General features: G+C 32.2%; 1 protein-coding gene across 1 annotated transcript; it reads right to left on the bottom strand.

The window, feature by feature from the left end:
- Positions 1–1,835: 1,835 nt before the first annotated feature.
- RAB10_2 (Ras- protein Rab-10) lies at positions 1,836–49,659 on the bottom strand. Its single transcript, XM_012937582.3, has 9 exons — positions 49,622–49,659; positions 29,666–30,190; positions 24,054–24,114; positions 22,948–23,008; positions 14,840–14,920; positions 9,311–9,400; positions 6,245–6,364; positions 3,804–3,860; positions 1,836–2,815 (listed from the first exon to the last, which is right to left on the bottom strand). The coding sequence occupies exons 2-9, from the start codon at positions 29,988–29,990 to the stop codon at positions 2,735–2,737; spliced, it is 876 nt and encodes a 291-aa protein (XP_012793036.1). The 5' UTR covers positions 29,991–30,190; positions 49,622–49,659; the 3' UTR covers positions 1,836–2,734.
- Between the last annotated feature and the right edge of the window lie 7,524 nt (positions 49,660–57,183).

The following is a 57,183-nucleotide window of genomic DNA, read 5'->3' as shown; positions in this document are numbered from 1 at the left end:
TAGCAGTACGATCTTATATATTGAATAGTAATTTCACTTGTGACTACAGTAAAAGTGTTTGAAACTATGTTCAACTGTTTTCTGTGAGTATATTAGTCTAGCACAGCCCAATATTTTGATTCTATAGTTGTAGCATGTAAAGTCTAAGCTTCGATTTATTGTATATTATTATTAATAGATTTGACATAACTACTGACTGTTACTTATTGGGTAATTGGAAGTTAACCAGAAATTATCTGCAGATAGCATGAATGGGAAGTTGGAACAAGTCCTTCAATTCTTATTGAGGTTGAAAAGATTATCGTTAATCTAAGATAAGAAGTAGTACCAGATCCTGAGATCTGTAGTGTTAGTGTTTCATTTTCAACAGTTAGTTTGACTGAGAAATTAACTAGAATATGAGGACTGAACGTGATATTAACTAATTGATTTTTATCGCTGATCGTCCCAGTTTACAGAAAGGAACATAAATTCTCTTATGACAGACGAATCGAGTTGAATCATAGTGTCGAAAATATTAGCTTTAATAATCATCCGACTGTTAAATAGAATCGGTAGATAGCGAACAGAGAATGCATAGACCAAATATTCACTTTTCATCAATCCCTAAAAGATGGATATGCTCTCTGACCTCCAGCTTTAGTTGTTTCTTGACTTTAAGGCAGCACTTGACTCTGTAGCAGTTTCTACCATTGAAAGACGTAAAAGAGAAATATATCAACCTTAAAAAGACGGTACTCGGACACTGCTGGTCATTATAGTGCTCATAGCAAACTGTCTTCAGAAATATCAACCTAAATTGGTGTTCGTCCGAATTGTTCACTTTCTCGCCTATTATTTGACTTCATAGACACCCTTTCAGAGATGAACCTACCACCATCCGAAGTTCTAGATATTGATCTGCTACTAGAAGACTAACGTCTCAACTTCAAATACTCAGATGACATAGTTCTGTTTGGTGAAAACGCTGACAAAATGAAGTCTTCTAATCGTCTTATGATGTAGACGAGATATCCTTCTACCAACAAAAAAAAGTTTTTTTAACAGCAGTTCACTCTGTTGCACTTTATGGATGTTAAGGACTACTATTAAGAATTGATAATATTTGCAGGTTACTAGTAGTCAGTTAAAGGTTGTCTCCGAAACAGTAACCTTTTATTTCGGGATCACTGAGTGAGCAATGTTGACGTTAGACTTAGGGCACTAGTTAAAAACTGTGAATCGGTTGATGAGGTGGTCAGTTTTTATCAACTGGGACGACTTGGATGGGTAAAACATCTAAAAATTTATTTAGTGTAGTGTTTTCAAATAAATCACTTTTTTAGAACAATTATGTAACTAGACAATTTGGGTTAAAATTTTGAAAAGGATTCAGTAACCAAATTTTATTCTTCCATGAAATGTCTGTACATTCGCTTTTTTCTTCCTAGTTGTCGATGATTGTAAGATGGCAGCGCACTGTCGTGGATTGATTGAAGTTGGACGCTAACACAGTTACGTGCCGTCTAGCAATTAAGCTTTCTTACGCAAGATCGAGAGTCTTGATTTCGACACCAATGTGCATGGTTATGAAGGCGCGCTAGTGTTAAGTCCCATGCTAGGATGAAACGGCCTCCTAGTGCCTAAAAGTTTCTAATGATGGCCTAAGATTGATCGGTCCATCATTTCAATGAAACTTCACAACCTATACAACCCCAAACTGATGATTGAAAGTACTCTGTAAAGACACTGGAATAGTGCACAGCTGCGTTATTCATCTTTAACAATAAAGTCACTGACAAATGCTTATTTTCAACTACCGCTTCATATAGATTAAATCGTCGCGACAAGTGTACTATAGAAACAATTTATGAAAATCATAACTTTCAACTAATGTACCTCCATATTTTTTCGCTTAAAATTATTACATTTTCATTCGGACCAACCTAATCATGCCCGTATACACTTTTATGAATTCTGTAAGTACTTTCAAAAGATTTATCTATTTATCTATATATAATAATATTAGGATTAGGGGAAAAAGATATGTTACCGAATAAAGAAACAAACAAACAAACCAACATGCAAATCAATAAAATAAAGAAATAACTTTAACCAGTAAATGATAACGTTCTTAAGTAGGTTGGTTAAACAAAAGAAAAGAAGTAATAATAACGAATGAAGGCATGAAAGTGAGTTCTATAATGATTAATTAATTATCTTGATATTTATTTTATTGCAGCCACGTTTTCTATAACGTGTCATCACATACATATTTCCATACGTATATGCATATTAGAGTGAATGAAACAACTGTACAATAAAAAGAGATTTGATTGTAATGTTTGTTTACTTAAATTGAGAAGAAACATCTCTACTTGGCTTCATTTTAGGGTAGTTCAAATTTTATTATGAAGAGATTGCTGTGTATTGTGAGTGGTTAGTGAAAAACCATGGGTGCTTGTGTTGATAATGTGCATATGTTTGTGTTAATGTTTTAACGAATGGTAAGTTTAAATGAATGTAAATAAGCATAATAAACTATCTGTAATATAGAAAATGTTTTATTTACACATTTTTACTTGAAGGATGTATAAATAATTTATTTTGAGTATTCTTGGGGAGTAGGTTTAATATCAAACGATGCTGAAGAATAAATGTAATACAAATTTAACTACTTAATATATATTATAGTAGTATAACTTGAAAAGAGTTAATAATAAGGCCACATTACTATCCGAAAGATACGTATTCGTCAATGTGTCAAACAACATTGTACTTTATTAGGAGCTCTTTTCTGATCCAGTTGAACTGTATCCTTGTGACGATGATTATACTACAAGGTTTTCAAAGAAAATTTAGAAAACTATTTGTTAGAACATAAAAAGCGGGAAAAAATTATTGTATTTATTTATCATGGTAATCCATAACCTAAATGGACATTAATTCGTGATGAAAATTGAAAAAGTCTCTCAGAAAAATTACGAAACCAATAGGCTGTTAACAGAGATAACTTGGTGAAAAACGGCTTTTTTTAAGTAAATGAATGGTTTCAGTGAGGGTTAGGAAGACTTCAGGGGTGACGCAAGGTTCACGAAGATCACCGATCAATTATACTGATTAAAAATTCTAATATACGCTGTATTTTGTGGTTTCTAGTCGTTTATTCACCATTCAGATCACTGATAGTGAAGTTACTTTGGCGAAGATGCCTGTGGATATGAAATCATTAAAAGTGACATGACAAGATAACTGAAGAGTATGATAACTTTCCTGAATCTTTTGAATAATAGAAACTTAGATGGTAAAGTATATTACCACAAATTGAGGTAATTTCGAAGTGAAGCAAGTTGAAGTACTTGAATTGTTACAAAACTGAACCATCATAACATCAGTTTTGTGTCACTTTGTCAAACTGTTCAATGGGATTTTTCCGAGAATATATATCAACCTTATGTTCATTATTTATCTGAAAACTTTCAATCACATATAGAATGATTAGTCAATCAGACTGAAAGAAAGTCTCTCGTGACTCGAATAGTTGAACAATAGCATCCTAAAACGTAAAACGTTTTAACCCAAGTTCGAATATCATAAGAACCAACAGTCCTCTAGATTTAAGGTACACTTTGTTAGCGAGTGTCGATTTACACTAAATCTAGATCCAGGGGTTCCTTCTAGACTTCGCCAACCACCTTCTATTGGAAATTCAATATTCTGTGATAATAACAATAGTGGTGATAATAATAATAATGATTATTATTATTATTATTATTATTATTTTAATAATACTACGAGTTGAAATAAGCGAAAACAAAACTCACTGAATTTGACCATGGATCTAAATTATTATTACCCTCAGTATTTATTTCATACCAACGCTAAAATTTTAAAAAACATAGTGAAAACAATATATAAACTATGCAACTACACTAAATAAATTCGGAATTCAACAAAACCTTTCTATAATAATAAATATCAACATGTACTTACTAATAACTAATTTCCAAAAGTAGTTTTCTGTGGTCTAGTGAGAATCCATGACTAATGGAGTTCAACTATATCGATTTTGAGCCAGTTAATTATCCACCAAGAATATTAAAGAATATTTGTATAATATCAAAATTCAATTGAAGTTTCAATCATATAAACCTACAGATACTGATTCAATGATTTATGTGTTAGACCTTCGCTATGATACATGACAATTTTGGTTTTATGACTGAAAAAATTGACTCTGTCGTCACTGTTGTAACTGGGTAGTCAGTTGTTTTATATCCGAAGAGTAGTATCTGTTATGTAAGTATCGACTCTATTGAGTCCGCATTCTTACTGCCTTGACTTTACAATCGGGAATCACTACAACTAACCGGTGTGACTGCTTATACTAAGAAACGAGAATCACTACAATCCCAACGATGCAATACGATAACACGAAAGATTAGTGCAATGAAGATTTATTAACTCCCCAAAAACACATTTCCGAATAAGTCCCAAAATGATATACAAAATCACGTCAACCTTAAATCACAATAATATTACTTATGTACTGAATTTTACACAAATGTGGGTGGAATGTATACGGTCATAGTAAAAACAGATCATAAATATAGTTTACCTGACTTATTACAGAGTTGATGTTCACTTAGGTACTTGAACCCAATACTGTTCGCTCCAAACGTCATCGCGTTATCCACTTAGCTACTGAGCCTTTGAAGTGAATGGGAATGGGTTTGAGACCCAGAGCGAATATCATTTTGGATGGAGATACATCCAGCTGACGAGTCCCAAATTGAATGAGACGCATGTCCTGAATTCCACTGATAGCCACGATCCATCTCTTCTTATTTTACTACAATGTTTTCACCTCTTCATCATCATCAACATCATGTTTCTTATACCCTCTTCTAAACTTTAATAGTCTAAATATTATTACTTTCAATCATACAGATTCGTGTTCATTATGTAATTCACATTATATCTAAGTAAATTTGTCAAAGTTTACATTTACCAATATAATCTAAATAGGAAGATGTGAAAGTATTGTTTTTCTGATGTGATATAACATTAAAATTAAACTAAAAATGTCTAGTTCCAACACAGTCGTTCGGAGTGAAGTTATCAACAACGTTTTCGATGTGCAACAAATTTGTCATATTAAACTTTTTCAGCTTTTTTTCCGTAATGAGTTACGCACTTGGAATGAAACAACAGTCAAAACATGGGATGTAGATAACAGTAGAATCCAGAAAATGTAATCTCAGTGATAGTACTAATACTCACTTACTGCAAACAGTCACAAAAATTCCTTGGTATTCGAAGAACCGTGTCGATGAATGATCCAAATATGACACTCAACAATGTGAATAATAAGCATCAATGATTAATGAACCTTCAACACGATAACACTCAAACTCAATCTAATAGTAATTGTCAATGAAATCCACAAGAAACCGAACCATTCATTATCTCTGGAACCTGACCTTATCAATAATTGGTGCACTACACCTTAAGTCGTGACCACTTTTTTGACTTACCCTCTTACGGTTTTATGAACGAGTTTATGATTGTTAAAATAAAAGATAATAATGCTGACCGATCGATAATATTCGATTATATGATATGACTGAATGATGGCTGCTCTCGTGACCGAATTATTGACCTTAACCTCTGATTTTACAAAACCACTAATCAGAGGAATAGATTTTTGTTGTTTAATAAGATGGTAAAATTATTTACAAAATATTCACAAAAAAATGAGCACATTAACATTTTGTAGGCGATTAGATGAAACCGGTTTGTAGGTCACCATCTCTCTAATCAATTAAGATCTGAGTGTTAGGACTAATTTCCATGTATCGTATCAATCTTAAACAACTATAAGGTCAATTATCGGGTTATAGTGAAAGACAATCAAAATAAATATGCGGACAACGACAGGACAAGTATCGACAATAATAACCACTCTCATTCAGGCTCGACAGAATGAACCGGTAGTCATATGTGGTGAAGTTTAAGTAGGTCACTTCTATCAGAACTTTGTATCGATGATATTGTTCAAAAGACAATGAAGCGGCACAACTTAATCACCGAATACAGTGAATGCGACTTTACTGAAATCATCTCCACTGGGCTAAAAGTATCCTCTACCATTTCAAAATTCGTATTTAATGAGATAGGTAGACAAAAAGGATAAAAACCTGACAAAACACGAATCAAATTATTTTTGGTTCTTATTTCAAGAAAAACGGAAAATCAGACTAACTTTAGGAGCACCCCATGTAGACACCATGCACTCAGCAACTGCTTGAAATAAATTTTGTATATTTTTACCGGTTTTTGCACTTGTCTCAAAGAAACCATGAGCTGCTTGTTGAGATGTCAACTGATGTTGGGGAGAGAAGAGAAGTGGGGTCGAATGAGTAGTAAATTAAACTGAATATTTTTTATAAAAATTACCATCAGTAAAGCCACATTTAAACATGCAATCATCTTCAAAGTAAGTCATTTACAAATATCTTAGACCATGAAGTTGAGTGACGCCTTCTCACTCTCAGCCTTTTCATTCAAGTACCCCGTTGGATTTGCGTATAGGAAGCTTGAGTATCAGTATCGAAAATGAACACCTCATAACGCAACAAATTCTTTAACATTTCCTAACTTTAAACGATTTCTCTGATTATATAAGATTTATAGTCAGATTCGTTTAAGGGGACTTCTCCTAAAGTGCACAGTAATGATAATAATAAAAAATTATGATTTTATGATCTAACTTCATTACTGAAACCATAAACCTATGAAATACAGTCAAAATTATTGGTCACTAATGGATTATTACCACTAAATAAATGTTCCAAGAACTCAACGTTTATATTAGTCACTAGTTTTACAGGATAGGTTGTTAACGACTTCTGGCAATGGATAACAACATGTATTTCCGAGTTATAAGTTGATTTCCAAACACCGTTGTCAAAAAAGGTAAATAGTAGGTCAGCAGGATTGAAAACGTCTGGCTAAAAGCTTCAAATACTTAGGTTTAGTCAGTCAGCGATATAGTGAATGTGTAACGATTAATATGTTTCGGCAATGTATTATAAATATTGATCGGTATTAGTGAACAAATCAATACATAATGTTAATTGTTGCCCTCTAAACACTAAATCCACCTATCATAAAAGTTGTTCTTGCTTCCTATTCCCCTTCTAAAACTGATGATCATTTGAGCATAAATTACTTTCTTCCCCTGTGTCAAATGAATATGTCTCTAAGTATATACGATATTCCCTCATCTACTGGACCTTTCTATCCTAATAATATACAACATACTCATTAATTTGATTTATACTGTTTTTACCCTCACCTTGTTCAATTCCTTTAGTGTATATAATTTATGCTACATACTAACATTTAGTAGTTAGTTTCCATTCTGACAATTTTCTGAGTTTATGGCCATCAGTCATTACATAATATTGCCTAGCACTTAAAGGCAAGACTCTAATTTATGAACAAGCCAATGAAAGACGAGTGAGCGCTCTATAGGTCATGGAGCCTATTTTATTACCCAACACTCACGTACGATCAGTTTACGGCGGATTTTGACGAGGACATTATGGTTGAGTGGATACAACTGATGGGATTATTGAGTTCCTGTATTCGTGGTGCTCAAATCAATACTGGACATTGTGCAGACTATCGTGACGATTTTGAACTTCGATGTAATATATATCGGAGAAAGGTCTTCCAGAAAGGGGACTTACAGTGACTCACGCGCAATTGAGTTTATCCTCATTTAACTCAGTTAAGCCTTTTTGCTAACTCATTTAGCGGACAAAGTCATCCGCACTATAACAACTTATTGTACCCTTATTATTATTGTGCTTGTATGGAATACATATGCTTGAATATTGCTTACGGCCTACGCATTTATTCACTCTGCTAGTCTTACTACTAACCGCTTATTTGACTCGATTACTCATTCATTTCACTATATATATATATATATATATATATATATATATATATATATATATATATATATATATATATATATATATATATATATATATATATATATATCCATGTTATTCATATTCAATACACACACTCTCGTCTCGCTCTTGCTCTGGCTCTCGCTCGCTTGCTTGCCTTTCGGCACAACTCTTCTATGCTTGTTTAGCGCATCTGTACATTTGGATACGTGTGTGGTCTCGTAATAAACGTAATCAACGCTTCGTATTCGCCTTCTGATTAATATACGGTTGGGGCGTTATATAGAACGGTTATCAAGACGAACTGTATACGAAGTTTAAGGATTATATCGAATACCGACCACCACAGACTTTCTCGCTCAATCCCGATTGACACTCATACAGATTATGATAATTGTTGCGAAATAGATCATAGATGTATCAACAACACTGGCTGCAAACTTTGTAGATGTTACTGAAGCTTCGGTAGTTCAGCGGTATGAGTGTTATCGAGACACATGTGTAATGAAGATGGCAGGCTTGGATCAGTCGTTTGGAGGAATCGAGAGAACCGTAGAACTTTACGAAACCGTCGTTAGAAAACTTGAACTCAACCGAGGAAGAAGTGTTAAAGAAGACTGTGTAAGTATCACTTCCTAAAATATACTTCTCAGGTCCTTGGTATATATGATAAATCATCTCAAAAAGAACAGTGACAAGTTACAACTGTAATACCAATTCTACGAGATTATATGAAGCCGGGTGCCATAATACACACGGATGTTTGGAGAGCAATATCGATGCCTATCTAGACTTGGTTACATGCATCGTATCGCCGTTCACAAGCGACACATTTTAGACCCCATCGTGGTAGCACACACCAATAATATAGAAGTAATGTGATCGAAGATAAAATAATTTAGCTCCATAGGTCGACTATTACGGAGTCACATGGATGAGTTCCTGTATTCTATGCAGTAAGACTTCAGAACAGCCGAGTCTCTTTCTAACCATGAAAAGTCTTTAAACCATGTTAAAGAAGTGTATCCACTTTAACTTTTTGGTTTTGTACTATATATTCTTATTCTATACCGATTGTTTTCTGATCGGCTGGAATTTATCAAGGTCATCCAAGATTCGTTCAAAGGTCGTCCATAAATTATAGTCTCATCATTTGGGTTTTCGACATAATTCATATATTTTCATAATAAAAGTATCGTTTTTGTGCATAATATTGCATTCTTTTCTTCGATGGATTTACATTTCACTCGATCGTATAGTTGAAGCTTTGATATGAAATTAACACTCATTAATAATAAGAATATTGATAACTTGAAGTTTAGCACAATTTCTAATACACTTACTTGTTGACCTTGTTCTGTTGACACTCTTTTGTCTTTCATCATATCAATTTTATTAGCCACGAAAATCACCGGCACTGCATCATCCATATGCTGAATGAATATTATTAAAAATTATAAATAGATAGTGAGAAAAGAATAGAAGTGAATGTAAAAATTGATGAACAACTTACATTTCAATAACAACGACAAATGAAAAAAGTGATCAAGCTATGCAAATGCTTAATTTTCAAACTTAGTATTCATCATAGACTCAGCTAGTTAATCATCATCAATGCAGAGCTTTATAAAAATGTTCGTTGGTCAAAGTTACCAGATTGCATTAACACAACGAGGTGAAGTTAACATGATTACTAGAAAAAAAGTTTGTGAGCTAATATCGTTTAGAGAATTCTTGGGATTAGATAAGTGTTTTTACTAGTTTATTCCAGTAAGTGGTACCCTCCAATAAGGGCATGACAGAAAGGGTAAGTGTAAACGGACACAATTCATTAGAACGTACATCAACAAAGGCAAGCATCAAATGAGTAATATAATGACGTAGTGATGAATAATAATAACTCAACAGGGAACATCAGGAAAGTAATTTGATTGTGCAATTTATATGTAAATGTTAACTGCATTTTTAAATTTTTACAACAAACTTTGATGTGTTCAAATGTGAAGATCCAAATTCTGTACTATAACGCATAAATAGTCTAGTATCTGTGTATTTCTATGATCGTCTACAACAAGTTTAATACGTTATGCTACCTTCTTTTACTTTTATTTCCTAAGCTATTGCTAGATCCATGAAATGATCTGTTCATTTTTCAATCCATTAAGACGTTAATAATTCACCTATGATTGGATGAGCAGCGCCAATATGTTAGCTAAGATCTTTATACCACCGCTCCACCACACTAACCGTTTTAAAAAATCTTCCATAAACAAATTGTAGAAGTCCCATAGCAACGTGGACTTCACAAGGCGTTGAAAGCAGAGCCATTATGTTTCACGGTAAGTGCAACTTTCAAACCAATTTTTATCGTTAATAGAAACAAGTCACTAAAACGTTTAATCAGTTAATCCGTTGTTCAATATTTATGCAACAATAAACAAATCGATTCGATTTCTTAAAATCTGTCAGCCAATAATCTAATGGTGCACTTTAAAAATTGATTATAATTAGACTTGTATACCGCTGGACCTTGACTCAGTTTTCTAGAGGTTTAGCGTTTACGTGTGATCCCCTGGGGTGCGGTCGTGAATGAGTACTTCTGAGGGGTCCTAGACCAAAACAAAAACATACTGTTTAGGTGGAGTTTTGTTCTCTGATTGCAAATTCCAGGTTTGTGCTGATGATGTTGTTTAAAAGAACAATAAAAACTCCACAGACAAATAGTGCATCTCAGAGAACAAAACTCCGCTTAAATCATTTATCTGAGCTACAAATCTTTCCCACTATCTCATAAAGGCTGTCCACTGCTTCAAAATTTCCTGCCCGAAATTTAATCGAGGGGCTTCAAGCTTAGTGATCAGCACTTAACCTTCAGACCACTAAGTTGATTGGTTTAATTACCCAAAAAGGGAATCGAGTAGTTTTTTGTTAGCAATGGTTCTCACAGTTACTATCAAATTGAAATGAAAAGACTGCTTTGGGAGTAATGAAATCTTTCAAAAACGCAGATATTACGAAATATGATAAATACCTTAGCTGAAAGTATACACGAAATCTGTTTTCATGTGTTTAATTTTAAACTCTATAGATTACTTGATCTATATTTAAGAAAATATAATTCAGTAATAAACTGTTTGTTATGAATGGGGTTGTTTATTATCATACCAGATCGATATGGGTCAGAATCAGCCGGGACAGTATAGATAATTCCACCCATCATCTCATAAATCCCGAGTTTAAAAATTCTTTTGTACTTTTTATACTGTTGATTCATTACTTCTTCCCTAATCATTTTGTTTGTGACTAATGTTTTCAATCTCCACTAATACTGTTAATAATTCTAATTCTCTATAATTACATCTCACTGTACTGTTATGATGCAGCAACTCGAATCAATGGATATATTCATCAAGTTCTGTGTTGCTTACAATTAACCAATCGATTAATTAGCTGATACTAAATTGCCCGATCAAATCATTACATGTATGTACACTAACATTTGAAATCCGATTTTATCTTAATACACTGAACCGGTAGTAATACATTAGTTTATTTCCCAAAACAGAATGATTGTTTTGAATATAGTAAATTAACCATGAATAACAAAATTTAAAAAATGGGATAACAACAAAAATAACAACAATAATAATAAAAGAAAGGAATTCAGACGGTGCTTTTATTCCATCAATCTCTTTATGCTGATTGTTTTTTTATTCTGAATTCTTTTTTCATGATTCAATATTCAAGATGATGATAATTCTTGTCCATATAAATAATGTGTACATAATTTAACATAAATTTGATTATTATGCAAATTACACAAATTATTCATGACTACCAACTGAGTTGTTCATCCATATGTTGCTATCTATCTATCTATCTATCTATCTATCTATCTATCTATCTATCTATCTATCTATCTATCTATCTATCTATCTATCTATCTATCTATCTATCTATCTATCTATCTATCTATCTATCTATCTATCTATCTATCTATCTATCTATCTATCTATCTATCTATCTATCTATCTATCTATCTATCTATCTATCTATCTATCTATCTATCTATCTATCTATCTATCTATCTATCTATCTATCTATCTATCTATCTATCTATCTATCTATCTATCTATCTATCTATCTATCTATCTATCTATCTATCTATCTATCTATCTATCTATCTATCTATCTATCTATCTATCTATCTATCTATCTATCTATCTATCTATCTATCTATCTATCTATCTATCTATCTATCTATCTATCTATCTATCTATCTATCTATCTATCTATCTATCTATCTATCTATCTATCTATCTATCTATCTATCTATCTATCTATCTATCTATCTATCTATCTATCTATCTATCTATCTATCTATCTATCTATCTATCTATCTATCTATCTATCTATCTATCTATCTATCTATCTATCTATCTATCTATCTATCTATCTATCTATCTATCTATCTATCTATCTATCTATCTATCTATCTATCTATCTATCTATCTATCTATCTATCTATCTATCTATCTATCTATCTATCTATCTATCTATCTATCTATCTATCTATCTATCTATCTATCTATCTATCTATCTATCTATCTATCTATCTATCTATCTATCTATCTATCTATCTATCTATCTATCTATCTATCTATCTATCTATCTATCTATCTATCTATCTATCTATCTATCTATCTATCTATCTATCTATCTATCTATCTATCTATCTATCTATCTATCTATCTATCTATCTATCTATCTATCTATCTATCTATCTATCTATCTATCTATCTATCTATCTATCTATCTATCTATCTATCTATCTATCTATCTATCTATCTATCTATCTATCTATCTATCTATCTATCTATCTATCTATCTATCTATCTATCTATCTATCTATCTATCTATCTATCTATCTATCTATCTATCTATCTATCTATCTATCTATCTATCTATCTATCTATCTATCTATCTATCTATCTATCTATCTATCTATCTATCTATCTATCTATCTATCTATCTATCTATCTATCTATCTATCTATCTATCTATCTATCTATCTATCTATCTATCTATCTATCTATCTATCTATCTGTGTATCATGATAAACGGGGAAAATATTTGACTGTTTAGAGAGAGAAAAAGGCAAATGAGTCTGAAAGTGTCTGAATGGTATTCACTGTGAAAAAAACAATTAGCAGAGATGATATATAAATGAGTGTTTATAAATACATGGAAGAATAATTAGGTAACATTGAATTTATACACAAACATACATACATACGTACGTTCATAAGCACGTATTCACACAAGTAGTTTTACATACTTTTTGTTCGGACTTAAATTTAATTACATCAAAATATTAAGAACAATAACATGATGTCTATAAAGAATATTAAAAAAACTTTAAAAAATAGAGAAAAACATTTCCATCCAGGTAAAGGTGAAACACGATTTATAAAATGAAGGAAAGTTAGGGATGGAAACAAATCAACTCCGGCTTAATAGTTTACAAACTAAACACTCGCTATGAAACCTGAAGATCCTGTGTTTTTATCCCCTTTGAGGGGATTTATGGATAGATATAGAGAAGGAGTCCAAATATAAAGAAAAAAAGTAGGTGTACAGTGGTTCTATATTTGGAATGGTTAATATTTAATTAGGATACGCTCGTGGTAAAAACTATAACATTCAACAGTCTTTACAATGTTATGATAAAAAATATTCGAAGTATTATTAGAATGATGTGAAACCATTGACTGAACAATACTAATGTAATACACAACGATTTTTCTGGTTAGTGTTTTTTTAGCGAGTTAGTTTCCTACGAGATGGGGTCGCTAACCCCATGCCCAACCCTCCTCCTTTATCCGGGCTTGCGAACGGCATTAGCCCCCGGAGGGACTGTCAACCAACACCAAGGTCAGGATTTTTAATACAAATGTCAAGACAGTTCTACTGTATGGGGCGGAAACCTGGAGAAATACGAAAGCCATCATCCAGAAAATACAGGTGTTTATTAACAGTTGTCTATGAAAAATACTTCAGATCCATTGGCCGGACATTATTAGCAACAACGTACTGTGGGAGAGAACAAACCAGATCACAGCAGGGGAAGAAATCAGGAAGAAGCGCTGGAAGTGGGTAGGACACACATTGAGGAAAGCACCTAACTGCGTCACGAGACAAGCCCTCACATGGAATCCTCAAGGCCAAAGGAGGAGAGGAAGACCAAAACACACATTACGCCGAGAAATGGAGATAGACATGAGAAAAATGAACAAGAATTGGATGAAATTAGAAAGGAAGGCCCAGGACAAAGTTGGTTGGAGAATGCTGGTCGGCGGCCTATGTTCCATTAGGAGTAACAGGCGTAAGTAAGTAAGTAATATACAACGATAGTACATTTTTTAACAATTTAACGACTTTGTGATCGTCTTCGGTTCAGTCAACCAAACTTGTCAACAGATTTATTCTTTATCATTGTAAATTAATAATATTCACTGTACTATAAATTTTTTTTGAGCCATTCTCAGAACATTTAAACATGATCTGTTAGTGAAATGATAAAAAAGATTTACAACTCAGGTGGATGATTTAAATGTTGATTGTATCCTTTATAATAGATGATCTAACTGTGATCATTGTCAACATCACAATATGTAACTTAACACATTTAAATCGTAGAACACCATTAACAATAAAAATTAGTAAAATACATTAGAATAAATGTTTCGAGTGTTTAATAATATGGTATCTTTAATGATCTTAAATTTGGCTACAAAAAATGAACCTTCATCAATTGAATCATTTTCAAATATAAACATTATACATATGTAAATTACATTTTAAATAGTTACCTCATCTACGGATCTAAGCCAATATTTACGTATTTGTTCAAATGATTCTATATCTGTTACATCATAAACGATGATAAAACACTATTAACAGAAAGTAAAGAAAAGGGAGAAATTACAGTAATTCCAATAACAAAATATGAACTATTATTATTATTATGTTTTCAAAACATTTTTAGGCATAAATAAGTTTAAATAACAAAGAGAGTTTTAATTCAACTCTAAGTAGTTTAGAATATTTAATTGTTATTTTTGACCGAAATTTTATTTAAACAGATAAATATTGGTACAAATGGGCACGGAATACATGTGTCACACAACTCAATTTGTATGTAGGCTGTGATACTGCCCGGGTTCCCGGACTAAAGCAGATGGTTTTCTCAGGGGGTTACAACCGGAGCCTTCAACCTAACGGTCTGATCCACAAAGCAGTGGAGTAACGTCAAGAGATGCAGTACTATGTTAGCCGGTGAACAACAATTGGTTCATACGCCATTTGTTCCCTCAGGATACTGGAGCCCATGCGAACTATTGATTTAGAATCAGGGTTTTCCAACTCTCCTAGGTGGACCCTCCGTGACCGAAATTTGATCAGTATAAATTGGCATATGTGCATCCAGTATGGATTGTCTCGATGTAGTCATTATGATACAAGTTAAGTGGATAACATAATGATGTGTTGAAGCGAACAATGCTTGATTCGAGTTTAGGAGTGGAGACTAATTATGAGAAATATGTACCTCCAGCTGACAAGTCCCGAAGAGGAAAAAGTGCACATTCCATATTCCATAACTAGCTTTGTTCCATTTATTCTATGTCAAAGAAACCTAGTTGTTGAATATTCAAAAAAACGTTGAACATACGTTTCATGGTTTCATAGTTTACATGATGGACAGTTATATGAAATAGCTATTTAGTCTTAGTACGGAATTCATTAATGCTCATTCACCTTCGAGGCTACTGGAGAGGGCTTAATCTTAAGGCTACTAAACCTCTATCCATTAATTTGTCTCTATGGCTTTTAAAAATAGTTGAAGCTTTACAGACAAACTACCTAGCTGAAAAGGAACACACTGATTCCAGAAGCATATACTTGAACCGATAATTTTCTTCAATAGGGAGAAAATTAAGCAAAGAAATAAAAAACTTTCTTACTAAAACTATTTTACAATTGTTGTGATATTATTGTGTCATAGATTTTCACAGTTTGCACTTCACTTAGTCAAACACTAAGAATCGGGAAGCAGTCTACATCTATTTCGTCCTAATATGGATGGAACTTATTGGTGATGCTCCTCTACAATGGCACTGGCGATCGAACCAACGGCTTTTAGACATCTGAGCAAGCTCCTAATCTTTACACAATTGGGCTAATATCCAATGGTTTACATGTAAAATTTCAATCAATTTACGATTTTGCTTGACCATTATCCATTGTTTTTCGTTACAGTTATTTCGCGAGTGACATCGTTGATCTTCACTGGTAATGACTTCTCAATAAAGCTGCATAAACTACCATTCATAGTTAAGTGATTATTTTCACCAGAATGGGTTTTGTGGAGAGTTTTTTAGAAATTTTCACAGATTGAAATCATGAGTCAGTTGAAGCTAGACCACCATGGAAAACCTGGAAGCACTGGACGGCCGTTTCGTCCTGGTATGGGGCTCCTCAGCAGTGCGCATCCACGATCCCGCACCACGCGGGGCTCGAACCCAGGACCTACTGGTTTCGCGCGCGAGCACTTAACCACTAGACCACTGAGCCGGCATCCAACGGTGTTAACGTCTAACTTCAACCAATCCACGAAGTTGCGCCACCGTACACCATTGTCTTCAGTGAGTTGTTATCTCACAACAGACCGGTTGAACTCCACTGGTAACGGCTTCTCACTAGAACTCCAGGAGTTTTTCTTGAAGTCAGTCACTAATGAGCAGTTGATTATTATCAGAATGGGTTTTGTGGAGAGCTTTTAGAAATTTTCACAGATTGAAATCATGAGTCAGTTGAAGCCAGACCACCATGGAAAACCTGGAAGCACTGGACGGCCGTTTCGTCCTGGTATGGGACTCCTCAGCAGTGCGCATCCATGATTTCAATCTGTGAAAATTTCTAAAAACTCTCCACAAAACCCATTCTGATAATAATCAACTGCTCATTAGTGACTGACTTCAAGAAAAACTCCTGGAGTTCTAGTGAGAAGCCGTTACCAGTGGAGTTCAACCGGTCTGTTGTGAGATAACAACTCACTGAAGACAATGGTGTACGGTGATTATTTTCACCTTTATTTTTTTGTACACTATACTTAATCTTCATCACTCAGTCGAAAAGAGTTAACCACACGGAAAATGTTAACGGTTCTATTCTTCTTCATTTATCTGAAAAACGGCTTTTTTATAACGTGATGAGTAGCTGATATTGATTTTAAAAATGTAACGTATACGCATTATACATTCCGATTAGTTTGATCACACATATCATTTTTATTTACAAAAAACTAGTCAAGGTCACCGATTTAATTAAAGGTCAAATAAACATAAAGTGATAATTAAAAATAAACAAAAGAAGCAATTAATATGATTTCGAATGAATAAGAACCCTATCGCAGACCATCTTAGGCCTTTAAATCAAATAGATTCAAAGTTGGAATCAATTGATTGTCAAAAACACAAAAAGGATTTGAGTCTATTTATGCCCAAGGCCTACATTAACTTAAGAATATAACTTTGACCAGATTATTCAAAGTGTACTGTGTCAGAACATCATATTTACAGATTAACTCCATCTTCACATTATAAGATTATCGAAATGTGCAAAACGAACTGGTAGCTTTATCGACATTCACACTTGGAAGAAGTACGCGGCAAAACGTCCCTAATACTATTCCCAATATCTTGTAATATTTACACACTATCCGTAATCAGTAATAAAAGCACTTTAATTGGTTGATTTTCAACTGATCATCATCTCACTCGGTGAATGAATTGGTAAAGATGAACCATATAAGTGAGCTGTAGTCATCCCAAATGACCTTGACAAATTCTCGACCCTATTTCGTCAGTCAGAAAACATTAAATATGAACGATTTATAATGTTAATACTAAGATTTAAGCTTTAGAATTAAAAGTTATGGTTATTATTTTAATGATAAGGATATAGGGCTAGAATGCAGAGTTTAGAATTTAAGGATAGGTTTGGGATAAAGAGCATAGGATTGTTAGTAATAGCCGTAACTAATCATCTACATCCAATAGATAACATTCTGTTTTGATGTACACACCTTGATTTTGAAACCATTTCCACGTATATCATAGGCTTACCTTCATATTTTTGTTTTACAGATAAATTCTTAAAGAAATATTACATCACTGTTATTCATATCAACTAGCGAACTACTGATAGAGAAAAATGAGTAATAGACACCTGCTGCGTTTTAGGTTTGAGACTTTTCTGCACTATACATTAATTATGTTCTATTCGTGATAAATTGTTAAACAGAAATCCACTGTCTAAAATTCACTTCAAAGTATTCTATACCTGATTGTTCTAACATCTGAAAAGGCATAAGATATGAGAAAAGACATCTTAGTATCACCTGATTGTAGCAAAACAACTGAGTAGAAACCATTGGAAAATAAAACACTGAAATAACAATGTTGACATAGAAATTTATGTCAAGATATTGGGCATATATAGTCGTTCAATAAAGAGTGATATTCAGAAGTAGGTTAAAGAAATATTCCTAACCAGTATCAAGAATAATTCACTAGTAACCATCATTAGTCATGGTTTTTTTCGAACTAAATGAATAAACAATTTGTAAGAGAAGTCAGTGATCGTTGGTCAAAGCTAATATGAGAATTAGAGACTGTTTAAGGTTTAGTTAATAGACGAAATCAATACTTGAAGACTTTTTCTGACCTCAAAATTACACAGACTAAAATTCACGTCTAATTTTTTTTTATCGGAGCAAATTTTTGAGGGAAATGGAATTTTTAGAACTGTTAGGTAGTTGGAGATAACTGACAGGCAACCATGGGCCTAGGCTTCGTGATATTTTGATACTAGTCAGCAAAGTTTTGCCCGTAGTCTTGGGGGATGGGTGCTCTTGTGCCGCATAGGTTTACTTCTTAAAACATCGCTGGGCCGCCAGTTCCCTCAATACTACAGGCACATCATGCTGACGAAACCTAAGTTCCGATTTGGATTACCTCTAAGTATCTAACATCTTAACATATTTCACAATAGCCTAATTCCCTCAGAGTATTGAGCACTTTGGAACTTGATCGGTAGAATTCGATCACCACTTAAAAGGACCAGGCAAACGTGACATTAGTCACCACTCAGTGATCAATCGATTGTAACCTATAGAAGTATTCTACGATTAATCATTATATGCATTTTAATTTCTCAGCTTTTAAATACTTGGCGTATGGCAAATTCATATGACTTACTGCAAAATTTATTTCATTCACTAACTACTGTTATTTGTTTTTCATTCTCTAATTGCGGTTAATAAATTACTCCCCTACTGTTCAGTTATCTAGCATGATCAGTCATACTCACTGGGGCAGTTTAATTTCTAACTAGTAATATTCATATGACGAGGAATGACAAATGCAAATGACATATTAAACTGATCCACTGAGTGTAGGTACTAATGAGAGTCAATAGTAGACAGTCTTAAAGTCAGTTTCAATCCGGATTTAGATACGATGCCTCATTCAAAAGTCTCAGAACGTCCTTCGAATTCAAATTCATTACTTTCAATTTTAGCTCCATAATATTCAACGTCGTCTACAGTAAATGGATACTCATGATATTACGATTCAGTTCATAAAAAAAATTTTTTAATTGAAGATAAGAGATAAAGTGAAATTAAAAATGTCTGCCGAATTATCAATTAGATGACGATAGAGAATTATCTTAAATACAAGGTCAATAAAAGAGATATAGTCTGTAGACTAAACGGACAAAACGATTTTTATGAGAACAGGAGTATATACTAAACAAAATCCAATGTTATCATTGTTTTGCCAATGGTATCCAAAATGAATCCCATATCATTTGATGGTGATATCATAGGGGCGGATACTATGCCAAGCCCACAAGGTCATTCTAGCCTCTGAATAGATCAATCTATTCATTCTACTCAAGCCACATTTTTACCGTCACTTATTCGCTTATGATTCCAAACTGTTTTGTTTTATGATCACATGTGTGTTAATTACTTACCCTACTTATTATGAGTCTATAACTTTTTTTCGACTATCAATATCGATTCAAGCTTGGTTAAATCGAGTTGGCTAACATGACTTCCCCAGCCCTTGTCGCTTCCTTCTCTCCATCTCTCTGATTTTATGTTTTGATCAATGATTGTACGAAATATAGGTATTCGGAAATCCATTCTCGTATATGACTTATTTGATTTCGTTTTTTACTAACGTGGTTTAAGTCGATGATTATATACGAGGGTAGCCATGATGTATATTTCGACAGTAATCACCCGATAACGATCATTTGTCCGATCTAACTGTAGTCAGATATAGGGCCACTAAAATATGACGAACAATGACTTAGTCAATTCCAATGATAATGACAAAGGGAATGAATCTTTATCTAATCAGTTGTGACATGCAACCACATCATGAGAAAGAGTAGTTATTTAACTCAGTCAATTAGTTATATTCGTTAGTTATAGATGCCGAATTCTATGATATTGTAAATATGTTCGTATTGTATGTCACTGACTATTTGGTAATCAATACTACACAATTCATTTTATACATATCTAACTGTGAGTAAATCATACAATACAAAACAAATTATGTATTCAAATATCAGATTGATTTATTTTAGAGGTCAATTACATTCATATGAATTATTTTTGTGTTCTTAATATATATCGTCCGATCCAGGATTTCAATATCAAGCATAACTCAGTTAAGCATTCCACCTAACTACTGATTATCACTATCAGACTTTTTTTCTTAATCACTTAGACAGGAATTGGTTTTCTCACAACACTAGCATAAGATTAGTGAAGTTTGTATCTAATTGAGACTTGAATTCAATCATTTATTAACAAGTCATATGATATAAATAACATTTCTTTTTCAAAAGTTATCACTTTTCTACATTGGAAAATAAACACATTAAAAACTAAGTCAGTGGAAGCATTTTTTATGTATCGTCAGATCCTAATTCATATCTTGATAAATTATAAACTTCATCTAAGATGTCAAGAATCATGAAAAATTGAGTTGAACAAAAAACAGGACGAAACGGCCGTCCAGTGCTTCCAGGTTTTCCATAGTGGTCTTGCTTCAATTGACTCATGATTTCAATCTGTGAAATAGTAGATTTGTTAAGATTTATTGATTTTCGTGAAGTCTGCTGTTATTATATGAAGCATTCAAAACGGAGATCGATAAATAAACTTTCTATAAGTATGCTCCTAATCGGTTACTTAGTGAGAAGACTAAGAGTGAGAAGGAAGTTTTGTTGGTTCAGTTAAATGGAGAGATATGTGTACACTTATATATATATATACCCCTTGAAAAATGAGACAATTTCTTGGCCAATAACATGGACTTATCATTAGGAGACTTGATTAGCAATAAAGTGACCCCCACTGTATATTATGTTCAATTTTCATCAAATTAATTTTTAGTGGTTTGAAGTTATAATTTGTGACTTAATCGTTAAAAGTTCAGTAACTTAACCGCTAAAAAGTTGATAGTCATTAATCTTGTGTACATTTACACTGGTTTCATTTGAGAACTTTTGTTAAACAGTTACTGTACTGTAAAATACATAAGGGAAACAACATCAAATCATCCATATATTCTAGATTATATATTTCACAGCTATTCTGTACACTAAACCGCTAAGACGATGTCAACCCTATTATACGTTTAGATATTAAAAATGTTTTTATTTCGTGTGTTTACGTCATATTGATAGGAAAGAACTTGAAATACAATTGAAATTATATAAATAGTTGGTTTAGTCCTTATTTTAATTAAATACAGAATTAAATCATTGTCTGTTTTACACTATATTCAAATGTAAGTTTATAACATAATTTCAGTGTTTCAAATTAAAATACTCTCTAGCTATAAAGCGTTCAAATAACTGCGTTACTGTGTTTAGTCAATAAAATAAGGTTTCGTACTCAAATGCGATGGTAACTTTTATCCTCGACTACAACTATAAGTGATATGAATTCAGGAATCATACAGAAACAATTAGTTCTTACAAGATTGCAAATATACTGTACTGACAAATATAAACTTGGACGGAACCCGATGTCCAAGGCTGAGTACTTCTTGTTTTGTAATCAGTTAACATCAAAATAGTGTATGTAATATTTAGTAACCCAAAGGCTACACTGCTAATTGATTGATAGGATGCGGTCAAACATAAGGTATGCTAAAACGTGATACTAGTTATTATCCAATAAGTAATCAGTTTATTTTGCATCAATGTCAAATCATTCAGTCAAAGACGCCACACTTATCTAATTCATGACGTATATATGCGGTCACTCATAATGTTATTAAGCTGAAAGAAACCAGTTGGAACCGATATATATAGGTTTAATCTTTATTAGAAATAGTCTGAAATGTTGAAACCACTATTTCTCATCACGGGATTCAAGTTTGTATTGGCCAGTATTAAAACCACAGAAATAATTAATTAGTACAACTACAAAAAAGTATGTTGGTTACGAGAATGTTATCCACTGAAGGCAACGGAAGATAGTTGAACAGTATCATAAATTGTGACTGAAGTTAGACATCTACGCTGTTGGATGTTGGCTCATTATTCTGAGGTTAAATGTTCACGCTCAAAGTCAAATGTCCCGGGTTCGATTCTCCCCGATGGGGTCGTGGAAGCACACTTCTGAGGACCACCATAGTAGGCCGAAATAACCGTCCATTCCTTCCAGGTTGTCAATAATGGTCTAGCCAAGATCGATCCGTGATTTAAATTACGAAACTATAATTCTACTTTCCTTTTATAAATAAACCTTATGATATATAATGGTTGCATTTTCAAAACCATAAAAGACTTTTATTCTCGAAAAAAAGTTTTTATTTTCACTTACTTTAGCCTCTCGAAAATGTAACGATACAATAGAATGATATTGTTCTTGACCTGCTGTATCCCTGTAAAAGATTAAAAAGTAACAATTTTCTATACGTAGTAGAAATGTTAAGCAGTGTAGCTTCAGCTTTAAAATTATTAAAGTTGAGTTCACCTAAGTAACAATGAAGTAAACAGTGGTTATTTGAAGTATTTCAATCTACAATTTCTGTTCAAGTTATGAAGTCAGTTGTTACTTCCAAGTTGAACACATCATGGAAGGATATTTGAGGGATCTGAAAAGTCATGTATATTATAGCTAGTCTTGAAGACTCTGTAAGTTGATAGAAATACCCAAAAACAAATTTTTGAAAGTTATTCACATATATCATTTCTTCAAAGGAGTTTCTGAAGTGTTAGCTTTGTACTTTTATCAGTGATTCATTGGATAATTTAGTGAGTTAGGGAATTAGGAATTCAAAAATAGATAAAGATTTGTAGACATGAATTCTTTATGTCGATACGGCGTCAACAGTGATCTCCCTACAACTAAATCTTTATCTTTTCAGAGAATTACAGAATAATTATTCTGTGGGCAATTATAAATTTACTATAAGGTTATTTACAACTATGAGGAAGATTTGGAAAGAAACCATTCGTGTGAATAAATCCACATTCAGATTCTTAAGGTTCTGTAACCATATTTCTACAATATTAAAATTAGAAAACTGATAATAAACATTGCAAAACCAATTAACTTCTTAAAACTACCATACTCTCACAAATGTCATCACCTTATTAGTTAAATAATTTTGATTTATATAAACTTTACTGATTGACTTAAAAAATATCTTGAAAATTACGCGGTCATTTTGAGGGTTACTCGAGCTCATCCCTACACTATATTTATATCATGATCTCCACATATCTTCTATTTTAAGATATCTATGATTAAAATAGAAAATGGAGTGTTATCGTGAAAACAATTCACATTTGGGGAAAACAAAAGTTCTATCTAGGCATAACTGTCAAACTAATCTTATCTAAGCATTTGCTTTCGCTTTATAAACATTACAACTTATTATATATAGTTTGTATAACATAAAAAATACGTAATATTGAACTTACCATACTTCTAATTGTACACGATGATTTCCGACTGTGAATATTCGTTTAATCAAGTCAATACCTTAAATAAACAAGCAAAAGTAAAAATGATTATCAAATTTAATTATTGAAAAGTTTAAAGATAGATTTATTCTTCTATGTGAACAAACTTCTTTAACTGCTTCGAATTCACGTTGAATATTCATAGTGATTTGAATAAATGATCATCATCATCAAATACAGTGTATAGAACAAACTGACTTCATTTATTAAAAAAATAAGAGTTAGGTGTTTCAATCGAGCTTGTCAGTATTTTCTTCTCCTGAACTTCTCAGAGATCGGATCCAAAATACTCAGTTCTTGTGCAAATGTGTTACTTTTATACTATTTGGTTAAAACCCAATGATCCACAGTTCTCACTTCAGTCAATTCACGATATTGAATAGAATGAGTTCATGATACAAACTAACAACTTCATAAATATCGTATAACAGTGAATCTATAAATAAGAATTGAGTTTGTACATTCGTAGTTATCATCTGTTATAAATAGTCTCATTATCACATTGTTGAGTATGAGTAAAGGAAGCAGTTTTACCGATTTATACATTGATATCATTCCCTTTACCATTTGGATTAATGAAGATGTAATTAACAGTAGCATTATTTCAGTTTTTAATCAGTATATCATGAATTTAAGTGTACCTATCTTACCAAAATAAACAATGCATAGAAATGTTTTTAATGTGTGGCGGTGAAAGTAAGATGTAATTGGTTATTGGATATGAACTGGTAGACATCAACTATTTAATAGCTGCTTTCCTGTCCTATCACTGATCTCTATTTTAAGCTCAATGAGTGTGAACTGATCGTAATTGTGTAAACTAAGGTATCGACCAGCCTATCATTTGGTCATGAATCAGGTATCTAGTAAAACATGATCCAGTCTGTGTACGGTTCATCAATAGAGTATTCAACCTAGTGGTAAAATAATTATCGTCACCGGTATTAAAGTTATATAACCATGGAAAACAGGAAATATTTTTACTCTCACAGTAAATCATTTTGATTGATAAATCTTCAATCTTGATTTGTCCCTATTCATTCACGAACTTAAGTCAACTGTATCTCACACGGGCATAGACAGTTCTTTTGACAAATTTTAAACTGTAGTGATCAGGTTCAACGTAAATTTTGTTTTTCTTATTCCGAATAATTACATATATTTGAAACTTTAGCAAATCTTCAAGATTCAATGAAGTTTACTTTTTCTGACATTTAACAATTGTTAAAATATTGTTATCTAACAAACAACCGTTATTTATAAACGTTTGTCCTAGGGTTTCATGGTAAGTCTTAAGGATTTGATCTGACAACAAGAGCTGCCGTTTTATATTACTTCACAGAGCTTTACTATGCAAAATGCTTCTATCAATTTGGATAACTCAGTTTAAAACCAAGAGTTAACTATGGAAGTTTATATATTCCAGGGAATAAATGGAACTAGGGAGAGAGAATAGCCAGACAAACATGTATACAGACGATTTAAAAAGGACAGAAAGTGAATACATAATCAGTCAATAGGACAAACAAACATACTGTACATTGTTTAAGTGTTCAATTAAACTGTCAAGTATATACAATATGAGACTAATTATGATACAGACAGATAAAAAATATTCTACATTACTTAATAACGGTCATGGGTTCAAAAAAATATTCAAGGGTATGCAAAATAAGTCTACTATAAAGGTTCTACACGATCAAGTTTGTTAATAGATTCATGTTTAAAATAACCGAACTAAAAGTTGATTAAAAAAACAATCTTCATTTTTAAATATGGTCTTTTGTGGCGTTAAAGACTTATTGATAAAGTTTTGGTAGATAATACTCAACCGATATGGTGAATATCTCGTTGCTTCCTATATAAGTTTCCAAGATAAAAAGTGTATATTACTGAAATTTTAACTAGTGAATCCTGACTTAGGTTTTAAGCTAATCAGTAGTTCATCGACAAAATGTTTTTACAACCTTCCGACAACAAGTGCTTTCTGTGTCATTAAAATTCAATCGGCATTAAGAACTAGATAAATACGATATTCGGGGTTCACACTTAGTGATCATTCCATTCGCATAACTTGGTGTTATAATGGAATGAATATTGCAATGGTTGGGACTAATTCTTCGAAATATTACTAATAATAATATTTTTGTATGATTACCGAGTAACTAGATTACTGTGAACAGATATTCTATTTATCATAAGTTTCAGTTAACACATTAACTACGGTTATAAAACTGACTATTCCGAATTTGTTGCCAGTCAATTACTTTCAGTGTCCCTTACTCGCAGATAACTTTTGACTTGATCACGTATAAGTATTACTTTCCATTTTATGGTATGATGCATTCTGGTCTGCCTGTTTATAAACCACGTCTGTTTGAACTATAAATATCGTAGAGAGTGATCGCTACTTCTGAACCCGAGTCTGGACATAGAGAAGAGCTTGTGGCTAACAGACTAATAAGAACTCAGCTTCTGTCTTGAGGTCAGCAGTGATAATCGTTCATGTAACCGGTCAATTTTGAGACATTGGGCTGTTTAAGAAATAGTAGACGCGAAACAGGTCAAACTAGAATTAGGATTCTGATTGGTGACTTGGCATTTGATATTGATCAGTGGTCTCAAGACATAACACTTAGTCTTGCTGTAAGTTCCAGTTAGGAAAGCAAAGTTTTGCCACCTCTGAATGAACATTATAGAATACTATTTACTGGTTCTAACTGGCATGAAACGAAGGTCCGCGGCTTTTGATTGATCACTTTCAGCCACATAACATCCAAATACATCATTTTTTTATTCCTATTATTGAAAACTTTAAAAGTAGACTGAAGACACATACATATTTCCCTTTCTTCTCTACCAATAAACTGAAAATATAATCAAGAATTTTAGATTGTGTTATATACTTTTGATCCCTAAATACGACTGATATTGCAAGCCCATTTTATTCAAACTACCATTGAAAAATTTCGATAATGTAATAGGAAGACGAAGATTGTCAGAACTATGTGATATATTAGCGCAATACTTAATATATCACATAGTTCTGATAATCTTCGTCTTATTACATTATCGAAATTTATCAAAGGGACTAATTGCTTTAAATCATTGAAAACCTGGGAGCAGTGGACGGCCATTTCATACTAGTACGAGACTTTGCAGAAATGTGCATTCCGGATGCGAGGTTGTTGATGAGCAAACTACCGACGAGTATCATCGAAGAATATAATATACGTCCACTGCTTTCAAACTCCGCCTGCAGCTCTTCTAGAGTCACTGCCGGTCCCAAGCCCGGGTAAAGGAGGACTGTTGAGCATGGGGTTAGCGACCCCATTCCGTAGAAAACTAACTCGCTAAAAAACGATAACGCTAACCCACTGCTTTCAGGTCTAATTAAGATCAGTTCGTGATTTAAAATCCATGAGCATTCAGTCAACACCACAAAAAGCCTTATATTCATAGTATATCAATTTTTTTAACATTTCATATTAACTAATTATACAAATTACTTACTATGACTAAATAATAAATAATTCTTATGTAATCAATCAAGAAAAAGATGTTGATTATCATATGTTCATTATGAAAAGAAAAAGTCAACAACAAAGCTTATTTTCAACAGTTGATACCATGAGTCAATTAAAGCTGGACCACCATGGAAGACATGGGAGCACTGGACGGCTGTTTCGCCCTATCGTGGGACTCCTCAGCAGTGTGCATCCACGACCCCACCCCGCGAGGTTCGAACCCAGGACCTACCAGTCTCGCGCCAGGCGCTTAACCAACTAGACTACTAAGCCGGCATCCAACGGTATTAATGTCTAACTTCAACTAATCCACGAAATTGAGCGACACATCCACCATTGTCATCAGTGAGTTACTACCTCACAAATGACCCGGGTGACGTCCACTGGTCACTGCTTCTCACTAGAACTCCAGGATATATCTCTTGAAGCCATTCACTAGTGATCTCAACTGTTGAAATTACTACAATCTCCAAAAAACCCCTTCTAATAATAAAATTTATATTTTGTACTTTACACTAAGAAAAACGAAAAAAAACGAAATGAAATCAGCTGATTTAGTACTTCATTATATGCACAAACTAAACTGAATGATTAATTAGTTGTAAAAAATTGTTTTCTTAAATGTTTAAATTTGGTTTGTTCAATTACACCATATTGGACAGTATGTTTACTGTTTGATGTTTTGATTTTTATCAATACTTTTGTTATAAAAAGATTGTATTATTACACTTGGTCTATAATAGCTCATTGAAAATGTCAATTTTTTGATACTAATTGAAGTTAAAGGATAATAATGTTAATAGAATTGTTCTTGTATGTTTTATTGCCTGTAAGAAGTTTAAATTTCTAGATGAATTATAAGATTATTGCTACAGAGTTTTGTGGAGGTTGTAGAAATTTTATAGTTTAAGTCATGAAATGATCTTAAATAGAGAACTACTGCGAGCAAAGATTCATTGGATAACTTTTTTTATCTTAATATGGTTTTACTCGGAAGTTCTCATCCACGACCTCACGTCAAAGGATTGAGTCCAGGACCTATATTTTTGCCCACTAATATTTAACCCCTAGACTAGTGAGCCTATATTCAAAGGTGTATGTGTTTAAGTTCAATCAGTTCATGATCCTGACCTGTCATCTTCTATTGTGGATATCTGTCTCACACTTGAAATGGTTGAACTGCACTAGCTACAGTTCATTACTTGGACTCCATGAACTTCATTTTGAAACTAGTCGCTACTGAACACATGATTAATTATCAGTACACGTTTTGTGTATATTGTAGGATTTCCATAGTTTAAAGCATATCCAAAGCTTCCTGATTTACAATGGTTGTCTAGCTAAGATCAGTTTGTGATTATAACTACGAAAACTGTAGAACTAATAATAAAACGTAGGTATCATTACCAAGGTTTGACTTGATAATACAAATACTATATTTTTAAAAGACTAGTATTTTTATTTATAATAATAAAAAGGTTTGGTAAACGTTAAATGATGACAACGTAAGGCAGAGCTAAGGAAAACAAGTTATGCAATAAAATGCCGTTAAAAAAGGTTGTTGTTATTTAGCCATTGGCACAAATCAAATTCTGTTTATTACGATGTAATGTTATAACTGGTCTCGTTAGCCCAACATCACGATACACATTTGATTTGATTTTAAGTGATTAGAAGTAATTGGAAGAAAGTCAAGGGTTTGCATCTCATACTAGTTGGTATTCGTTGACAAGGCAATGTTTGAGATCTACATGATGCTGGTGCTCCTCGTATGATTCGAACTAGTGTCATCCAGCATGAGTCAGATGCACTTCTACTGAGTTGTTTGGACAGTAATTGATCTTCAAAAAGAGTCAAACGTTTTCACTCAAATTAATCAACTTGTAGTAACTACTAATACGCTTTCAAGACCCTAGTGTTTATTACTTTCTCCCCACCGATATCTACAGTTTTACTTCAATCATCTATGACCTATCAGTACATTCATATTTCATTCACAATTTCTAAATTAATGAATGATAAAAAATGATTGACATAACTTACCGATTGTTGAAATAGTAGTCTGATAAAATGTTTCACCAACAAGAGCTCTAAGTATTGATGTTTTCCCTACACCGGAATTACCAAGTAGCAATACTTTAAAATGTGCATCAAATCGTTGTTCACCTGTTCCCCCTCCAGTACCATTTACTGAAATTAATGGACTACTTTTTTTCGTTTTCCTCATACCATTTTGTTGTAGAAATTGTTTGACATAACCATTTTGTTTAAGTTGTGTTGTTGTTCGGTTCGATGGGATTTTACAATTGGTTGTATTATAAGGCTCAGAACCGTAAATACTTTCGTGTAAATCAAATGTGTATGACATTGATAATAAATATATATAAAGTTTTTCTATATCATTTAAACGTTTATAATCCGATAATTATATGACTTCCAGAATGATTGAATATAAATGTTTATATTATCGTAACAATAGAATCATACTCATTTGATTATTAACTAACTATTGAAACTATAAAATTTTCAAATTAACGCTGAAATCCATTCAGGTAACGTGGTTTATGCCTACAAAGCAAATAGATCAACATTTTGACCTGATCAGTTAAACAGTTCAGTCATTTTATTGAATAATATTTAAATAATAAGACTAGTTATAGTCATAACTATAAATTAGAAATGATAATCTTAACTAAAATAAATAGTCATCGCATGATTATGAACAAAAATCGAATAAACAAAAACAACAGTTTTCAAAAATATCGTTCTAAGATGAGAGAAGAAAAGTGGAAGAGAAGAACATCAGGAATTTAGTAATCATGTATATCCCAGGTGAATGACAAGATATTTTATATTATCAACTGAAGTTGAAATGTTAAGTGGAATCTGCTTCTACGAAACGTAGAAGTTGGAAGACAATATCAGAGTTTACTGAATGACCAATGTCTAATATATGTCTTCCTATGGCATTATCAGGTAGTTTGAAGTTACTCATGTTCAAGTTCTTTAACCTTTGTCCCGAATTTTTTTAAAATAATACCATCTCCGTTCTTCTAACTTACATGTTATTCCAAGGAGACGAGAATATGTACATACAGCTTAAGGCAAATTAGGTAGATACATCATCTAAGTTAAATTCTATGAATAACCCTTTTAAACCATATTTAATTGTTATAATAGTAACTGAAAAAGTCGATGCAATGTTGACCCCTTGGAATAACTTTCTGTAGCACACCATTTGTTGGTTTAAAACTATTATTTATGAGCTTTACTAAATAATCTGATTATCTTCAAGATGAATTTTTTTAACAAAACTTCAATCATTTACAAGTTTATTTGTGTAAGAATATAGTTCAGTTCATGAAGTTAAATCTTGTTTTACCAATGAAAATTTATCATAAAGCCGTGACCAGTGGAGCTAATCCGTGTCGGGTAGAAACAGGTGTCTATCTCAGTACAATGGAAGATGGTCGTGCAATTTCGTGGATTGGTTGAGGTTAGACATTAACACCACTGGGTGCCGGCTCAGTGGTCCAGTAGGTTAAGCGTTTGCGCGCGAGACTGAAGGCCCTGGGTTAGAATCCCGCTAGCGGGATCGTGGATGCGCACTGCTGAGGAGTCTCACAATAGAATGAAACGGCCGTCCAGTGCTCCCAGGTTTTCAATGGTAGTCTAACATCAATCGGTTCATGATCTCAATCAAAAACTTAACAATCTCCACAACCCCTAAACTGATATCATAAATATGTCGACATTATTTATGATCAATTATTTATACATAAATTCTACCCGATTAAATTCTCATTGATTAGACAAAAATCTTATTATCTGAACTAATCTATTTGAAATGTACAAATTTAATCTTACTGATATATACTCTCCTTTGATTGGTTGATTGCAATAAATTCATATTTCTGCAATTAGCTGATTGGTTTGATTTTTTTCCCCTAAATATTGCTTACTTTTAATTGGTTTGAAAATAATGATTTAATTAATTCCAGTGTATCATCAGTAAAGGAGTGTAAGATCGGTAGATTTTGAAGTAGTACATTTAAATATTATAACCATAAAAGTATGTCAACTACTAAACGAATAAGAAATTAAGAGATATAGTAAAGCTTTTGAGTTACAATAAAATAAATGATATTTTGCAAGATGTTGGAAGTCGAAATCCTCCTTGCATCAGAAATTTAACTATTACTCTCCAATCTGTAAGAATTCATGTATTTTTTTAGAAATAAACTTTATATTATGAAAAACACTATATATAGTACAAAATATCATAATTGAGATGGTGATTTTTTTATACAGCTCAGATGAATGATTTTAGTGGAGTTTCGTACTCTGAACTGGATGGTTTGGATGATCAAACCAACTTACGAAAGTCGATCAACACCATTATTGAATATTACTGAAAACAAACAAAATATTACATTCCTAATGATTATATGTTCTACTTAAGCATGAATAAATATTTTGCCTGTTTTTTTTGGAAAAACTACTTTTCGTAATGAGAATTTGAGTTAAAAGCTTGCATTATACCACTAATTAACTATGAATGTAAGCTGAGTTAATGAACCTTAAGAAGAAAATAAGACACGATATTATAACGAACATTTCTGTGATAACAAATATTTGACCGCCTTTTAACTGTTGATCTGCCCATTTTAATGATAGATCGAACTTAAATCTATGCACTTTGTAATGTGTATTTATTTGATTTTCCACGTTCTCAATACTCATTAGTCCTCATCAGTAAACATATATTTTGAGAGGATTGCTTCGTTATTGTTTATAGTTATAGTTAACTGTGAAATCCAAAGCACACTCTTCGTCCTATTAAATACACTTGTCAGGTTGTCTGTTTCGACGTTTTTGCTGGTATCCAAACTCAATATCTTTCTCTCTAAAAGTCAGTGTGTTATTTATAGAGTTATTGAATCCATAAAGCCATCAACTCGTTCAGGGTGTATTTGTAATTGGGTTGTACATACATAAAACTGAAGAGTTTTAAATAAAATGAAACGAGCATCCTAGATTCCCTTGTTAGCCAAAGTACAAATGTAGTGAACGAAGAAGTTAAGCTGAGAAGACCAATTTATAAGTTAATACAAAATTACAGAATGTCTTCGTAAAATACGAAAACATCTTTCATCGATTGTCTCCTACAAAATTTATCGTTCCTCCATTCCTGTTGTTATTACAAGTACTCTCAGTTTACAGTTCTGTTCTCTTCAATTCGACCTTCCCAACGTTTTGAGGCCAGGCATTTCACTTCTGATTGGTGTAGCATACTATTTATGTCTGTCGACGTAAGTAGCATACACCACACAAATACATAGTACATTCTTATTTTACGTTAAAATTTATAGACGTTATATATATATGTATATAGTCAATCAGCGTTAAAATTATTTCTCTAAAAACGCATTCATCCATTAAATGTGAGTCATTAAAATGAACTAAACATTTGAAGACTGGATTACTTTTCACCTAACATTTCTTATTTTCGTTTACTTATACCATACTGTATTCCCATTCTTTTTTCAACGTCTTTTCACCGTATTGACTATCAATAAAGATTATACAGGTAGAACCAAATAATATTGATTGATACGAATTATAGACAAGGCTTTTGAAAAGTTCGAAATCAGTGAATATAAGATAAGAATAATGTTTACCGACAAGTTATATCAGAATAAAATAACCAGTAATCTCGATCAGTGACAGAAATTTAGTGGTGATGGAGAACTCCAACAACTTAATAACAATAATTTAGTGATGACGGGATTGATTGTGACACTGAATGAAAGTGGATAGGAATAGCAAACATAATAATAATATCTTGTTGACACTAATACACTGCTTAATCAAAACTATATGAATAGGAAATACAGTAAATCCAAGCGCTTTTTTTTACTTAAAACTTTTATTATAGATAATTAGAGTTATATCTACTTGTTCATACAATGACACAGATGTAGTCACTCTTTGTCTTCCATCAGATTATTAATTTTACATTAATCTTATGTTTCTTATCCTACAAATTTATTCATTCTTCTTGAATCATAAGATTTATTACTACATGGTTTTGTGGAGGTGTCCGAATTTTACAATGTACATTACGGAATAATCTTAATTAAGGAAACCATTGAAAATTGTAAAACAGTGATCTAAATGTTAGGTGTTCACTGAAGATCTTGGATTCATTACTTGGCAGGGTCATAGATGGATACTTGGACGAAATGATTGTCCAGAGCTTCCTGGTTTTCAGTGGTTGTCTGGTGAAAAGTATTCCTTGATATATTGTTTAGTGTCTAATGTTTTTTTCACTACAACTGATGATGTTACTAATCTGACTATTTTCATATTTGTCGTAATAACTTTATCTTTTTGTGTTAATATGGTATAGCAACTTGAACCTATAATATATATGTATGTTCTACGTTGCTAATGCTTGTTTGATTGATTGACTGATTTACTGGAACATATTTGAAATAAATGAACAAACGTTCATTCAAGCATCTTATTAAAATTATATATATATATATACAATCAGTTTTCATTCACTGATTATAGATTTGAAAGAGAAATTAGTTGGTATTCAAAAATACTGAACAAATATTTTACAATACAGCTGTTAACAAGATAATTGTAATGCGTTTTTTCTTCTTAAAATGGTAAAACTTCAGAATTATAATATATAACTTAATTAGTATCTAAGTTACCATCCACTAACTTAGATATTATGAAAATAACTAAAGTGTGATTCAGTAATTTAAAAGAAAGCTTCCAATGAAAATGCAATGTGCAAAATCGATCGGATGGATTTATAAGTTTCTTTGTACTAATAGTTTTGCGTTGATGCCTGTATATTGTTAAAACATCGTACAGTAGAATAAAGTATTTGTCCTAGTACTTCCTAGCTTATGTGAATGTTTAACTAAGGTCATTTTTCTATGACGTTAACTATAAAATCTTGAATAGTTAATTAGAATTAATATTAAAATTCGATTCTATGGGCTACATTCACTATTGAACAAGAATATATGTTTATGTAAAACATATTTATAACACTTTATTGTAACCAATGTTTGGCGACCGTAGGTGACATGACCCAGAATCGATCACAATAGCGTAGGTGTACACACTCTTTGTCTTTCCTTAAACCGTGAGATTAAAATTACTTCATACCTTCCTTTCTGCGAACTAATTCTTCCTCCCTCTATTATATCCTGATATGAAAAGTCTTTTTTACTACCATTGACGTAACTGCTTTCAAGAATTCGGTGTTCATCTTGTTATGCTAATGAGGTGTGGCAACTTGGACCAATGCAAATATATGCCTGGTCCTACGTTGGGACTAACTAAATGATTCTATTTTAAATCAAAATAATAATAATAATATATACTTAAAAGGATATTTATTTAAAACAATGACTTGCTTATAAATGAGTAGTTTAATGGTTTTCAAGCATCACATGAAGTTTTGTAAAAAGTTTATTTCACCGACAAATGAACTTTTGTTTATAAAGCTAAATTTGGTTGAATAATATGGATTATAGTTTTTATTGTCACAAATTGATCTCAGCTGAGCAATTTTTCAAAACCAGGGAACCCAGAATGGGCGTTTCAGTCTACACTTAGATTTCTCAATCCAGGTTATCAGATTCATTAAAGTTGGGAGTGATACAATTGAACTGCTAGATCATTACTCAAGGAATTAAGGACACCGTTCAACAGTAAAGACCAGATGATCATAAATTCACTAGTATGCACTATATACATACTTTTCAGTGGTTGGGTGAAATACCGAAAACCAGGAAGCACTGGACATTTGTTTCCCAAAACTCCATACGAGGCTAAACCCGTGATTTACGGCGAATTAGATCATTATGAGCAATTCAGTTTGAATTTATTGATCGCCAGTGGTCACATAGTTTTTATTTGAGCCAGTGATTCGCAACGCTTATCCCAGTTTGTTATTACTTTCTCCGTCATGATTTGACATAAACTGATAAGTAGTTCTAAACTTTGTAGTGAAACAGATAATCAATACAATCTAATTCAGTAACAAGTACAGTAGAATTCAGTACACAATTTAGTTTGTCTAACTCGCCACAACATACTAACACACTGAGATGAAATTATTATGAAAACTTCGATAACAGTAATAGAAGTAATGATTGTCAGTGGTAGTGAAAAACAATGAGCATAGACAATGTGGTTCAAGAAGGGAGAATAAATTAACATTATGAAAAGTACCGGATAACTTTAAAACCCAAGATCAAAGGGAAGAAAGAGAGTGAATGCACCTGTCATTTTGAACGATTTTGTCTTATGTCACTAAACCTAGTATTTCTAAATATTTCTCAAGTTAATGATAATAGGTGATAAATTATCTTTAAATAGGACTAATTTTCACAAACCATTTGACTAAAATATATTTTAGTGATTATTTTTTTCATTGTATTTGAAAAAGTGACCGGTTAACATCGCTAATAATATTGTCAAACAAATCATCATATAAGTCGAAAGTGTAAATGATGATCGAAATGCTATTTTACAGTTCTACTGAAGTTATAATTGTACCGTTGGTTACTGACCCAGTGGTTCAAATAGTTAGTTAATTACCGCGTGATCTGAAACCCCTGGATTCGATCACTAGTAAAGTCATAAGTGAGCACTTCTGAGAAGTATCACTGCTCGGAAGATGCATCTGTTCATTGCTCCTTAGTTTCGATAATAGCCTAAGGTCAACCTGTGACGAATATAACCTAAAAATTAAATCCTCATACACAGAACCCTATCAAAATAATCGAAAAGCTGGGCCGATCAGACATATCAGTTCAAGGCCAAATGATAAGTTGAAGATGTTGATAGATGTACGTACTGATCAAGATTCGGCGTCATTTTCTGTGTCAACTTAAGTATTTATAGATCAATTTGAACATGTATTTCGATTAGGGTTAGCCAATAAAAGCTCCCTACTTATTCTTGGTTTTCTGACTCAAGTAGTTGGTTGCTTTCGTGTCCAGGAAGCACATATATCAGTGTCAAACTAGAATGATCTCAAAACATGATAAAAAAATACTTGTTTTCATTTTCTCTTAATAAATATTTCTTTAGATACGGTTGTCTACTCCGCATTCTGTTTTTTTTATTTTTTTAGAAATAAATAATATACCCAAGATTAAATCGATACTACGAGAAATAATTCTAATTAATTACTTTATGTCAAAGTCAATTACGCACATACATATGATGAGTAGGTGTTTTGGTGCAAAATCTTAGCTTTTTAATCATTATGATAAATTCACTGAATTCTATATGATTCACATAATATGTTTTTGTTTACAAGTCAACAAAACACAACAACAACAGCAACACCAACAGTTTCTACTCTACAATGCATAAATTATAAACATGAAACAGTTTGTTCAGATCATAGTGTTACACTCATCGAAAATACTTGCTTATATGCATATGTATATTCATTATGTGTGTTTATGCACGGAAGAATCATGTTCTTGTAATTTGCTCTGGTTAATTTCCAGTGATCAAGTTGCATGACAATAATATTAATAATAACAATAATGGTAATTCTTATTCCACCCACGGAATTGTGAGCCGTAATTTTTCTCTGTATTATTTCTAATATTCATTGGTGTTTGTTTAAAATTGTTTTGTGTTTTCACTTCGTACACAGATTTAAATGATTTGAGTGAAATTGTAGTTTTCATAACCTCCTACGTGATATAGTCAATGGTTAAAGAGAATATAATGCGTTCGTTGAGTTACTTACAAGTAAATAATGATTGAATATGTATGTAAGACATTGTTCAGTCTTCACATGCTTATTGATCAATTAACACTTTTTTATATACTGGGAATTCTGTTTTCTAAATCTCGACACTATTTACTTCATGGTTTCATAGTACTTAATTGCTAAGATGTTTTTAAATCAAATTGTTCCTTTAAACCAATCGTAGATCTGACGAGCCAGACCTTGGTAGCTTCTCCAAAATTCATACGACCTAACTGACCTTCGCTATTATCAGACTGATTTATTTTGGGTTCAAGCAAAAAGAGTTTGTTCCACAACTTTGTGTCATGCTGGTTACCAATTCATCATTTATTTATTTATTTATTTATTTAAACACATAAATATTGGCACAAGAGGGCACCAAATATATATGTGCCACACCATATTTGTGTGTGCGGGCTGTGATACTGCCCAGGTGCCCAGACTGAAGCAGGTGGTTTTCTTAGTGGGCCACTCCCCGAGCCTTTGACCTAAAGGTCTGGTCCACGAGGCAATGGGGCATCGTGAGGAGATGCAGTCCCATGGTAGTCCATGACCAACGATTGGTTCATACGCCATTTGTTCCCGCAGGATACTAGAGCTCATGTGCACCATTAGTTTGGGGTCCGGTTAGAGCGCTGGACATTCGCTTTTCGTCCTCTCATTTTCGTAAAAAACACCCCGCTGAAAGAAGGCAGTGAGTAGGACTTCCCTGGCAGAGGTTGTATACGCGTGGCCGTGTGAGAGCATTTCGAGATGGAGGGCGGGCCCACCCCCACTCTCGGCCATACCAGGGCATTTGGGGGCTTACCAATTCATCGGTGTTGATGAAACACTGTTGTTACGTAAATCAGTCTTAGAGTGATAACTTCCACTCGATACATGAAAAATGTACTTCAGAAACAGTTTTAACTTAAATCTTCAATATTGTCGTTGAGTAAGAATAAAATTTATTCATAATTAAAAGTGATGGAAAGACTTTGACTTAGGTTGTTGTATTCCATAAAGATAAAATACTTAAGAAAAAAATATGCGTTCACAATTGAAATCTAGTTTCAACACAAATCGTTTTAAATCATTGTAGTGATTCCAACTTATTTTAACAGCATTCTAGTCTATTCAAGAACGAACTCTTCATCCTCTAAGTTTCACCTAATACACAACAGTGGTTATCCAAGTGTTTTTCTTCGTCACTTCGGTTGGTTTACATGTGAGTTCGTTGACAAAATTGATCAATGACAGTTGTTTTCTAATTTTAGTCTAACTGATATCAGTTCAACCATGAAAATTACCATCAAAATACTTTGTTTTATTTTTAATGTCTGGATTGTAAATAGCACTTGAATCTACAACTCACTTTCTTTCCTATTCTGGATCCAATTGAATATACTTGACGTATCTTGACGTTGATGTTCAAACCAGGACTGGAACCTAAGTATTTCACAATAAAAATGACTAGTTTACTTAGCTACTTGTAATGAAAAGGTATGTCGAGGTAATCCACTAACGATCCACATATAACAATCGACTAATCACAATTAGAGTTTTGATTTTCAGCAATGGGAAATTACATACTACTACAAATTATTTCATTTATTTTAATGGTCAAACTGAAAACAAATAAACAAACAACTGTTCACTCGTATTATTTGTCGATTTTCGCGTATTATTTCGAATCCCTCCACCCCTAAATCTGAACAATTATATCTTCTAATTTTGTCTGATGAATCACTTTTACTATGTTACACACAAATACATATATACCTCCAGAGAGAATGAATCGGAGAGCGAGAGGGAGACAGATGAGGTTATACCATATGAAGAAACAATATGACTATCATTGTTGATTTTATTTCTATAATAACAGCTAGTATTAGTAACAATGATAGTAATAATACTAATCACCATTCATGTTGAAAGCAAATTCATTTTTATGACCTACTGATGAAAATGTTTTCATATATTTGTGTGTGTGTGTGTTTGAATGTGCATATTTGTTTCCCCGTTTGATCATTGATTTTTTTCCTGAATGTACACAAATTTTATCCTGTATCATATGTAAATATATTTATTCAAAAATGTGCCTGTTTTTTTTTATTTATTAATTTGAGATACTAAACCGAAATAAATTAAAGTAGGTGGTTTTATATTCGATGATCAGTTTGCCATGTTTAGAATATATACGTCATATCATGAAAGAATGAATGTAGTTAGATAATATGAGTACATTTATCATATTCTTGTTACCTACATCATTAAAAGATACCTCTGCTTTAAGTGTCTGTATAAGAACCTAGATTAGAAATAGTCTTGATGATCTGAGAGCTTGAACACAGTACTAAAGTGACAACTACTAAAGGCCAGCCATATTCAGTTTTTTTCCTAGTAATTATTGACATGTTACATTTGTATTTTAAAGAGACTACTAAAGGCAACAGAAATCCCTGAAACAAGATAAGATGTGCAATATTTGGAGTCAAGCTTTTCTAACCGTCTCCTTCTATTGTGGGAAGACAGCAATGATTTAAATACTGCTATCACACTTCCATATAGTCAGCATGGGAAAAAATGTTTTCCCATTTTATATATCTGCAGTTTAGCATATCAACTAAAAGTTTGAACTTGAAGTATACTTACTACGAATGATAGATGGTTAGTTATAAAACCGATTAACTCTAAAAAAATTATGCAAATACCTATTGATTTCTAATTGTATCACAGTATTTATACAGATCTAAATGTGTTTAACAATTCTTTGAATAGTTTTAATAAAAACAATCTAAACAAAAACTAGATAGATGTTCTTTAAAGTCAATCAATTCATAAGTGTGCTAATGACCTATATTAATAAAGATTTGTTGTGTACTTTACGAGAGAGAGAGAGAGAGGACAAAGAAAGACCAACTGAATATTGTATAATAATGTGATTTATTAATATTACCGGAAACTATCACAATATTAGAAAAACTTTTAATTCTAGATTTCAATATAAAGATTTGTGAGGATTATTAAATGCTATTGACAACATGAATAGACCGAGGTTAGAGATCCATTGTAAAGCAGGAAACACTGAATAGTCTTTTCGTTCTAGTACGTTACTCCTCATCAGTGGACAACCACGACCACATCACTGGGGATCATACCCAGAACTTTCGGTCTCACGTATAGACGCTAAACCTCTAGAAAACTGAGTATTCAGTAGTGCATATGTATAATTTTGATCATTCACAGTGTTGAGTGATCATCTTTCATAATATTCGGTAGGTAACTCCCTCACATTCGATACGGTGAAACTCCGATCATAGCTTTTCACTAAAATTCCTTACTAAATTTCCAAGTATGTGGTAATAAATAATATACCGGATATCTGTTTATATCTAATTACCAACGTCAAGTATATATTCATGTAAGTTCTTCACTTTAAGAATCATTTGATAAATGGTCGAATACTGAACTCCCAACACCAACCTGTCTATATATGAATGACAGGTTAAAAACAGTCACCATATACACCGGTTGATCATTTAGTAAAGATCTACTTCCTGCTTGTGAAGTTCTTAAAAATGACTTAATTATATTTATCAAGTAATAATATGATCATCGGCCCAACTAACCCGATATTGTAAGGCTTAGATCTAAGGTTCATGCTAGTTACTACTTGTCAATCAGTCAGTCAGTTGAATCTTCATAAAATATTAAATAAATATGACACTTCATTACTACTTAGCAAATCTATTAAAGTAAAATTACCGATGAAAAAACAGGCAGAAAACATGTTTCTCTTAAGTTATTTCTCACTATTCATGTTGTCTAAAAATAATTTTTTGACTTTGCCAAATTGTATACGACAAAATTTAATTCTTAATTGTCATAATCATCCCGTTGTGAATATTTTGACTGAAATTTGATCAATCTTAGATGGAATATGTACGTCTCGATGTAGCCATTGTGATACAGGTTTACATAGAATAGATGGCATATGTCTAGTATTAGAATCCAGGACATTATTTCATTCTCTCCAGGACTCATTAAATGGATGTATATGTCTGCCAAAGGTGATGTTCAATGCAATGTATCCAGCTGATTAGTCACAAATAAGGCGAAATGAGTGTTTTCGATTCCACTGCTAGATACATTTCGTCTACTCTGTATTTATAACAAAATAAGTTTTCCTTGAAATATGTAGAGTAACAGAATGAATACCAAACCAATGGTAACTTTCGAAACTATTTTAAGGACTGTTATTATATCATAACCTTATTGTATAACCATTGAATAACTGAACTACTATGTTTCTATGTTTCATTTATTGTAAGTTTGTGTTTGATCCATTGAACATTACTATACGTTTCATTATTTCTCAGTCAGTCAGTCAATTAGTAACAACGGAGAACTTCGTAGGTACGTACATCAGTTCGAGTTGCCACACCACATTAGCACAGAGATGCAGTGGTCGACTCAAACCCTGTAGTGCTAGATGCAGTAAAATCATAGGCTGTAACCAGAAAAATTAGGGTTTGAAGATGTTATTCAAGGAGTATAATCCAGTGAAATAAATTTGGAAAGAGAAAAAAGAAAGGGACATGAAGAATTAAGAAGATTAGAATTTGGGAGAACACAAAGAGTGGATGCACCTGCCCCATTGCAAACGATTTAGAGCCATGTCATTCAGGGTCTCTAACCATCGGTTCCTATCATCTCGCGGACCTCAACCAGGTAGTCTACACCTACCAATATGACTCAGCCTACTTGTCAGTGACTTCATGGACTTGTGCCATGTTTTGGTTTGGCCGCCCCTAGCTTTCTTCCAATCTACTCCTATACAACAAAACATCACACATTGAGGCAGTCGGTGGTTGGGCATATGTAACACATGTCCCAGCCATCTCAACTGATGAAGTTTCACTACGTCATCAATTGATTTGCCATCCTTACCTAGTACCCGTTTCCTAACAACTGCATTACTTACTCGATGGTCCCAGGATATACGAGCAATATTTCCTTATCAAGTTACTTACCGCTTGTCCGATTCACTGCCACTTCTGTCCTCTTTATGAATAAACTATGATTTTCTATTTTGTGATGTGATTGAATCATGTGTTTCTGTATATAAACCCAGGTTTTCTTGAATAATAATAATAATACAGGCTTGATTGCTGTCTTTTGTCATCTGGTATCAAGGTTGAAAATGAGCAAACCCATATGACTTAAGCACTAGTCACAGTTCAAGATTACATCTGTTGATTAGAATGTTTCATTGATCAAAACTTAAGACACTAGACTATAAACAGAATATCAGGGTAAAGAAACTATTTTAAAAAATGATTCTGATTAGTGAATGTAACTAGTGATATCGATTAAGATCTCAGATATAATAGTATATTTATTCTTTAACTGATGTTAAAATTTAAAGAATATTTTGCTTGAATTTCTATTATTGAATTCCTTCACATTAATTGTTTTCCAAAAAACAAACCATTTTTACATGAAATGATAAAAAATAGCTGACATTAAAAAATCTGTTTTAAGAAAAAAATAACTAATGAGTAACAATCACCTTGGTATAATCTCTATAAGTAAAGTAATTCTTTTTCCATACCTACTGTCTATTTTACTGTTCTCTTGACATTATACTTATCAAATGTAAATGTGTCTAGTGTCTTTTTTTTAAAATGTGTGCAAAGTTAAATGGCACATTGTTAAAATAATCGAAACTACCGGGTTTCGAGTGTCCATTATGTAGTTTGGCTAAATTCTACAATAGTGTGATTGGTATATGGAATGCAGTGGAGTCCTGGATCAACGTTTCGTTCTATATTGAACATGTATCCTAGTGCTAATGTTCACTTTAAGACTTCAGTCCAATACCTATCACTTTAAGTGCTCAAGGTGTTATCCACTGAGCTATAGATTGCAGATAGCCATGAAGTTGTTCAATGGGCATGGAAGTACCAGGATACACATAAGTCAAGAAGGACTGATTAATTATTGATGTCATTTCCTCTGAGTTTTCACGCCTAAACCATCCAGTTCAAAAAAATAACACCTTCAATATCACAATCTTGAATAACAAATATTCTTTATCACTGAAAAACTGCTGTCCTGAATATAAACGAACGGAAATTTCAAATCATTATTTTTATTAAAGTATCGATTCTATAACTGTTATCATCAAGATAGTTTGAGATCTATTCAAGAATTGTTTAACCAGTTTAATAATAAGACTCCAATCTACCACTTTGCATGTATGTTAATAGTTCTGAATATTAACAATTATCGTTCCGTTCAGTTTATGGTAATCTAAATGATGAAATATAATTTGTCCGTCTCATATTCTTGACTATTTTGTACCGATAGTCATTGTTAAGAAGAGCCCTCGAATGCCCTGGTACGGTCGCGGATGGGGAAAGTTCGCTCTCCCTCTCGAAATGCTCTCACATGGCCACACGTATACAGCCACTACAAGGGAAGTCATACTCATTGCCTTTTCGCGGCAGGGGTGTTGTTTTACGAAATTGAGAGGAAGAAAAGCGAATGTCGGGCGCTTTAACTGAGTTAGTGAACACGAAGCGTCCATCTAGCGGAGTTGAAAAACCCTGATTCCAAATCAATAGTGCACATGGACTCCAGAATCCTGAAGGAATAATTGGTGTATGAAACAATTGTTGGTCAGCTGATACCACAAGACTGAATCTCCTGACGTTACTCCACTGCCTTATGGATCATACCTTTAGGTCGAAGGCTCTGGGTGTGACCCCTTAAGAAAACCATCTACTTCAGTTTGGGCACCCAGGCAGTATGACAGCCCACACACAAATCAAGTAAGTTGTGTGACGTATATATGCTCGGTGCCTCTTTGTACCAATATTTATGTGTTCAAATGAATAAACATATTAAATACGTTTAGGAGAGGTCAGTTTATTGAGTTTTTATTGGTGTATGTCAGCTCTTTCTTTTAAGAGTAACTTCGTCATTTTTCTAATTTACAGTTTCCTTATGGCCTTTATTATTATTTCATTGGTTGTTATCACTTTTCATTAAATTTGTTATTTTCTCCAAAGTCACTTCATGCTACTATTTCAATTCTGATTTTTTAACTTCCATATGGATTATTATGTTATTCTGAATGTTCTGTGGAAGTATTTTTGTGTGATAGATTTGTCGATCTAATTGTTCAGCGCTCATATTTAAAAAAATTGTAGTCCTTTCGTAATTACTAACTAATGTAGACCTTTACTAAATCATTAAAACATAAGATATGAAAGTCACACAATCTTTTTTAAAATAATAAGACTAATTGTTTATTTTATTTAGTCAAAAATATCATAGTCTTAATTAATGATGTCTTTAACTAACGATATGAGATGTTTAAATGACCTCGACTGGAAGAAAGTCTGATGATCAGACGATTTTAAATAAAAGTTACGATACGTTACAAATTTTCTCACTTGCCTAGATTTCTAACTCAATACTTTTCTGAATAGCTATATGTCATGTTTGAAAGTAAAATTTAGTATCTCATTTTAAGAATATTCTCAAACCCATGAAATTATTTATATCTTCCATCAAAAGATTATAATCAAATCCATAGACTATTTAAAGATCTGACCTGTTCCATTGAATACAACGAATGATAGATTGAAATGTTATCTTTTCAGTAATTCCTCTGTTAAGAATTTTTATTAAACCTGTGATGTGTTTAAGATCGAATTCGGCTGAGTAAAAACTACTAATATGAAAGTGTATTTAATCGTGACTTGATAGATCTGATGATTGATACATAATGACATTTCAATGATGGTTGGCTATTTTCAATCCACACATGAGTAAATATAACTTAATACCATGAGCTGAAAACCAGCTTTGAGGTAAACTAGTATCTTACTGCACATGGTGCATTAATTTTATGGTAGCTGAATCTATCACACAATATAGTACATTGAGCTAATTGAAGCTGTTCAAAATAATTAACGCTGGAGAATACTTCTCTGGTCAACTACTTCATTACCTTTGTATTACATGTGTTCTGAAAAAAAAATCATTTTTACTCTAATTCAAACAATTTATCGTTGTATAGCATAATCGTATTGATTAACCTTTCATTTTGAGTTGTGTAACATGAATGAAACAGAAATATTGATTAATTTCTGTTCACACCAGTGAAATACTAATAATACTTAGTATAGTTTAGCCAAATAAAATGAACCTACATCTACTACTAATGATAACAATAGTAACACTATATATATACATACAAAATCCTAGCCTAACACGCACACACACAGAAAGACATATCTATAAACGAATACAAAAATCAACAAATATGTACATTAGTTATCCAAAAACTGATAAGGTAATTTTAACACAATTTCTATGAAGTAACAATTTCTATTTTATTCTAAATGTATAAAGTTATATATTTTCAATAATAATTTCAGTATAAATACAACTCTATGTAATATAAATAAGACTGAAATGTTGAAAATACATACCGTCAGTTAATTAAATAAACAGTGAGTTTAATAGATCATACAAATCATTAATTAAAGGAAACCATTGAAAATACCACTTGTTATAAAATTTGATTTTATCTTTTACTTTATATTTTCCTGAAAGTAAATGAGCAATAGAGATAGAGAAAATTTAAAGTTCAGATTTGGATACTTTTAATGTTGTTGAATCCTTCATAAGCTAGATGGTCTAATTACTTAGATTTTGTAGTTTAGAAAAAGCTTTTTAGTTATTTCATAAGTGTTAAATTAGTTAGTCTTGATAACTTTACTTTGTGATCATTTGTCTCTGGACATTTCATCTGCTATGTAAGTTTGTCGCAGAGGAAACTAACAGTTGTGGAATAATTAAAAAGCTCAATTGTACATAAAGTAGGAGGTGGTGATATTGTCCGGAATAACAATGAATGCTGCAAAATTAAGCCAACTAACCTACAGAACTCAACAATGCCAAACGTAAATAAGTAAGAATACTAATAATAATGAGAATTAATTTAGGAAAATACTTTTGATATTTTTCAAGTTAAACAAATATCATGAGAAAGACAGTTATTTGTACACTGAATGTTTGTACGCAGTGTATAAGCAACAAATCCTGTTAAAAAATATGTGTGTTCAGTGTCATGTAAATTTCAATTATCAATTATTATTCATCATTATAAAGTCAAATTAAACTACCCGTTTGTAGACTGCATTACTTGTTCATAATTCATCTTTGAAGTAATGCCTATTCAAGGAATTAATAAAGTCATAAACACATGCTTCATCAAACAAAAGATTTTCTTGACTTGCGTAGCAGTAAGTCACTTGTTAGTTTATCTCTTGACTAAATAATAATAATGTGGTCTCAAAGCACAACCTGTTTGGTCAACCGATATTCCTTAATTTTGACGTGTCTCATGTTGCTGGTGAATTGTGATATAAGGTCAGGGTACCGGATTTCTCTAGAAGAATATTTATCGGATTTAGGTTTCAATACGTCCGTTATCGGTTTACGATCTTTATCAATCATGAATCATATACCTTCTAACATGTATCGGAAGTGCTTATTAACATGGTAGATTGTGAGAAGTTTCTATTTGAAAAAGAAGTAACTAGTCTCTGTGAGAGATAGTCGCTTTTACAAGACACTGGTGATTACTGTGAATTTTTGACTAATTGGTTGAGGACAATCTGAAGCACCTATTATTTAGGCAAGTGGGAAATTAAAGTCAACGGAGTCTCGGTATTAGAAGTATTTCTTTTGCTTGTTCGCATTAGAATTCAATGCTTTCATGGAGAAACGTCTATTTTGATCGAATTCGGTAGCTTCGAGTACCCCATCTAGTGTCACTTATAATGTGGTTGGTACAGATTTTGGGGGAGGAATATCAAAAAGACGGATGAACATTATTTATAATTGACATTACCCATGGATTTTTCTCTTCAGTTACATATTTGGAATGATAATCTTGGTGAGCGAAATATTGTAGCATGCTAGTGATTCTACTATATTCGCATTCTAAGTAATTGATTTGCTCTATTTATGGCTTTTATAAGCCGGTAGAAGTTGAATGCATAGTTCTCTGTTCCTTACACTTGGTCATAATCCTACCAAGCGTAACGATTAGGGTCCGATGCATTAGCATAGATAATGATAATAATAATAATGTATTTCTAATAAGCGAGATATGCACCAATTTTATTGACATGATCAATAATTTTCAAAATGAGTTTATATATGAGACATTATTCCATTAGGGTCAACCTAAGTACTTTATGAGTAATTCGAGTACTGTATGTCATTTGAACAGTCTCATATCTGCTTCAATATTTTTAGAATATGATTGTGTACAACAAATATCAGCCCATGGTGAATATTAGCTCTGAATTAACAAGGTTATTATATATTTCTATTTTAATGTAAATTAATTAACTTCAAAATGTTTATTTTTAAGTTTTACTTTATTGACCCTCCTCTCCCCAAAAAAAGATTGGTAGCCCAGAATGGATTTCATGAGAAATCACTGAGGGGAATTTAAACTAGAATGAGATATCTGCTTTAAATTGACTGGAATTTCAAAAAAAAAATCTTAAAATAATTTCATGTTTTCTCTAAATCAACCGCTCCTGGAGCCTCTCTAGGGCTACCGCTAATCTCAAGCCCAGATAAAGGAAGAGTGTTGGTCATGAGATTAGTGACCTTATCCGGTAGAAAACTAACTCACTAAAAAAACACGAACCAGAAAAAAAAATAATTCAAACCATTTCCTCTAAATCAACTTACTGTCTTAGTTATTATTTATAGCTAATACATAGAAACATTATACTAACTACAGACAATTGAATTAATCATATAGAAAAGAAATAAAAACCAACTATTTATTTATTATTGATTTGTTGTGATTATTGTCATTTTAAATGATTGGATACTGAAATAATAAACAATATTATAGATTCATTTTTCATGTTCATTATTCTACTCATGTGATTTACACAAAAATGTTACCTTCACAACAAAGTGTATTCATGAATTTTTAATGAAAAGAATAAGTAAAAAAAAAATCAACATCATTTTAGTCTACTTAACATAAATTAACTTTACTTCTTACTTTATTGAAATTTATAATCACTGATAGTAATCTATGTTAAGAGGTGATTAAGTGCATGATATTGTACTTTTTATTATGTATTTTGAGAATATTGTTTACATTTCAATGATACTTGATAAAGTAATTCATATATCTAACATTAATCATACATTTTTTTGAAAAATAAAAAAAAAGGATTCTTTTTATTCAAAGTAATAGCTGTTTGGAATTATTGCCTCATTGGCATTTGTATGTTAACTATTATTTATATTATTATTATTATTATTAGAAAGCATTTGAATGATCCTATTGTTGATATTATTAGGTAAATTTAAATATGTGCATAGAGTTATTTTATAAATATCTTATCACAAGTGGCTAACAATGGAACCCTCCACCCCCCAAAAAAAAAAGAATGAGTTTCATCCTATTTAAGACTGGATCTTAGCGTTACATCTTAATGGGAGCATCAGTATTGATATACAAATATATACAACAAACCAGTCCTAAAGAGAAATCTAGTTAATTTTTATAATCAAGTAAAACATAATCATACACTAGACTATCGTTCTAAGTCATATAGATCATGGAAAAAATTATATACCAACATAGATACGTATAGAATATTAGTTAATAAATTCAAACAATATAGTAAATATATGAATATTCAAAGCATCATACTTTCATAAACTAACTACCCTATCCTATATTTAATCAATCAAAAAATCTACAATGAATATGTATATACTCTTAAATAATTCATAAACAAAACATTACTAAATTTAAATTTATTTCCTTGAAAAAGTTTGGATTAGATTGCCAGGTGAAACATTGAATTTACTTCAAAATTCATTCGATAAAATTTTACAAATCCATTCTTCCTTTTTGATGTTTCACATTAACTCGGTACCCAAATACTATGAATCTATTCGATCAAATTTAGACGAAAGTTCTTATTTATAAATGAATTGTTTCTCTATCGGAAGTATACGTGATATATTAATCATTGTTTATTATATACGACTATTTTAGAAAATACGTAAAACGAATAGAATAAAATCTAGTAAAACAAAACAAAATGATTATATAACTTCACAAAAATCAAATTACTCACCAAAACCACCGTCAAGTATTGAAAGAAAATAAAACAGATTACAACTATATAATACATTGAATTGAAAACTTTTATATATAACTTTTTCAATAGTAATGACCTTCAAGTAAAAGACAATTTTTATTGGTTAATAAAACATTGATTGTTAATTGGTTGAAATAATATAATTTTCGTCAATTTATGATAAAGATAATCGAAATAAAAATAGATACTTTTAATTTTTTTTAGACTTTCTATTACATTCTATAAATAATTATTACATTTACAATTTGGGAAATACAGACTGGATTGTTAAAACAAAAAAGGGTAATATCTATTTCACTGGTTGAAATCACGAGTCAATTGAAGCTAGATCACCATGGAAAACCTGGAAGCACTGGACGGCCGTTTCATCCTAGTATGGGACTCCTCAACAGTGCGTATCCACGATCCCACACCCCCCGAGATTCGAACTCAGGACCTATCAGTATCGCGCCAGGCGCCTAACCAACTAGACCACTGAGCCGGCATCCGAAGGTGTTAATGTCTAACTTCAACCAATCCACGAAGTTGCGCTACAGTACACCATTGTCTTGTGGGGTGAGGGATCGTGGATGTGCACTGCTGAGGAATCCCATACTAGGACGAAACGGTCGTCTAGTGCTTCCAGGTTTTCCATGGTGATCTAGCTTCAATTGACTCATGATTTCAATCAGTGAAATTTCTTAAATCTCCACAAAACCTCTTCTGATAATATATATTTGTCAATGAATACGTTTTATTGAAAAGAAGTAAAATCCACGAAAATTAGTGGTAGTATTAATACGGTATCTAATGAATGAATAGAAGTTGACAATGTAAAATTGTTTTATCGCAAGTTAGTTGTATAAAGTTATAGTGTTTGTTTGATGATAATCATAGACTCATACAGTTCTATCCTTGATGTGATCTTAGATGGATAAAACTATGAATTTTTTTTACATATTCAACTTTTTTTATGGTATATGAATTGCACTATGATGATTCATTCTTTTATAATTACATATTTGTGTACATTTTTATGTAAATAACTATATTGAGCAGAGTTGAATGGAGGAAAGGCAACTACTTGATTTAATTTAATTCAAAATGGTGGTCTAGCTTCAATTGACTTATGATCTTAACTATTAAATTACTATAATATCCACAAAAACCCCTTTTTAATATTTATCAGCATATGCTCACTAGTGATTGACTTCAAGAGGTATGTTCTGGAGTTCTAGTGAGAAGCAGTGAGCAGTGGAGTTCGACTGGGCTGTTGTGAGAAAGTAACTCACTGAAGACAATGGTGAACGTGTGGCTCAATTTTGTGGATTGATTGAAGTAATACATTAACACCGTTGGATGCCGGCTCAGTGGTCTAGAAGTTAAGCGTTCGCGCGCAATACCGATAGATACTGGGTTCGAATCCTGTCCGTCGGGATCGTGGATGCGCACTTCTAAGAAGTCTCACAATAGGACGAAACGGTCGTCCAGTGCTTCCAGGTTTTCCATAGTGGTTCAGCTTCAATGACTCATAATCTTAAATTAATTCAAAATGCCAAATATTCAATAAATCTTTATTGCTAGTTTCAAAGATTGACATTATTATTATCCTTCTATATTGGATATAGCAATTATTTGAAATTAATTTTGAAAAGTTCATGGCTTTCTACTTCAAAGTAGTATGAGAAAATGAAAATTAACTATTCATTTAGTGTTTATCGTTTTTCTTGAACTTAAACTGAAATAATCTTCAGATTAAGTAGATATTTCACTAGAAATGATTCTACAGTGAAGTAACTATCGTGAATGATTCTTACTTAATTACACCTATTCCCCGCAATAGAACATAAGCCGCCGACCAATATTCGCGAATGATTCAATGTCATAAAGTTCCAAAACAGTATTTGAACAATTTATTCCATGATTAAGAACAAGTAATAGGGCGTTAGTTGATACATTGAAAAATATACTTGTTCACAAGTAGTCTGTTGACACATTAAGCATAAAAACATATGATCATGCTATGGGAACAATGACGACTTTGTATTAATGCAGATCGTCATGTATAAAATAGGAATAAACTTATCGGATAACTAATAAGTTTGATTTTTCTAGGCATCACATGGATTCTTATATGAAAACTTTAAATAATCTGAGATAACCGACAGAAATTTACGTCTGATCTATATTCTTCCTCTTTATTGATATTTATGTACAGTGCATATCTTTGACCTTGTAAGTCATTCATAATCAAGTATTTCTTTTAGAAATAAATAAAATATCTAAAACAAAATTACCGACCTCAGATAGAAACTATTCACTATACGTTTCTTTTTTTTCCAAATACAGTGAACTGACATTAAAAACAACAAATCAAAGTTGATTAGATAAGCTATAGTGTAATTAAGTGCACTACAAAACAGAAATCTGATCTGACAAGGTCACTGCTATAAACAATGACAAGTATATCTCTGATACTATCCGGTTTATTAATACATGTAAACTATTACATAATACATTCTATTTAATACTTTGCAATAATGTGCCTATTGCCTATATAGTATAATAATTATGTACACTTTTAGATCGTTTGTTACAATGTTTTTCACTACACAGTTGAAATACTCGTGCTATTATATGTATAGATACATTCATTTGTGTGTATATGTAAGTATATTTGTATGGATGAATTTAGGCATAATGAACATTCATTTACCATCTTCAATTTTGAATCTCGCAGGAGGCGAGGTCGTGGATGCGCACTGTTGAGGAGTCCCACAATAGGACGAAACGGCCGTCCAGTTCCTTCAGGTTTTCTATGGTGCTCTAGCTTCAATTGATTCATGATCTTAACCAAATCAAGATGAATTTTATTACAATTTGTCTGTTTAATTGTTTTAACTTAGTAGAAAATTGTAATTTATCCAAATTTTCTACTGTTTCAGTAAGAATTTAAATGTGTATGTGTGTTTCCCTATGCGTACGCTGATATACAAGGAATGGAATAAAATGAACAATGAACATTTTTTATTGAAAAATATCCATAATTCAGTCAATCAATATTTTTTGTCAATTATAGATAAAATATTCATGTTTCAGTGGATGATAATTGTAAATTGTATAACTGCTTTTTGATTATATGGTTCAAAGTTATCATGGTTCAATCGGTACCTCAACAAAACTGTCTCATTTCTGTGTACACTTGTGATTGTGTGGCGATTTCGAACTTTAAACTATAATGAGACGGTTTTTCACCAACCGATGTCAAATATTGATAAAAATCATCATCAGGTTACCAGTTGATTGATTACCGAATAGTAACCACTGCCCTCTTTATCCAGAGCAATGCGATGACCACTAATCTAAGTGACTTGTCATCATGTACATCATGAATTAATGTTAAATAGCCTGGGGTAGTTTGAAAGAAACCCTGTTTGGCCTAAGCGGTGTACTAATTTGTGCTCTTCAACAAGACGTACTCGAGAATTAGAACCTCTATGAGGAATATAAGTTCCCTCAAGATTACAAGTGAACCGTGGCGAGAAGTGTCAATTAGCACAAAGGCTAGGTCAAACAAAGTTTTCTGCTAACTATATCTTAACACCCGAAATATCACTTGTTGATTTAAAGAATATGCATGAATCAAGGAAATTATTAAGCAATATAGAATTTCTTGATGATAATACATTAAATATTTTAGATTCCCTTATGTTGATATAATTCATGAAGATAAAAGTTGAACAAAGATTTACTTTCATTTCATAATTGTAGTAAATCTACGTGACATTGTATAAAATGAAAGATGTTGAATATGATCATTGGATCTTAGTAAATAATTAAGCAATTTATCAGAATTGAAAATCAATTCGCATTATCAAAAAATGTGAATGTTTGTTTAACATAGATTTTTCAAATGTTTATAATTATGTTTCCGTATGTTTTGACCAAATTTTCATGAATACAAACTCATTTTATTAACAGATTATTAGTACGTATTGAGGTCATTTTTCGGGTTGAATATAACTTGATCAATAATTTTCTTCGTATTCAATCCTAAGCTAGGAAGGGGGTATCCTCTAAAATTCTAATTATGTAATGAATACTAGATAGTGTTTTTTTGTAAAATTTTGCGCTAAACACTAGAAGTCATCACTATAATATTGACTGATTTGGAAACATAATATAATTGCACCCATCTTGGAACCTCTAATTTTCTAATTTCAGATCATAGATCTTCAATGGTGAGAAGTGTTTATGGCTAAGGTGAATGATTTTGTTGAAAATGAGTTTTCTTCGTTGTGTTCTATATTCTCAAAGTTATAACAATAGGACATTTCAAATCAGGAGCTAAATGGATAGTAATTTGGAAGCTTAGAACGAAAGCTAATGGGCACAAATTACGTAGGGAATATCAAATTTAGGATCTCACTACCTTTTTTAACAAGTCCTAAGTAGGATGAAATGTACATCTTCAGTTCCACCGAGAGCCTTAATCCATCTATTCTATATAAACCTATGAGGTTATTGTTTAAATGTTCACCTTGGGGTCTATTTGTTCGTTTGGTCAGCATATTAAGTCAATGTTATGACAGTGCTGATAATGATCCATACATCCACGTATATTATATTTTCCGATCAAACAATAATTCACATCTTATCCACTTGTTGGCCATTTTTAAGCTACAATGAAACCCACTGGTTAATCAGAGATAATAATAGTAGTGTATCTGATGACGACATAGAGTGTTATAGGTTTGAGGTATCATATAAGCTATATTCGCTAGTCTTAAGCAGCGAGCATAAGGGCTAGTCCCAATGTTTCCTCCTGATTTTCTCTAATTAACTGTATATCTAAGTGTTACATAATCGATTTCCAATTTGAATCGTGATGTCGTTCGGTTAAACTTTACAAAACCTTGAATTATTTTGATAAGACAATTTATATACTTTCACTAGCATACTGATATACCGTTTACATCTGTATAGGCTATTTGAAATTTCTCGTTGATATTATGGTCTGCAACTGATCAGTCTATCCTCGACATATATAAATCCTGGGCAGATTGACTCGATATTGCTATTAAGTTACAAGCATTTTTTAGGTACCGATGAATGATAGTGAGCAGTGGAATGCACTTTCATAATAGCAGCTAAGATATTGTCAAAGTATTTAATAGGTTCTATTAAGATTCCTCGTGGAAATAGCATAAATTATGGAGTCTGTTCAATAAACCACTGCTTGCTTTTACTTAGGCACATTGCACTAAGCTAGATTTATTTATTCTTTGAAGCATTTTGAATATGTAAAGTAATCATCTTCATTTCAGACGCCAAATACTTTTTTGATAAGTATAAAAACTCTACGTATGTTCAATACTTAATGAAGATATATATGGAGCATCAATCGAGGAGACAAAGTTAGGTATTGAACAATAATAATAATAATAATGGTGATTTAAGTAATATTAATAATAAAGTATCTATACTATGGTAAATCTGAAGAGACATGTACAGTGATGGTCATCGATGCATTTTATACGAAACATAACATTTATATACTTTCCAAGCTTAATTCTGAAAAGTTTGTTGTTCATAAAAAGAATTTGATACTTTTGAATACATAATGTAAGAAACGCTATTCATTCACTGTATTCTTTCATCCATTATTAGCATAATTCAAAGAGAAATCAATGTATATCATCGCAAAGAAACTATACTAAAGCGTGACCTTGAAGCACTCTGATATTTCAAATTAGCCTGATAATATGTTCAATCAATGAGTAGGTAGATGGGTAAACGGAGATTTAGGTAGATAGATAGATTGGTTGATTGGTTGATTGATTGATAGTTTAGAAGTTATCTGATCAATCCTTGAAACTTACCTTCATTTTTTCTTCAAAATTAAAATGATTTGAAACTCTTGTTGTTATTTCACCAGAACACGTTTTTCAATAGAATTATTTGATTTATGACCTGGAAACGACATAATAGTCAAGTATGCAAATACATAGAAATACATAATGAGATACATTGGTGCAAAAAAAAGATGAAAGTTAATTAGACAAAAAAAATTTACAACTTTTTAATTATCTATCAAAAATGAATGAAAGTTCACGTTTAAAAAATAATCTCATCCGATAAATTATTAACTTTATTGAACATATTTCTAAGAAATATAAATGTATAATGTAAACTTGAACGGTTTCAATAGACATTGACACCGTTGGATCCCAGCCAGCTCAGTGATCTACAAGTGAAGCGTTCATGAGCGATACCAACAGTTCCTGGGTTCGAATCTCGAGAGGTGAAATCGTGGATGCGCACTTCTAAGGAGTCTCATAATAGGATGAAACGGCCATCCAATGCTTCTAGGTTTTCCATGGTGGCTTAACTTTAATTGACTCATGATCTCAACTATTAAAATTACTATTATATCAACAAAAACCTATTCTGAGACTATTAAATGTTTATAATAATGTTCATAATAATAAATAGGTATATTTTAATTCTAATGGTTTTTCCCTGTATAGTTGCATTTATACGAAACAGTTTTTTTATGCAGGTTACATATTATTTTTGATGTAGATATTTGTATTTATTGCTAACTAGTGTACTTTTTCGTGGGGTTACTTCCTTATGATCAATGTATATCTTATCAAAACAATGATGTAATAAGATTCTCATTAATTATCTCTTAATATCAGTTAAATTACATTAATTTAAATAAAACAAATAATCATCAATGATAATATCCTAACCAGTGTCTATACTTCTGTACTGTCGGTCATTATACTAAGCCCATATACCTTATTCTAGCATTCGGACAGCCCATTCTATTCATCCTACTTGAGTCACATTCTGACCTTGTTAATTATTCGCTTATCAATCTTGTGTGTTTTTATATGAGCGCGTAAGTGTGTACATTTATTATCCCATTACTCATCACATGTCTGTAACTTACTTTTGTGTAACTATAACTATTGATTAACGCTTGATAAAAGGGTAGTTGGCTTACCCGCCATCTCCATTGCGCGTCGTTTCTTTTCTCTCTATTCCATTCGCTTCATATACAAAATATATGTATTCAAAAGTCCATCCTCGTTATTTGACTTATTTAATTCCGTAATTGACTAACGCGATTTAAGTCGATGATTATACACGAGAATAGGCGACATATATATTTCAACAACAATCATCATTACAATCTCCTTGAAGTCAGATCTCGGGCCATTGTCCGATCTAAACGACGACAAAATTAAAGGGCCCCACTAAATTTCTACAAGTCTACAAGTCTTGAAAATAGAAAATAGTCAAACCATCAACCACTATCATTTTTGGCTAAGCCATAGTTACTATTATCATTAATCGATTTATTCAATATTATATTTTTGGTGCAGTATGGAATCCTCAACACAAAGTATTTCAACAAGTTTCCCTTTCCTTTTGCTTGATCAATCCTAACAATAAATATTGAAATCTTGCAGTGATACTGAGCAATCGTCATGTAAATCATTTAATCAGGATTGTTAAATAGTCACAATTGATTGATCACTAGGTGG

The sequence above is a fragment of the Schistosoma haematobium genome, chromosome 6 (assembly GCF_000699445.3).
Source record: "Schistosoma haematobium chromosome 6, whole genome shotgun sequence".
NCBI classification, from domain to species: domain Eukaryota; kingdom Metazoa; phylum Platyhelminthes; class Trematoda; order Strigeidida; family Schistosomatidae; genus Schistosoma; species Schistosoma haematobium.
Note: the sequence above shows the minus strand (reverse complement) of the source record. Positions and strands in the feature narration are given on the sequence as shown.

What these genes read in the sequence shown, in the direction of transcription:
- RAB10_2 (XM_012937582.3), bottom strand. Translation starts at nt 29,990, where the DNA reads ATGTCATACACATTTGATTTACACGAAAGTATTTACGGTTCTGAGCCT. An exon ending in GACTACTATTTCAACAATCG is followed by an intron (nt 24,115 to 29,665) that starts GTAAGTTATGTC and finishes TGTTTATTTAAG; the next exon opens with GTATTGACTTGATTAAACGA. An exon ending in GGCTTAGATCCGTAGATGAG is followed by an intron (nt 9,401 to 14,839) that starts GTAACTATTTAA and finishes ATATTCATTCAG; the next exon opens with CATATGGATGATGCAGTGCC.